The sequence below is a fragment of the Pinus tabuliformis genome, chromosome 5_1 (genome assembly GCF_031772625.1).
Source record: "Pinus tabuliformis cultivar Carrire ecotype Pingquan chromosome 5_1, CPIR1, whole genome shotgun sequence".
NCBI lineage: Eukaryota > Viridiplantae > Streptophyta > Pinopsida > Pinales > Pinaceae > Pinus > Pinus tabuliformis.
The window spans coordinates 344,389,877-344,461,965 of NC_142305.1; the positions used below are offsets into that span (position 1 = coordinate 344,389,877).

At 35.9% G+C, this 72,089-nt stretch overlaps 2 protein-coding genes across 2 annotated transcripts; both read right to left on the bottom strand.

Annotated features, from left to right (window-relative positions):
• Positions 1 to 24,617: 24,617 nt before the first annotated feature.
• LOC149164860 (expansin-A2-like) lies at positions 24,618 to 25,648 on the bottom strand. The gene is made up of 3 exons (XM_089431015.1): positions 25,519 to 25,648; positions 25,051 to 25,369; positions 24,618 to 24,921 (listed from the first exon to the last, which is right to left on the bottom strand). Exons 1-3 carry the CDS (start codon positions 25,646 to 25,648, stop codon positions 24,618 to 24,620), a joined length of 753 nt encoding a protein of 250 aa, XP_089287141.1.
• A 13,977-nt stretch (positions 25,649 to 39,625) lies between these two features.
• LOC149164861 (expansin-A2-like) lies at positions 39,626 to 40,693 on the bottom strand. Its single transcript, XM_089431016.1, has 3 exons — positions 40,528 to 40,693; positions 40,059 to 40,377; positions 39,626 to 39,929 (listed from the first exon to the last, which is right to left on the bottom strand). Exons 1-3 carry the CDS (start codon positions 40,655 to 40,657, stop codon positions 39,626 to 39,628), a joined length of 753 nt encoding a protein of 250 aa, XP_089287142.1. The 5' UTR covers positions 40,658 to 40,693.
• Between the last annotated feature and the right edge of the window lie 31,396 nt (positions 40,694 to 72,089).

A 72,089-nucleotide genomic window follows, 5' to 3' on the forward strand; every position in this document is an offset into this window, starting at 1 on the left:
GTAAACAAATTAGGAATTCAAATGTGAATTAGTGGAAGACATAAACTGAGAAGAAAAAATTACAAACTAAGCACAATATCATAAAACCGCAAGGGATAGTCAGCCTATCGATAAAACATCCAGAAATTGATATAGGCTATAAAACTTACATTGGATAGAACCTAGTTGAGAACTTAATCAGTTTCTGACCTCCACGGGTGCAGCCTCTAAACAAAATATTGACAAAAACCTGAACTCCTACTACAGAAAATAGAGGAATAACCCAAACTATAATATAATAGAGAGATGGAAAATTTAAAATTATTACCAGTGTGACAAGGCACACAGGTAAGGTGCCACGGTAAGGTGGAAAGATCGAAGCCTGCAACTTTCCATAAGCATCTAGAAGCCTAATGCATTCGGATGCCTTCAGCGGAAAATTTATGAGCCACTCGACATGAATGGTAGTGAGAAAGTAGTCGATAAATATACCATAAGTGGATTTGTGAAAAGGTAGGGTTTGGAAGGTAAATATTGACTGTCAATTCCCATAGCTCATTTCCAGCATTGATGGAATAGATAGTGCACACATGTGTTCACATGGACCCAAGTTGGATGTGTCTTTGTGAAGGTTAGTTTATCTGGCGTTGTTGTCCGTCTGCTTTTAGTGTAATATTAGTCCCTCATTTTTTTTGTTTCTTTTTGGTTGGCCATAAATGAAATATTCTCTTTCAAAATTTCAAAATTGTAAATAGGACAATGACAGAATGCTAAATCAATTAATATGTTGTTGAATTCTAAATGTATTTAGAATAGAAGTGGTATTTAAATTGTTAAACTTTTTGTGAAATTTGATGAGTTAAATTTCTCACTGTAATAAATTGTATATGTAAAAGTTTTTTATATCAATTCATGTAAAAGTTTGTTATATCATTTTTGATGAATTGGATAAATGTCCTTGTAACAGCTCTGTTATATTGTTTAGTTTTGGATTTTTGTTGTAAAATTTCATTTGTTGGATTAGTTCATAGGAAATTAGATGAAACTTCTACAAATAAATTTTTAAAGTCATATGATGGGTAGAGTCACTCGTCAAATTTAACCCCTAGCAGGAGTCATGCCGTGACCATTGCCGTAGAAACCATGGTGATGCATGAATATGTATGTTAATCCTCTCATGCACTAAGCCCATCATTGGCTTGGTGACTTGTTTTTAAGAGTTGCCTTGAAACAACGGGTTGCCGCATTTGTGTTCTGCGATGGGCCATGTGCACAGGGGGTTCTAGAATCAGCGACGAAGAGAGAGCCGCTTCTTGCCCATAGCATGACGCACAGTTTTTTTAGTTGAGAAGGTGAGAGAACCGCTTCTTGCCCATAGCATGACGCACAGTTTCTTAGTTGAGAAGGTGCAACATGGTTGCCTACGGTTACTTTTTGCGAGAGATTTTATCATTTTGTTACAACTGAATTGGTAACGGACGCATGTGCTTATTCGTGGCAGATTGACAAAGTAAACAGTTTCTGCTCTGTTAATCCAAGTAAGCCTTTTTTTGCATTGAAAGTATGGTTACAGGAGGATCTCTTAGGCTGAAAAAAGTTAAGTAATATGGGCCCAATAGTAACGGAGGATATCTTTTGCAGAGGAACAAAAAGAATGAGCAGACATAAAGGATAATGCAGGTTTTTATCCGCATGAAGGCACATCGTCTAGTTATCGAGAATGTCATCGAGAATGTCAACTAATGTATCGACTACTAGGTGCAAGGATATGAGTAGGAACGAATAACTTTTCCATCAATATCGACGGATTCTAAAAATCCTATTAGTTAATGGAACCTTCATTTTACATGTCAACTACCAGAATATAAAGAATGTATACATCACGCGTCCAGAATATAAAGAATTTATACGTCACGTGTCGAGAATAATACTTTGGTGTAATCCACCTGATATTGCGAGATTCTATAAAAAAATGTTAAATGCTAGCAAGCCCTATAATGACATTGTTTCAAATTTTTTTGGATACTTGTTAGCGAGATTATTAGGTATTAAGGTTATTTTGGATAAAAAAATAGATTTAATCCCCTTATACTATAAAAGCCTAAATTGACTATTTTAAAAACATTCATACATAAAACTTGAAAATCATATAGACTCAAACATATGGTATATAAGGGAAGTAAAATAATTGTTGTGTATATCTTATAATTCAACCATAACATTTCCTATTCTCGAAAAAAATGAAATAATAATAAAAGGAGTAGCCAATATAACTTAAAAATATACAATATTATGATAAAAATTTAATAGGGAGTTTATTAATTATTAGCCCATATAAATAGATGGGGATTTGTATGACAAAAAAAAATATTTAGATGTTAATAAACATTTATTAAGTGTGTCTATTACTTATTAGCTAATACATACAGATAGGGATTTCCATGACAACAAACTTATATTAATGTGTTAATAAACATTTATTAAGTTTGTTTTACATATTAGTAGGTTGGATAGAACCTTTTATTATAATATATATATAGATATATATACACACTCTCTAATAAAAAGAAGTATCAAATATAACTTAAGAAATTAAACAATACTATGATAAAAATTTAGGGTGTCTATTACTTATTAGTCAATACACACAGATGAGGATTTGCATGACAACAAACTTACATTAAGGTGTTAATAAGCATTTATTAAGTTTGTTTTACGTATTAGTAGGTTGGATAGAACCTTTCATTGTAATGTGTATATACACACCCTCTCACACACACCAAAGAAATCTAGTGTTAGTGGCATCATAGCTTGTCTTATGTATTAAATTCATCATAAAAGTGGTTTTCCACAAAAAGATAATTTTACCGATTCATTTTTTATCACCTTTATGGAACATGGTTCACAACAATGTGCATCTCAAGAGTTAATCCCCTTCTTGTTTTCACCTAATGTAAATCAAACTATATATGTAAATCAATTTCCATATCCAAATACTATAATTAAAATAGTAAAATTTATAGATTATAAATTAAGAGAGCTAAAAATTGATTTATCTAAATGCGTGAGGAATCTTCCTCATTAGAGAATTACTTTCCACAATCACAATATAAAAATTAAATGCACATTCCTTGAGTTCCATGAATTATGAAGAAATAAATGGAATTCAACATTTGGTCAATAATAGTTTCACCCAGTATTATTCGTGCCACAAATAATGTTTGTGAGGAAAGAGATTGCCATTTATGACTATAGGTAGTTCTAGTGGATGACTATAATGGTTAGAGTGAGTGTAAGGGAAACAACACCATCTTGTGCAAGTGTACTAGATGGTCCAATTGCCCTTGCTAATGGTCATAATGAATCTGTGTTGATGTGTAAGGGAAGCACCAATTCATTAGATGGTCTAAGTATCCCTGCCAATGGCAGTAATAACTAAGTGTTAATAGATTTAATCACTATAATAACTAATTGTTAGTAGATTTGGATGCATGAAGAAATAAATGGAATGCAACATTTGGTCACTAATATTTTCACCCACTATTATTCATGCCACAAAATAATGTTTGTAAGAAAAAAGATTGGCATTTATGACTAAAAGTAGTTCTAGTGATCTGGATTTAAACAAGAATACAACAAATTACAAATATATCGATAACTACAAAATTGTAGTAGAAATAACACTTCGTTTCATTAATATCAAATACTAAAATATGCTTACAAACAAAATGGAAATAAGACTAGCTCAAGCGATGTAGCCTATCTCTAAGAATAGATGTGGCTGATACATGCCACTAAACTGCATTACAATGAGGCTCAATGGCCTTTTTATTATTGAAAAATAAGAGAAGACCCCAAACAACCAAAACCCTAACTTAAGGAGATGTAACACCAAGCGTTTATGGGCCTCGTTGGGGCTAGTTGGATAGCCAACTTGTTGGGGTTGCGACTTGGTCATATTATCTCCATTTGACATGCATGATACCCCATTGGAAAGATCTCTATGAGGACTAGGACGAAAAAGATGATTTTATTTAAATATTGTTAGGACAAGATTGCCAAAAAAACGTGATTTAGGGCCTCAAAACAACTCCGGAGGTTTAGGACCCAAAAAGCTGCTAAAAGTAGTAAACTATGCTACAATTAAGGAAACTGAAAAATTGAAAGAAACAATGGTGGGGGTCCAAATGGAATTGGCGGGTGGCCACCAATATACACCTGGATCATTCCTCCTCCCTTAGGAAGAAATGGTCCCCATTGTGTTGAGTTCCTCCATGAGATGGGGAAACTTCTACTGAACTTGGTCCCTGGTGAGCCACTTGCACTGGTGAAGGAGTTGGCCTGCTTTGAAAACTCGATACAGTTGGATCTTCTACTAGCGAGTGTGCTTAATATGCGTGTCCATGATCTAATCAGTTGTTTCCTTTTCCATGCAATATGGATTTACCTCTGTAGGTGTGAGTTGTTCTGCAATGTTTGATGTTCTTAGCAATGGTGGGAAGTATGATCGAAGGTGATCCACACTGAACATTGGGTGCAAGCCAAGGAATGGGGGAATGGTGAGCTCAAATGCATTATCTCTCATAGCCTTGGTAATGGTGTAAGGACCATATTGGAGTGGTATGAGTTTCTGATAGGCTCCAGTAAGGTGTTCCCTTTGTAAATGCAACGAGACTTTGGCGCCCACATCAAACTTGTGTGGCACCCGACGTTAATCATGTCGCTGCTTGTACTTGGCATTTGATTTCTCCAGAATTTCATGGACCTATTGGCAGATATGTGGGATGTGCTCAATGAAGTTGTTTGACTTATCGGTTTCAGACTAGACATGAGCAAACTCTGCCTGAGTAGTTGAAAATGGCATGGCCACATTAATGGGACATAATGGCTGGAATCCAAAGCCCACCTGAAAAGGGTTGTGGCCAATCGAGTTGTGGAGAGCCCGGTTATAGCTGTGCTGGACATAGGGGAGGCTCTCTTCCCATGTGCGTGGATGCTTTGAGTTGTAGATACACAGAATATGTACAATCATCCTTTTGACAACCTCTGTCTAGCCATCGGTTTTAGAATGGAAAGTTGTGGACTTAGTGAGCTTGGTGTCCAGCATCGACCAGAGACTGGACCAAAATGTATTGAGGAACTTGTTGTCCCGATCTAAGATGATGGACTGCGAGATCCCAAAGTTTACCCACACACGTTCAAAGAAGAGTTTAGTAGTGGCTTCCACTGTGATATTATTCTTGCGGGAAGCCATAATGGCCATCTTCGAGAATCTGTCGACAACGACAAAAACATAGTCGTTGACATGCTTACTAGAAGGAAGGTCCGACATGTAATCCATGGAGATGGATTCCCAAGTTCGACTAGGGGTAGGTACCGAAGTATAGAGGCTTCGCTTCTTGATGGTCGATTTGGAAATGGTGTAGGCAGTGCAAGATCTAATGTACTTCCCGACTTCTTGTCGAAGATTAAGCCAATAGAAATACTTCTGTTGTATTTCCACCATTTTCTTGACCCCGAAATTCTCAATGGCCCGACTGTAGTGTGCTTCCAAAATCATCTTGGCAAGCTTTCTTGAATGAGCACAAAGGTGTCCCAGGTGGCATATTAGTGCATCTTGGAGGTGAAAATCTTGAACTTTCTAACTCTCCAAGAGCATCAGATATGTGTGGCCAAATTTTGGGTCACTTTTGTAGAGAAGTGGCCAATTAGAAGTCTCGTACCCACAATAGTTGAGCAGGGTGGTTAACGCCATGATCGGTGGTCATCTAAGGCAATATGAAACATTATTAGTGTTTCCCTTCTTATACTTGATATTCAAATGGAACTGTTGTGGGTATGTGGACCACTTATGATGGTGATCATTCTGCAAATTCCCTTGCGTCTGTATGAACTGCAGGTGTTGGTATTATGGTACAGGTATTTTCCATGATGGCAACTCACACACATGACAGTTCACAGTGCAACAGGTTAACAACAAAGGATTACAGACCAGACTCTAGAGATTGAACAAAGAGAGTGGTTTAAGAAGTATACGCTGGTTCACTTTGTCCAAGCAGTGTATACATGTGGTTTAATAGAACAAAAGGAGTGTATGCATACACACACACTTTCATAGAAGTAAAAGCATGTATGGGATGGAAAATCAAGGTTTTGGTCCAAGGTATTGGTCCGAGGTATTTGGTCCAAGGTATTTTGGTCCAAGGTATTGGTACAAGGTATTTGGTCCAAGGTATTTGGTTCGAGGTATTGGTCCGAGGTATTTGGTCGAAGGTATTGGTCCTAAGTGGTTTTGGTCAGATGTATTGAGAAAGGCCTAAAACTATTTAAGGAGGAGAAGATCATTAGGCCAAGGTGTGCAAGTATTGAATATCTTATGAAGTGGTAGATCAAATATGCAGGTTATCGGTTTCTGATGTTTTCCTTGATATGAACTAAGGATGCACCTATGTGGTTGATGATGGAGGATGGATCGGGATCATAAGGCCTGAAATGAATTATCATTATGTGGTCTGATCATGGATAGTCTAGATATAAATACTAACACATGATTTACACTATAAATGTTCAAATCTGGGCATGAATAAAGTCTGGAATAGTTTTGATGCTTTAAGTTTGTATTTGCAGATCTATACATTGGTTCGCTTTGGTAAAAGCACATATACACGTTGTTTCGGCACATCGAACTAGCATATACATTATGAAATATGATGTTTGAAGTTGTAGTTGGTTCTGGTTGTTGATGAAGAGTTCTAGGTTTTGCTTTTAGTTCTGGTGAATGTATTCTTGTGGCAGTGTTCTGAATGTTCAGATTGATTGATTGTGATTTTCTTTAGTGATGATGGGTTTTTAGTGATTATTTCAATCATGTTTGATTCAAAGATTGATGATTGAGTTTCAATGATTGGTTGATGTAGATGTATTTGATGGTTGTATTGTAGTGGAGATTGATTCTGATATTCAATGTTACAGATGGGTCCAGTATGAAAATTTGATGAAACGAGGCCTTCAGATTGTGGTGTTGTATTCCAAGAGTATCCAGTCTGAAAATTTATGAAACATGGTCCCTGGAGGAAGAGAGAAGGTCGTAGCCTTCTGTAGGTCGACGCCTACGTACTGCTAAACATATCAGTCAATACAAAAGTGAGGGGGTTGGAGCTCCCTTCCAGTAGTGGTTGAAAGGCAAGTGAATGTTTGAGCCTTCAGTAGGCTAGTGCCTACGTACTAGTAAATGGATCGGCTAGTACAAGAGCCAGGGGGTTGAAGCTCCCTTCCAGTAAAAGTTGGAAAATGAGTGAAGGTTCAAGCTTTCTGTAGGTCGGTGCATATGTACTAGTAAATGGATCGGCCAGTACAAAAGCTAGGGGGTTGTAGCTCCCTTCTAGTAGAAGCTGGAGAAAGAGAGAAGGTTGTAGGCTTCTGCAGGTGGGTGCCTGCATACTAGTATGAATCTGAATCAATACAAGATTGTAAATAGGTTTTTCTTATATTACAAGAAGACAGCAACAGGTGTTTTTTGTCCCGCATTGGGTTTCCACCTTTAAATCTTGGTGTTCATGTGTGTTGCTTATGTGTGATGGTTTACTCTGTTATTACTGGACATGGTTACTCTTTATATGAATATTGAAGTTCTGATGCATTGATTAAAGATCAACATATGATGAATTAACCGAATCATAAGTTTTCTAGATATACACTAGTTTCTTTAAAGACAGTTGTGTATACATGCGAGTTACCTTCATTGAAGTAGTGTATATAAATCTGAGTATGAAATGAAAATAGTTATTGATTTGATAATACTGATTCACCCCTCCCTCTCAGTATTATTTCCAACATCAGGGGTCGGTGGTCTATGTGGATGACTATTTCCTTCCCAAAATGTAATGCTTCTATTATCAGCAGGCCTACACAATGGAATACATATCTTTGTCATAAGTGGGATACTTCTGGATTGTGTTTGAATGTGTCTCACTATGATATGCCACTGGATGCCCCTGTTGAGTAAAAGCCACCCCAATAGAATAGCCAGAGTCATCTGTCTCGATCTCAAATGGTTGTTGCAAGTCTGGTAATGTGAGAACTAGTGCAAAGCAGAGGTGATTTTTCAACTCTGTGAATGCCTTTTGTTGAGATTTAGACCAAAATAATTTTTCTTACGCTCATCCCTTATTGACTTGACTCAAGGGCCAAGTGATATGGGAGAGTCCCAACACGAACATGTGGTAGAAATTGGCAAGACCTAGAAAGCTACAGAGCTCTGTCATAGTGCTTAGAGCTGGCCAATCCTGAATGACTTAGATCTTGGCTGGATCCACATGCACCCCCCATTCATCAATAATGTATCCCAAATACTGAACCTGGGTCATGCCAAAAGTGCATTTCTCCAAATTATCACATAGATTGTGTTGCCACAGTGTTTAGAGAACCTATCGGATGTAGTGGAGGTGCTCTTCCCAACTCTGATTTATGATTAGGATTTCATCCAAGTATAACACTAAAAATGAGTTGGCGAATGGCCACAAGATGTCATCCATAAGCCTCATGAAGGTTGCAGGAGCATTTTTCAACCTGAAAGGCATAACCAACGATTCGAAAAGTCCCTTCTTAGCTTTGAAGGCAATCTTCCACACATCAGAGGGTTCGATTGGTTCTTGGTGATAACCTAATTTCAAGTTGATCTTACTAAAATATTTCCCCCCCTTCAGTTTCTCTAGAAGGTCATCAATCCATGGGATTGGGTACCTATTCCGGACAGTGATCATGTTCAATGTTCGATAGTCAATACAGAGTCTCCAAGTCCCATCCTTCTTATGTACCAACATGATCAAGCTCCCACAGGGTGATGAACTCGGAAAAATGTGACCTTTCAACAGCAGCTCTGGAATCTGCCTCTTGATTTCCTAGTTCTCCATAATGGACTACTGATAGATTGGTCATTAGGAAGTGGTGCACCTGGGGTCATATCGATGAAGTGCTTGACCTGACAGTGGAGAGGCACCCCTGTGGGGAGGCGAACATGTCCTCGTAGTCCTCCATGACCTTGTCCATCTATTTTTGTCATGCAAAGGGGTCCTATGTGGAGGTCGTGGCCACCATCTTCTTCTTTCTGTAAGGGTGTATCATCAAGAAAACAAATTTCTTGGTTTTGGAAGTGAGCTTACTACATTGTTTTGCAGTAACCAAAGAGATGGCGGTAGGTGGTGCTACCTCTGGTATCTTGTACAACTTATTTTCCATAGTAACAATAGCAGCATGAGGCCTTGACTCATACACATCATTTTTCTTCCATAAGTATGGTTGGCCTAATAATAAATCACCAACATTAAGGGAAGAAACGTCACATAATACCTCATTCGTGAAGGGATTGATGTTGTATGGAAGGCAGCACTGCTGGCTCATGTCAGGATCCTATACTTGGTGAAGCCACCTGATGGTGTACAGTTGTAGATGTGTTGTGGTCGGTAAGCCCAACCGCTTCACAAGCTCTACCAAAATGAGGCTATTTTGGCTCCTGTTGTCGATAATGAACTATAGCGGGGAACCCTTTACCCACATTTGGGAGTGGAAGAGGCACTCCTCCTCCTTTCGATCTTCAAGTTCCTCCTTCTGGATCTTAATGGTGGCAATGATGACGTCAGGCTCCGCATTGATAATCTTCTTCCCTTTGTCATTCCCCTTGTCAGGATCTGACTTAGAGTTAGAACATGCATCTAATTCTGAAGCCTTTAGCTTGGCCACCAGTCACTGCTTGGCCCGACACTCACTTGTATTGTGAGTGGAGCTCTTATGGAACTCACACCACTTTCCTGTGTCCTTGTTTGGTTTTGCGGCGTTGTTCTTTGCTTGCGGCTTTGGCGGGTTGTCTTGGGCTACCCCACCATGGCTTTGTCCTTTAATCGATGGTTTCAGGGAACCTTTCCCTTGCTTCAGATTCATAGATCCAAAGCTCACTTCTTCTGTTTAAACTTTTGCTCTATCTTGACGGCATATCAGTATACTGTGCCGAGCGAGGAGATGTCTAGGAATTCCATCTCATCCTGGATGTACCTGTGTAGGCAGCCGTATTACTTGAGAACCAAATGCTTCTCAGAATCCTTGATACCCAACTTCGTGCGAAGGGTATGAAAAACATTGCTAAACTACAACACATCTTGGTCCTTTCCCTATCGTAGTGTTGTCCACTTTATGTATTTATCCTCATAGCTCCCAACAGGGTAGTACTGCTCCTTGATGGTATCCTGGAACAAGTTCCAAGTGGGTGCAGCTAAAAAAATTGAGTTCGTACTTTCATCCTTCTACTCACAGTAGGTTTCCCACCAGTCCTTGACATGAGGGGTTTCTTTGAGAAGTGCAAAAATGATCTTTTCCCGACTGGAAAAATCATGGATGGAAAAATATCCTTCTAGTAGATTTAACCATTTATCTACAACATCTGCATCTATTTGACTGTCAAATTTGGGAATGTCAAATTTAACCTGTACATTAAAGGGTGTGGTGTTTCTAGAGTAGCTGCCAAAAGTAGATGTGTCGCCCTCAGGTAGCCGCTGAAGGATCTTGGCAAAGTTTTCCATCATCGCGTTCCTTTATCACTGGAGGGCTTCTTCGACCAAGATTTTGAAAGGATCTCCTTCCCCCTCATCTCTCTTTTCATCTACCATGGGAGGTCGTCAAGATTTGTGAGGCTGTTCTTGCAAAGGTTCAACCAGTTCAAGCCCTAACTCCTTATATCCCGACCTCATTGGGGACATGCAAAGAAAAACAGAGAAAGGGAAGACCGATCTGATACCACTGATTTGGATTTAAACACGAAAACAACAAATTATAGATATAACCATAACTACAAAGGTGCAATAGAAATAACACTTCATTTCATTAATATCAAATATTGAAATATACTTACAAACAGAATGGAAATAAGACTAGCTCGCGCGATGGTAGCTTATCTCTCAGAAGAGATGTGGCCACTACATGCCTTTGAATTGCATTAAAATGAGGCTAAAAGGCTTTTTTATTATTGAATAATAAGAACAAACCCTAAACAACCAAAACCTAACCCAAGGAGATGTAACACCAAGAGCTTATGGGCCCCGTTGGGGTTAATTGGACAACCAACTTCCAGGCCGTGACTTGGTCATATTATCTCTATTTGGTGTGCATTATACCCTGTTGGAAACTAATTTCTGAGGACAAGATTTCCAAAAAAACGTCATTTACGGACTCAAACTGGCTTCAGAAGTTGAGGACCCGAAAAACTACTAAAAATAGTAAACTATGCTAGAATTAATGAAACTGGAAAACTGAAAGAAACAATGGTGGTGGTCCAAGTTGAATTGGCGGGTGGCCACCAATATCCACCTGTATCATTCCTCCCCCCTTAGGAGGCAATGGTCCCCATTGCATTGAGTTCCTCCATGAGATGGGGAAACTTCTTCTAAACTTGGTGCTTGGTGAGCCACTTGCACTCGTGAAGGAGTTGGCCTACTTTGACAACTCGATACAGTTGGATCTTTTGCTGGTGAATTTGATTGATCTGTTTGTCCATGATCCAATCAGTTGTGGATTTTTCCATGCAATCTAGATTTAACTCTATAGATGTGAGTTGTTCCACAATGTTTGATGTGTCTAGAAATGGTGGGAAGTATGGTTGAAGGCAGTCCACACTAAACATTGGGTGCAGGCCAAGGAATGGGGGATTGTTGAGCTCAAATGTATTGTCTCCCACAACCTTGGTAATGGTGGAAGGACCATATCAGAATGGCTTGAGATTCTGATAGGCTTTGGAAAGGTGTTCCTTTCGCAAATACAACCAGACTTTGTCATCCACCTGAAACTTGTGTGGCACCCAATGTTGATGATGTTGTTGCTTGTACTTGGCATTTGATTTCTATAGAATGTCGTGGACATGCCAGTGGAGATGTTGGATGTGCTCAATGAAGTGTTTTGCCTTATTGGTTTCGGACTGGACATGAGCCGAATCTGCCCGAGTAGCTGCAAATGGCATGGCCACATCAATGGGACATAGTGGTTAGAATCCCAAGCCCCCTAGAAAGGGTTGTGGCCAGTCGAGTTGTGGAGAGCCCGGTTATAGATGTGTTGGACATAGGGGAGGATCTCATCCCATATGTGTGGATTCTTTGAGTTGTACATGCGTAGAATGTGTACGATCATCCTATTGATGACCTATGTATGGCCATCAGTTTAGGGATGGAAAGTTGTGGACATAGTGAGCTTGGTGTCCAGCATCGACCAGAGACTAGACCAAAATTTACTGAGGAACCTAACGTCCCAATCTGAGATGATAGTCTATGGGATCCCAAAGTGTACCCACACTCATTCAAAGAAGAGTTGAGCAGTGGCTTCCACTCTGATATTCTTCTTGCAGGAAGCCATAATGGCAATCTTCGAGAATTTGTCAACGACCACAAAAACACAATCGTTTCCATGCTTAGTAGAAGGAAGGCCCAACATGTAATTCATAGAGATGGATTACCAAGGTCAACTAGGGGTAGGTAGCAGAGTATAGAGACCTTATTTCTTAATGGTTGATTTGGAAATGGCATAGGTAGTGCAGGATCTGATGTACTTCCTAACATCTTGTAGAATATTTAGCCAATAGAAATACTTCTGCAGTACTGCCACCTTTTTCTCGACCCTAAAATTCCCAACAGCCTGACTATAGTGTTCTTCCCAAATCATCTTGGCACGCTTGGTTGAAGGAACACAAAGGTGTCCCAGGTAGCATAATAGGGAATCTTGTAGGTGAAAATCTAGAACTTGTTGACCCTCCAAGAGTGTCTAGTATGTGTGGCCGAATTCTTAGTCACTTTTGTAGAGAAGTGACCAATCAGAAGTCTTATGCCCATAAGAGTTATGCACGATGATTAACGCCATGATCAGTGGTCGGCTAAGGCAATCCACAACATTATTAATGTTTCCCTTCTTATAATTGACATTCAAATGGAACTATTGCAGGTATGTGGACCACTTTTGATGCAAATCATTCTTCAAATTCGCTTGCATCTGTATGAACTATAGGGGTCGGTGGTCTGTGTGCATGACAATTTCCTTCCCCAAAATGTAATGCTTCCACTGTCAGCAGGCCTGCACAATGGAATACATCTCTTTGTCATAATTGGGATACTTCCGGACTGTGTCTGAAAGTGTCTCACTATGATATGCCACTAGATGCTCTTGTTGAGTAAGGAATACCCCAATAGAATAGTCAAAGGCATATGTCTAAATCTCAAATGGTTCTTGCAAGTCTGGTAATGTGAGCATTGGTGCAAAGAAGAGGTGATTTTTCATCTCTGTGAAATCCTTCTGTTGAGATTCAGCCCAAAAGAATTTTTCTTTCACTCATCCCTTAGTGACTTGAGTCAAGGGTCAAGTGCTATGAGAGAATGCCAACACGAACCTGCGGTAGAAATTGGCAAGACCCAGAAACCTACAGAGCTCTGTCAGAGAAGTTGGAGCTAGCCAATCCCGAATGACTTGGTTCTTGGTTGGATCCACATGCACCCCCCTCGTCGTTCATCAATAATGTATCCCAGATACGGAACCTGGGTCATGCCAAAAGTGCATTTCTCTAAATTGGCACATAGCTTGTGTTGCCACAGTGTTTGGAGAACTTGTCAGATGTGGTGGAGGTGCTCTTCCCAGCTTCGACTGATGATCAAGATGTCATCCAAGTATACCACTACAAATGAGTTGGTGAAAGGTAGAAATATTTCATCCATTAGGCTCATGAAGGTTGCAGGAGCATTCGCCAACTCACAAGGCATAGAAAACCATTCGAAAAGGCCCTCCTTGGCTTTGAAGGCAGTCTTCCACACGTCGGAGAGTTCGAAAGGTACCTGGTGATATCCTAATTTCAAGTTGATCTTGCTGAAATATTTTGGCCCCTTCAGCTGGTTCTGACGGTCATCATTCCATAGGATCAGGTACCTATTCCAGACAGTGATCTTGTTCAGCGCTTGATAGTCAATACAGAGTCTCCAAGTCCCATCCTTCTTCTAGACCAACACGATCGGGATCCCAGAGGGTGATGAACTCGGATGGATGTGATATTTCTCCAACATCTCCTGAATCTGCCTCTTGATTTCGTCGTTCTCCAAAACAAAGCGCCGATAGATTGGTCCATTGGTTAGTGCAGACCTGGGGTCGGATCAATGGAGTGCTTGACCAAACAGTGGACAGGCACCCCTATGGGGGAGGTGGAGATGTCTCATACTTCTCAACGACCTTTTCCATATGTTGTTGTCGTGTGGAGCGGCCCTGTTTGGCGATCGTGGCCACCGTCTTCTTCTTTCCCTGAGGGCGTATCATCAGGGAAATTAATTTCACGGTTTTGGAAATGAGCTTACTGCATTGTTTTGCAGTAACCAAAGAAAATGGCGGTAGGTCATGCTACCTATGGTATCCTGTACAGCTTATTTCCCACAGTAACAATAACAACACAAGGCCTTGACTCATATACATTGTGTTGTTTCCATAAGTATGGTTGGCCTAATAATACATAACAAACATCAAGGGGAGCAACGTCAGATAATACCTCATCCGTGAAGGGCTTGATGTCGTATGGAAGGTGGCACTACTAGCTCACGCAAAGATCCCATCCTTGGTGAATCCACCCAATGGTGAATGGTTGTGGATGCGTTGTGGTTAATAAGCCCAGTCACTTCACAACCTCTGTCGAAATGAAGCTCTTTTGGTTCCTACTATCAATAATGAATTGTAGTGGGGAACCCTTTACCCACATTTGGGAGTGGAAGAGGTGCTCCTCCTCCTCTGGATCTTCGGGTTCCTCCTTTTGGATCTTTGTGGTGGCAACGGTAGCGTTAGGCTCCGCATCAATAATCTGCTTCCCTTGTCATTCCCCTTGACTGCCTAGCCTGACACTCACTTGTGTTGTGAGTGAAGCTCTTATGGAACTCATACCACTTTCCCGTGTCCTTCTTCGACTTAGCGGCATTGTTCTTAACTTGATCCTTTGGCAGGTTGTCCTAGGTTGCCCCGCCTTAGCTTTGTTCTTTGTTCGGCGGTTTGGGGGCACCATTCCCTTGCTTTAGATTCATAGATCCAAAGTCTCACTTCTTCTGTTTAAACTTTTGCTTGATCTTGTCGGCATATCTGTATGCTGCACCAAGTGAGGAAATGTCCAGGAATTCCATCTCATCATGGATGTAACTATAAAGGCAGCCGTGGTAATTGAGAACCAAGTGCTTCTTAGACTCCTTGATACCCAACTTCGTGCGAAGGGTATGAAAAACATTGGTAAACTCTGACACATCTTGGTCTCTTCACTGTTGCAGCATTGTCCACTTTATGTATTTATCTTGATAGCTCCTGACAGGGTAGTACTGCTACTTGATGGCATCCCGGAATGAGTTCCAAGTGGGTGTGGCTAAAAATAGTGAGTTGGTAGTGTCATCCTTCTACTCACAGTAGGTTTCCACTAGTCCTTGACGTGGGGGGCTACTCTGAGAAGTGCAAAAGTGATCTTTTCCTGGCTAGAAAACTCATGAACAGAAAAATATCCTTCTAGAAGATTTAACCATTTATCTATAGTGTTCACATCTATCTGACCCTCAAATATGGGAATGTCAAAGGTAACTTGTACCTTAAAGGGTGTGGCGGTTCCTAAGTAGTTGTCGGAAATAGATGTGTTGCCCTTGTGTAGCCATTGAGGGATCTGGGCAAAGTTGTCCATCATCCCATTCCTTGTCGCTCAAGGGTTTCTTCGAGAAATATTTTGATAAGATCTCCTACCCCCTCATCTTTCTTTTCATTCGCCACGGGAGGCCATCAGGATTTGCGAGGCTGGACTTGGAAAGGTTTGACCTTTTCAAGCCCTAACTCCATATCTTGACCTCGTTCGGGACATGCAAAAAAACAGAGAAGGAGAAGACCGCTATGATACCACTGATTTAGATTTAAACAAGAACACAAAAAATTACAGATATAACGATAACTACAAATATGTAGTAGAAATAACACTTCATTTCATTAATATCAAATATTGAAATATGCTTACAAATAAAATAGAAATAAGACTAGCTCTTGGGATGGTAGCTTATCTCTAAGAAGAGATGGGGCTGCTACATGCCTCTGAGCTATGTTACAATGAGGCTCAAGGGCCTTTTTATTACTGACCAATAAGAGCAAACCCTAAACAACCAAAACCCTAACCTCAGGAGATCTAACAACAAGAGTTTATGGGCCCTGTCGGGGTTAGTTGGACAACCAACTTCCCAGGGTTGTGACTTGGTCATATTATCTCTATTTGATGCACATGCTACCCTATTGGAAAGATATCTCTGAGGACTACAACAGGAAATATAATTTTGCTTAGTAAATCACTAGTACAAGATTGCCAAAAAATGTCATTTAGGGCCTCAAAATGGCTCCGAAAGTTTAGGACCTGAAAAATTACTAAAAATAGTAAACTATGCTACAATTAAGGAAAATGAAAAACTGAAAGAAACAATGGTGGGGGTCCAAGTGGAATTGGCAAGTGGCCACCAACATCCACCTGGATCATCTAGTGGATGACTATAATGGTTAGAGTGAGTGTAAGGGAAACAACACCATCTTGTGCTACCAGATGGTCCAATTTCCCTTTGTAGATATAACCATAACTACAAAGGTGCAATAGAAATAACACTTCATTTCATTAATATCAAATATTGAAATATACTTACAACCAGAATGGAAATAAGACTAGCTCGCGCGATGGTAGCTTATCTCTCAGAAGAGATGTGGCCACTACATGCCTTTGAATTGCATTAAAATGAGGCTAAAAGGCTTTTTTATTATTGAATAATAAGAACAAACCCTAAACAACCAAAACCTAACCCAAGGAGATGTAACACCAAGAGCTTATGGGCCCCGTTGGGGTTAATTGGACAACCAACTTCCAGGCTGTGACTTGGTCATATTATCTCTATTTGGTGTGCATTATACCCTGTTGGAAACTAATTTTTGAGGACAAGATTTCCAAAAAAACGTCAATAATGAATTGTAGTGGGGAATCCTTTACCCACATTTGGGAGTGGAAGAGGTGCTCCTCCTCCTCTGGATCTTCGGGTTCCTCCTTTTGGATCTTTGTGGTGGCAACGGTGGCGTTAGGCTCCGCATCAATAATCTGCTTCCCTTGTCATTCCCCTTGACTGCCTAGCCTGACACTCACTTGTGTTGTGAGTGAAGCTCTTATGGAACTCATACCACTTTCCCGTGTCCTTCTTCGGCTTAGCGGCGTTGTTCTTAACTTGAGCCTTTGGCAGGTTGTCCTGGGCTGCCCCTCCTTAGCTTTGTCCTTTGTTCGGCGGTTTGGGGGCACCATTCCCCTGCTTTAGATTCACAGATCCAAAGTCTTACTTCTTCTGTTTAAACTTTTGCTTGATCTTGTCGGCATATCTGTATGCTGCACCAAATGAGGAAATGTCCAAGAATTCCATCTCATCATGGATGTACCTGTAAAGGCAGTCGTGGTAATTGAGAACCAAGTGCTTCTTAGACTCCTTGATACCCAACTTCGTGCGAAGGGTATGAAAAACATTGGTAAACTCTAACACATCTTGGTCTCTTCACTGTTGCAGCATTGTCCACTTTATGTATAACAATGTAAACTTTGAAACGGGAACTGATACTGTTACCCGTTTCGTAGAGGTGGCAAAAAAATGACCCGATTTTCAAAAGTGGTGATGCAGAATACACATGTTTTTTTAGAACATGGTTTTTGAAACTTTAATTTTTTTAAATTCTTGTTATGTACATTGCGTTTTAGAATGGTAGTGATTTTCATGCCGATTTAAAAAAGTGGTTATTCTGCATCAGACCCTTTTTTTAAAAAGCCTGTTTTCTTGACTTCAACTTTTCTAATGTATGAAATGTAAACAATTATTTTGTAAATTTAATAATTTTGGAAGTGGTCTTCCTCTTCATAGGATTTTTTTTTTTTTTTTTGTAGTGAGGTTTTTATTGATTTGCATATTTAAAGAAGAAGGTCGATATTTTTCATTTTCGATATTTTACATATTTATACATCGTTAATTAAATTTTCAACCCAAATGAAATAATTCTCTCTAAAAAACAAATAAAAAATTATATATAAAAAAAGACAAAAATAAAAAATAAAAAATGTTAAAAAAAATATCTTATAAACCATAAAACAATTTGGAAATAAAAAACAAAATTAATATAGATATATATAAGTCAGTAAAAATTGAGAGAAAAAGAAACATGAACAAAAACTAGGGAAAAAAAATTAAAAAACAAACTAATTAAAAAAACAAAAATTAATGAAAAAAATTTAAAAAATAGTAAAATTAATATTTTAAAAAAAAAATGTTAAAAAAATTATCTCACAAACCATAAAAGGATTTGGAAAACAAAAAAAAAATACAAAATTAAAATATATATATATATATATATATATATATATATATATTAAGTAAGTAAAAATAGAGAAATAAAAAAAAAAAAAAAAACATTAGAAAAAACCGGGAAAAAAAAAAATTAAAAACAAACTAGTTTAAAAAAAAAATAGAAATTAATGAAAAAAATTTAAAAATTAAAAAAATTAATATTAAAAAAGAACAAAAAAAATTTCAAATTATAAAAAAAAAAAACCAAAAAAAGTGTATTTTTTATATATAAAAAAAAATGTAATTAATTTTTATCAAAAATAGATATTTTGTTTTAAAAAAAAATCAAAATCTAATTAAAAAAAAAAAAAAGAGCGTTTTTTTATTATTAAAAACAAATTTTACTTTTATTTCTACTTTTTATTTAAAAATAAAACTATTCAACACATCTTTTATATTTAAAAAAAAAAAATAAACCTATATTTTATATTTAAAAAAAAAATTACTTTAAATATTTTTTTTTAAACAATGTTTTTAAAATGGATTTTTTTTTTTTTTAACAACAATTTTTTTTTAAAACATTTTTTTTTTTTTGTTATAATTAAGAATAGTTTTTTTTGTAAAGCATTTTATTTTTATTTTTATTTTTTAAATTTTAAAAAGTATTAAAAAAAATTAAAAATTTAAAAATGAAATCGTTTTTTTTTTTTTTTTTTAAATTAAACATTTTAAAAAATCAAAATTTTTAAATTTTTAAATTTTAAAAATTAAATAAAATTAAAAAAAAAAAAAATCGGTTTTTTTTTTTTTTTTTTATATATGATAAATTTTAAAATTTTTTAAATTAATTTTTTTTTTTATTAATTAAAAAAAAAAAAATTTGGGTCCCCGCCCCGGGCCGCGCCGCCGCGTGCTACCCGGCGGCCGTGCGTCGATTCCGGAAATCGACGACCGGCCGACGGGCGGCCCGGTGCGGAGGGCCTGAGGCGTCGATTCCGGGAATCGACGCCCGGCCGCCGGGCGGCCCGCAGTGGCACGGCCCGGGGCGGAGGGCCTGCACAAAATTTTAAAATTTATAATATAAAAAAAAAATACGATATTTATTTTTTAAATTAATTTTTTTTTTTTTTTTAAATATAAAATATAGCTTTTTTTTTTTTAAATATAAAATATATGTTGAATAGTTTTATTTTTAAATAAAAAGTAGAAATAAAACTAAAATTTGTTTTTAATAATAAAAAACGTTTTTTTTTTTTTTTTTTAATTAGATTTTGATTTTTTTTTTAAACAAAATATCTACTTTTAATAAAAATTAATTACATTTTTTTGGTCTTTTTTTTTATAATTTGAAATTTTTTTTTTGTTCCTTTTTAATATTAATTTTATTAGTTTTTAAATTTTTTTCATTAACTTCTATATATTTTTTTTTAACTAGTTTGTTTTTAATTTTTAATTTATTTTTTTTCCAGGTTTCTTCTAATGTTTTTTTTTATTTCTCTATTTTTACTTAATATATATATTTTAATTTTTTGTTTTTTTTGTTTTCCAAATCCTTTTATGGTTTGTGAGATAATTTTTTTAACATTTTTTGCTTTTTTATTTTTGTCTTTTATATATATTTTTATATTTGTTTTTTAAGTAATTAACATTTTAATCTTAATTTTAGTAGCTTATAATTTTTTTTTTTTTAATTTTTTTTTTTTTCTTGAAATTTAGTTTGTTTTTAATTTTAATTTTTAATTTTTTTGTTTTTTTGTTTTTTTTTTTTTATTTTTTTTTTATTTTCTATTTTCACCCACTAAATTTTTTGTTTCTTTTAAATGTTTTTTTTTTTTTTTTTTCCATATATATTTTATTTTGCCAATTTTTTTTGGTTTACAAGATTACTCATTTTTTCCCCATTTTTTTTAAATATTTTTTTTACTATTTAATTGTTTATATATATATATATATATATATATTTTTTTTTTTAATTTTTTAGTTCTTATCATTAATTTCGTTCTTTTTACATTTTATGATTGATTTTTTTTTTCATTTTTTTTTTTTTGTTTTATATTTTTCTTTTAATAGATATTTTAATCTATGTTTTGTTTTTTTGGTTTTGTTTTTTTTTTTTTTTTTCTGTTTTTTCATTGTTTTAATTTTTTTTATTTTTTTTATTTTATGTTTTCATTATTTTTTTAAATTTAATGTTTTTTCGGGGTCATGATAATTCTTTTTTTTTTTTTATTCATGCCATTATTTCGAGATGTTGAAATTTAGCTTTTGAAAAAAAAAGTCTTCTTCCAGAATCAACCCTTTTCATTTTGAGGGTGTTTTTTGGATAATTTTTGCGCAAAAAATTGGTTTTCACCGGCATTTTTAAAACAGCCGCAAAATTGACACCTAAAAACAAAAAACATCGTTCTAGTATATACACTTTTCGTTTTGAGCACTGTTTTTGTGGTTTTTTTGGGGTTTTTGGGCCAGAGTTCCTGTTTTGAGTTTATAGTTCCCGTTTCAAAGTTTACATTGTTGTATTTATCTTGATAGCTCCTGACAGGGTAGTACTGCTACTTGATGGCATCCCGGAACGAGTTCCAAGTGGGTGTGGCTAAAAATAGTGAGTTGGTAGTTTCATCCTTCTACTCACAGTAGGTTTCCACTAGTCCTTGACGTGGGGGGCTACTCTGAGAAGTGCAAAAGTGATCTTTTCCCTGCTAGAAAACTTATGAACAAAAAAATATCCTTCTAGCAGATTTAACCATTTATCTATAGTGTTTACATCTATCTGACCCTCAAATATGGGAATGTCAAAGGTAACTTGTACCTTAAAGGGTGTGGCGCTTCCTAAGTAGTTGTCGGAAATAGATGTGTTTCCCTTGTGTAGCCATTGAGGGATCTGGGCAAAGTTGTCGATCATCCCATTCCTTGTCGCTCAAGGGTTTCTTCGAGAAATATTTTGATAAGATCTCCTACCCCCTCATCTTTCTTTTCATTCGCCACGGGAGGCCATCGGGATTTGCGTGGCTGGACTTGGAAAGGTTTGACCTTTTGAAGCCCTAACTCCATATCTTGACCTCGTTCGGGACATGCAAATAAACAGAGAAGGAGAAGACCGCTATGATACCGCTGATTTAGATTTAAACAAGAACACAACAAATTACAGATATAACCATAACTACAAAGATGTAGTAGAAATAACACTTCATTTCATTAATATCAAATATTGAAATATGCTTACAAATAAAATAGAAATAAAACTAGCTCTTGGGATGGTAGCTTATCTCTAAGAAGAGATGGGGCTGCTACATGCCTCTGAGCTATGTTACAATGAGGCTCAAGGGCCTTTTTATTACTGACCAATAAGAGCAAACCCTAAACAACCAAAACCCTAACCTGAGGAGATCTAACAACAAGAGTTTATGGGCCATGTCGGGGTTAGTTAGACAACCAACTTCCCAGGGTTGTGACTTGGTCATATTATCTCTATTTGATGCACATGCTACCCTATTGGAAAGATCTCTCTGAGGACTACAACAGGAAATATAATTTTGCTTAGTAAATCACTAGTACAAGATTGCCAAAAAATGTCATTTAGGGCCTCAAAATGGCTCCGAAAGTTTAGGACCTGAAAAATTACTAAAAATAGTAAACTATGCTACAATTAAGGAAAATGAAAAACTGAAAGAAACAATGGTGGGGGTCCAAGTGGAATTGACAAGTGGCCACCAATATCCACCTGGATCATCTAGTGGATGACTATAATGGTTAGAGTGAGTGTAAGGGAAACAACACCATCTTGTGCTACTAGATGGTCCAATTTCCTTTGCTAATAGTCGTAATGGATCATGTAGTGGATGACTATAATAGTTAGACTGACAATAAGGGAAACAACACCATCTTGTGCAAGCGTACTAGATGGTCCAATTGTCCTTGCTAATGGTCATAATAAATCAGTGTTGATGTGTAAGGGAATCACCACTTCATTAGATGGGCTAACTACCCTTCCAATGGTTGTAATAACTAAGTGTTAACAGAGTTAATGACTATAATAACTAATTTTTAGTATAGTTAGATGCATGATTTAATTATCTAACATGAATAACGTGCAACCTTAAATTTAATACTCATAACCTAATATGAGGTTAAAGTAGTATGAGCGAACAATGAAACAAATATTTTTTATATTCATATTCACAATGATTAAAATGTCTATATGACTTAATATTATATAGTGACTAATTTCCATTAGTAACTATATCAATAATAACATCTCCTATTTAGGAATGTTTGTCTTTCAAATTGCTTAAGTTAGCCACATCCAATTTTATTTTATAATATAGAAAATGAAACACGTCTTTAAAGAAAGAAAAATATATACACATTTGTCTAAAGCAAAAATGCATACATACTTTTCTAATGTGATTTATATGATAAATGTGTAAAATAATATACACATGTGGCTAAAACAAAAATGCATACATACTTTCTAATGTGATTTATATGATAAATGTGTAAATAATTATATACACATTTGGCTAAAGCAAACATTCATACATACTTTTCTAATGTGATTTATATGATAAATGTGTTACTAATCTTAAATATTTTTGTTCTTATGTAATTTATGTTCAGTAGTGAGAAGCAAGAGATAATTGTGAAATATGAGGTAAGAAAGACATAATTGTGAAATATGAGGTGTTTCTTATTTAATTTGACATATATAGCTCAGACTATAATTTACAGAAAGATAATTGTAATTTATGCTTAGAATTGAGAAGAAAGGCTTAGTTGTGAAAGTTAGGAGCAATGGCAAAAAAATAGTTTTTTACTCTATAATATAGAAAGTGAAACACGTCTTAAAAAAAATATACACATTTGGCTAAAGCAAAAATGCATACATACTTTTCTGATGTGATTTATATGATAAATGTGTTACTAATCTTAAATATTTTCGTTCTTTATGTAATTTCTGTTCAGCAGTGAGAAGCAAGACATAACTGTGAAATATGAGGTGCTAACGGTGAAAGATTTTAGTTTCCATATTTTATAATATCATAATTGTTACTCATCTTAAATATTTTCGTTCTTACATTGCAATTTATATGGAAAGATTTTAGTTTCCATATTTTATAATATCATAAATGTTACTCATCTTAGATATTTTCGTTCTTAAATTGTAATTTATATTTAGTAGCGAGAAGCACAATATAATTGTGAAATATTAGTTGCTAGAGGTGAAAGATTTTAGTTTTTATATTTTATAATGTAAAGAAGAAAAAGAAAAAAAATACACATATACTTTTCCAATGTAATTTATATGAGAAATGTGTTATCCATTTTAAAATGATGGTCTTAATTTTAAATCTTTTCATTTTTTCTAGGAGTCATCTAACGAGGCGGAGGAATTGCTCGGACGGCTAAAAATAGTTGAAATCCGGGAAAAAAAAATTCAAAAAATCTTATTTTTGATGGTGGAAACGGATTCAACACCATCAAAAACATCTCAGACACCTAAAATTTTGAAGTTTAACAACTATAACTTGGATTTACAAAAATCCTTGCCGGATTTTCTCTAAATATTACCGGAATTTTCATAACTATCCAGGCAACTCCTCTACCACGTTAGACTACTCGTTTTTTAAAAGCAATTCATATGATAAATCCTAAACCCGCTCATTCTCTATAAAATATATTTACTTTCTAAATTTAATATTAATATCAATATGCTTTTTTTAATTATATTTAGAAAAATCTATTAACTTTTTAAACTTACCTTTAAATTATAAATAATAAATGTTGACATTATTAAGAAATAAGAAAACTAAAAAACACCAAACCCTAAGGCCCAATATTGGCGTTGGATGATCGGTAATATTGTGCTGTGAAACCAACCAAGCTGGCTGCAATTTAAGCAAAAGGAGAATTATGCCACAAATACAATATGTCGCTCAGTAATTTGAGGATCTTCGAGATCTCATTGAAACGATACGAATGGTATAAAACACAATTTATAAATAAGCGACTGGTAGATGCCACAAATACAATATGTCGCTCAGTAATTTGAGGATCTTCGAGATCTCATTGAAACGATACGAATGGTATAAAACACAATTTATAAATAAGCGACTGGTAGAAGCGGGTGGCAATCTGCCGACGCCTAGGAATACACCCTAAATAGACTGCGCGAGTAAAATTCACTTAGAACGCTATGGATATTCTTATGCCACCTCCGCTACGTGGTTTCCAGGTTACTCGCGTACAAACCAGCATTATGCAAATGAAACTAGATTAGAATTGTCGTCCTTCAAATGTCTGACCGAATTGCCAATCTGCCGGAGCGACGTTATACGAAGTGACAGTTTTGCCATCGCTGGTGGTGACCTGGAATGAAAGACTCTGCCCATCCAAATAGGAACCGCTCTGCCAATTCTGTCCCCAGTTCTGGGACATTGACTGCCAACCAGTTCTGGAACCTTTGATGGAAACTGATTTGACATCCCCTGCACCTCCTACGTTTGTAATGAGCACCAAATTGAAGTAAGAGTGCCCATTGATCGTGAATCGAACTCCTCCTTTCCTCACGCATGGTACTCTGCACACATAAATATTAACCTTGCAGCTTAGCATTTCCTCCCATTTACTCTCAACATGTGAATAGATTGTTAGGATTCAAGAATGTGAATATAGCATGAACAGAGTAATTAGAGTAAGAATTAAATACCTTCTGAACATGATGGGAACAATGCCACCCTTGTAAATGGCAATTTGTTGAAAAGCAGTTTGAGCCATGTCGAAGTGTTGGAGAGGTGGATTGCACCATCCTCCATTGTCATTGGGAAGAGCATTATTTGGGGGACAGAAGTTAGTAGCAGTAATGGTCACACTGCCCGGTAAACACCACTGAGGATCGTTCTGTTCGTCGCATTTCATTTCGTAGCAGGCTCCACATGTAAGTCCATTGTTGAAAAGCGCTGTACTCAAAGCTGCGGTGTTCGTTCCATACCCTTGGCTATACAAATTACCGTATCCACATGCAGCACCTGTTAAAGAAATTTCAACATGGAATTGCTCAGTCAATACAGGAAATTAAAATGAGACTGCGAAACCAGTAAACCCAAATGAAATTTTTTGAGGCTGTGACTATGCACTAATTCCATACGAGTGGAGTTCTATCGAACTATAAACTTACCCATTGTCCCCGAGGCATCGCTGCCACCGTAAAAAGTTGCATGTGCGGATTGCCAGTCACTATCTAGGGCATAAGCTGCAGGAGCTATCCATAAGAAACTGAACATCGCTACCAGTTGTACGAGCGCCATTTCAACAAGGGATTGAATGGCCGCTCAAATTAATTAGACTTCACCTTAATGGATTTCACCTTGATTGGCATTTGATTGGTGAAGTGGAAGAGCTCTACAAATACATAGAACCGGGAGGTGGATGTGCTGCTTTCTCGGTACCGCGTAATCTGATATATCTCCTCAGCAGGCTGGGATTCCCACTCGATTGTGCAGATCCGCGTAGAATTATACAAACCGGATCGTGCGGATCTGTGCAGAATTATTTGCTATAGAAAGTAGTCACAGCTCCACATGTACAGTGCTTTCAAACAACCGGTTCCGCATTAGTATTCTGCGATGGGCCATGTGCACAGGGGGTTCTAGAATCAGCGACGAAGAAGGAGCCGCTTCTTGACCATATCACGACGCACTGTTTTTTTTAGGTTGAGAAGGTACAACATGGCTCCTTACGGTTGCTTTTTGCTACAGATTGTATCTCTTTGTTACAACTGAATTGATAACAGACGCATGTGCTTATTCGTGGCAAATTGACAAAGTAAACAGTTCCTGCTCTGTTAATTCAAGTAAGTCTGTTTTTTCATTGAAAGTATGGTTACGGGAGGATATCTTAGGCTTAAAAAAAGTTAGATAATATGGGCCCAATAGAAACGGAAGATATCTGTTGCAGAGGAACAAAAAGAATGAGCGGAGGAACCAAGCGGAGGAACAAAAAGAATGAGCAGACATAAAGGAAAATGGAGGTTTTTATCCGCATGAAGGCACATCATCTAGTTATCGAGAATGTCAACTAATGTATGGACTACTAGGTGTAAGGATATGAGTAGGAATGAATAACTTTTCCACCCATATCGACAGATTCAAAAAATCCTATTAGTTAATGGAACCATCCTTTTGCATGTCAACTACCAGGATATAAAGAATATATACATCACGCGTCGAGAATGTAAAGAATTTATACATCACATGTCGAGAATAATACTTTGGTGTAATCCACCTGATATTGCGAGATTCTATAAAAACAAAAAAAAAAAATTCAATGCCAGCAAGCCCTATAAGGACATTATTTCAAATTTTTTTGGGATACTTATTATCGAGATTATTAGGTATGAAAGTTATTTTGGATAAAAAATAGACGTAATCCCCTTATGCTATAAGAGCCTAAATTGACTATTTTAAAAACTTTCATACATAAAACTAGAAAATCATAAAGAGAAACAATTTGTATGTAAGGGAAGTAAAATAATTGTTGAGTGTATATCTTTCAATTCAACCATGACATTTCCTATTCTCGAAAAAAATGAAATAATAATAAAAGGAAGTATCAAATTATATAATATTATGATAAAAAATTAATAGGGTGTTTATTAATTATTAACCAATACATCTAGATGGGGATTTGTATGACAAAAAATTATATTATAGTGTTAATAAACAATTATTAAGTGTGTCTATTACTTATTAGCTAATATATAAATATGGGGATTTCCGTGACAACAAACTTATATTAAGGTGTTAATAAACATTTATTAAGTTTGTTTTACATATTAGTAGGTTGGATAGAACCTTTCATTGTAATATATATATACACACCCTCTAATAAAAAGAAGTCTCAAATATAACTTAAGAAATGATATAATACTATGATAAAAATTTAATAGGGTATCGATTACTTATTAGTCAATACATACACTTATTAGTGAATACACACAAATGGGGATTTCCATAACAACAAACTTATATTACGGTGTTAATAAACATCTATTAAGTTTGTTTTACATATCAGTAGGTTGGATAGAACCTTTCATTGTAATATGTATATACACACCCTCTCTCACACAACAAAGAAATCTCATGTTAGTGTCATCATAGCTTGTCTTATGTATTAAATTCATCATAAAGGTGGTTTTCCACTCAAAAATTGATCAGGATTTTAAACAATAACGCAATAAATTACAGAAATAATCATAAATATAGAGATGCAACAAAAATAATACTTCATTTCATTAATGTAAAATACTGAAATATACTTAGAAACAGAAGTGGAAATAAACTAGCTTGGGTGATCGTAGCTTATCTCTTAAAAGAGATGTGGCAGCTACATGCCTCTGAATTGCATTACAATGACGCTCAAGGGCCTTATTATTGAACAATAAGAGAAAACCCTAAAAATCCAAAACCCTAACCCGAGGAGATGTAACACCAAGAGTTTATGTGTCTCGTTAGGGTTAGTTAGACAACCAACTTCTCGCGGTCGTGACTTGGTCATATTATCCCCATTTGACACGCATGATACACCACTGGAAATATCTCTCCGAGGACTACAATGTAAAAGTCATATTTAGATCACAAAATGTTGATACAAGATTAACAAAAAATCATCATTTAGGGCCCCAAAACAGCTCCGAAAGTTTAGGACCTAAAAAATGCTAAAAATAGTAACTTATGCTACAATTAAGGAAACTGAAAAACTGAAAGAAACAATGGTGGGGGTCCAAGTGGAACTGGTGGGTGGCCACCAATATCCACTTGGATCATTCCTCCTCCCTTAGGAAGCAATGGTCACCATTGCATTGAGTACCTCCATGAGATGAGGAAACTTCTATTGAACTTGGTCCCTAGTGAGCCACTTGCCCTAGTGAAGGAGTTGGCATGCTTTAACAACTCGATATAGTTGGATCTTTTTCTAGCGAATGTGCTTGATCTGTGTGTCCATGATGCGATCAGTTGTAGCATGTTCCATGCAATTTGGATTTAACTCTGTTGGTGTGAGTTGTTCTGCAATGTTGGATGTGTCTACTAATGGTGGAAAGTATGGCCGAAGGCAGTGCACATTGAACACTAGGTGTAGGCCAAGGAATGGGGGAATGTTGAGCTCAAATGCATTGTCTCCCACAGCCTTGGTAATGGTGTAAGGATCATATCGGAGTGCTCTGAGTTCTCGATAGGCTCTAGTAAGGCATTCCTTTTACAAATGCAACCAGACTTTGTCACCCACTTGAAACTTGTGTGGCACCTAATGTTGATCATGTCACTACTGGTATTTGGCATTTGATTTCTCCAGAATGTCATGGACCAGCTGACGGATATGTTGGATGTGCTCAATGAAGTTGTTTGCCTAATTAATTTCAGACTAGACATGAGCCAAATCTGCTTGAGTAGCTGCAAATGGCATGGCCACATCGATGGGACATAGTGGCTGGAATCCCAAGCCCACCTGAAAAGGGTTATGGCCAATCGAGGTGTGGAGAGCCCAGTTATAGTTGTGTTGGACATAGGGGAGGCTCTCATCCCATGTGCATGGATGCTTTGAGTTGTACATGCGGAGAATGTGTATGATCATCTTGTTGATAACCTATGTTTGGCCATAAGTTTGGGCATGGAAAGTTGTGGACTTAGTGAGTTTGGTGTCCAGCATCAACCAGAGACTCGACCAAAATGTACTGAGGAGCATGCTGTCCCAATCTGAGATGATAGACTGTCGGATCCAAAAGTGTACCCACACTCGTTCAAAGAAGATTTTAGCAGTGGCTTCCACTGGCATATTCTTCTTGCAGGATGCCATAATGACCATCTTTGAGAATCTATCGATGACCAAAAAAACATAGTCATTGCCATGCTTAGTAGAAGGGAGGCCCGATATGTAATCCATGGAGATGGATTCCCAAGTTCGACTAGGGGTAGGTAACGAAGTATAGAGGCCTTACTTCTTGATGGTCATTTTGGCAATGGTGTAGGCTGTGTAGGATTTGATGTACTTCTTGACATATTGTCCAAGATTCAACCAATAGAAATACTTCTGCAGTACTACCATCGTTTTCTCGACCCCAAAATGCCCAACAGCTCGACTGTAGTGTGCTTCCAAAATCATCTTGGCACGCTCACTTGAAGGAACACAAAGGTGTCCTAGGTGGCATAATAGGGCATCCTAGAGGTGAAAATATAGAACTTGCTAACCCTCCAAGAGTGTCTGGTATGTGTGGCTGAATTCTGGGTTGCTTTAGTAGAGAGGTGGCCAATTAGAAGTCTCGTGCCTGCAGGAGTTGAGCACGGTGGTTAACGCCATGATCGGTGGTCGGCTAAGGCAATTTGTAACATTATTATTGTTTCCCTTCTTATACTTGATATTCAAATGGAACTGTTGCAGGTATGTGGACCACTTCTGATGGTGATCATTCTACAACTTCCCTCACGTCTATATGAACTGCAGGAATCGGTGGTCTGTGTGGATGACCATTTCCTTCCCCAAAATGTAATGCTTCCATTGTCGGTAGGCCTCCACAATGGAATACATCTCTTTGTCATAAGTGGGATATTTTTGGATTGTGCCTCAAAGTGTCTCATTCTGATATGCCGCTGGATGCCCCTGTTGAGTAGGGATAGCAGCAGTGGCATTGGGCTCCGCATCAATAATTTTCTTCCCTTTGTCATTCCCCTTGTCAGGTTCTGACTCAAAGTCGGAACATGCATCTGATTCCGAAGCCTTTAGCTCAGCCACTAGTGATTTCTTGGCTCGACACTCACTTGTGTTATTAGTGGAGCTCTTATGGAACTCACACCACTTTCTCGTGTCCTTCTTCGGCTTTGTAGCTTTGTTCTTTTCTTGCAACTTTGGTGGCTTTTCTTGTGTTGCCCCGCCTTGGCTTTGTCCTTTGTTCTACAGTTTGGGGGCACCTTTCCCTTGCTTAAAAGTCGGAGATCCAAAGTCTCGCTTCTTCTATTTAAAATTTTGTTGGATCTTGACAACATATCGGTATGTCATGCTGAGTGAGGAGATGTCCAAGAATTCCATCTCGTCCTAGATGTACCTATGCAGGTAGCCACATTACTTGAGAACGAAATGCTTTTTAGAATCCTTGATACCCAACTTCGTGCGAAGGGTATGAAAAACATTGGTAAAATCCACCACATCTTGGTCCCTTCACTGTTGTAGCATTGTCTACATTATGTATTTATCCTCATAGCTCCCAACAGGGTAGTACTACTCCTTGATGGCATCCCAGAATGAGTCCAAGTGGGTGTGGCTGAAAACAATGAAATTGTACTTTCATCATTCTGCTCAAAGTCGGTTTCCCACCAGTCCTTGACATGGGGGGCTACTTTGAGAAGTGCAAAAGTGATCTTTTCCTGGCTGGAAAAATAATGAACGAAAAAATATCCTTCTAGTAGATTTAACCATTTATCTACAACGCCTGCATCTATCTAACCCTCAAATATGGGAATATCATATTTAACTTGTACCTTTAAGGGTGTGGCGCTTCTAGAGTAGTTGCCGAAAGTAGATGCGTTGCCCTTGAGTAGCCGCTGAAGGATCTGGGACAAGTTGTCCATCAACACATTCCTTTATTGCTCGAGGGCTTCTTCGAGCAAGATTTTGAAAGGATCTCCTACCCCCTCATCTTTATTTTCATCTGCCATGGGAGACCGTCGGGATTTGTGAGGATGGTCTTGCAAAGGTTCGACCAGTTCAAGCCCTAACTCCTTATATCCCGACCTCGTTGAGAAATAGCAGACTGCTCTGATACCTCTGATCTGGATTTAAACAAGAACACAACAAATTACATATATAACCATAACTGCAAAGATGCAATAGAAATAACACTTCATTTCATTAATATCAAATACTGAAATATGCTTACAAACAGAATGGAAATAAGACTAGCTAGGGAAATGGTGGATAATCTCTAACAAGAGAAGTGTATGCTACATGCCTCTGAACAACGTTACAATGAGTCTCAATGGGCTTTTTTATTATTGAGCAATAAGAGAAAACCTTAAACAACCAAAAGCCTAACCCGAGGAGATGTAACACCAAGAGTTTATGGGCCCCATTGGGGTTAGTTGGACAAACAACTTCACAGGGTCACGACTTGGTCATATTATCTCTCTTTGACACGCACGATACCCTGTTGGAGAGATCTCTTTGAGGACTACGACGGAAAAGTAAATTTTTGATAGAAAATCATTAGTATAATATTTCCAACCTCAAAATGACTCCAGAAGATTAGGACCTGAAAAATTGCTAAAAATAGTAAACTATGCTAAAATTGAAAGAAACAATTGTGGGGGTCCAAGTCGAATTGGTGGGTGGCCAAAAATATCCACCTGGATCATTCCTCCCCCCTTAGGAAGCAATGGCCACCATTGCGTTGAGTTCCTCCATGAGATGGGGAAACTTCTGCTGAACTTGGTCTGTGGTGAGCCACTTGCCTTGGTGAAGGAGTTAGCCTACTTTGACAACTCGATATAGTTGGATTTTCCACTGGCAAGTGTGCTTGACCTATGTGTCCATGATCTGATGAGTTGTGGATTTTTCCATGCAATCTAGATTTAACTTTGTAGGTCTGAGTTCTTCTGCAATGTCTAATGTGTCTAGCAATTGTGGGAAGTATGGTCGAAGGCGGTCCACACTGAACACTGGGTTGAGGACAAGGAATGGGGGAATGTTGAGCTCAAATACATTGTCTCCCACAGCCATGGTAATGGTGTATAGAGCATATCATAGTGGTATGAGTTTCCGATAGGCTCCGGTAAGGTGTTCCATTTACAAATGCAACTAGACTTTGTCACCCACCTGAAACTTATGTGGCACCCGATGTTAATCATGTTGCTGCTTGTACTTGGCATTTGATTTCTCCAGAATGTTGTGGACCTCCTGGCGGATATGCTGGATGTGCTCAATGAAGTTGTTTACCTTATCGATTTTGGACTGGACATGAGCTGAATCTACCTGAGTAGCTACAAATGGCATGGCCACATCAATGGGAGACAGTGGCTGGAATCCCAAGCCCACCTAGAAAGGGATGTGGCCAGTTGAGCTATGGAAAGCCTGGTTATAGTTCTCTTGGAAATAGGGGAGGCTCTCATCCCATGTGTGTGGATGCTTTGATTTGTACATGCGTAGAATGTGTACGATCATCCTATTGATGACCTATGTCTAGCCGTCAGTTTGGGGATGGACATTTGTGGACTTAGTGAGCTTGGTGTCCAACATCGACCAAAGATTGGACCAAAATGTACTAAGGAGCCTACTATCCCAATCTGAGATGATAGACTATGGGATTCCAAAGTGTACCCACACTTGTTCAAAGAAGAGTTTAGTAGTGGCTTCCGCTATCATATTCTTCTTGCAGGCAACCATAATGGCCATCTTCGAGAATCTGTCGATGACCACAAAAACACAATCATTTCCATGCTTAGTAGAAGGAAGGCTCAACATGTAATCCATGGAGATGGATTCCCAAGGTTGACTAGGGGTCGGTAGCAGAGTATAGAGGGCTTACTTCCTGATGGTTGGTTTGGTAATGACATAGGTAATGCAAGATATGATGTAATTTCTAACATCCTGTCGAAGATTTAGCCAATAGAAATAATTTTGCAATAGTGCCACCATTTTTTCAACCCCAAAATGCCCACTGGCACAATTGTAGTGTGTTTCCCAAATCATCTTGGCACGCTCACTTGAAGGAACACAAAGGTGTCCCAAGTGGCATAATAGGGCATCCTGGAGGTGAAAATCAGGAACTTGCTGACCCTCCAAGAGCATCTGGTATGCGTGGCCGAATTATGGGTCGCTTTTGTAGAGAATTTGCCAATCCAAATTCTCGTGCCCACAAGAGATGAAAATAGTGGTTAACACCATGATCAATGGTCGGCTAAGGCAATCTGCAACATTATTAGTGCTGCCCTTATTATACTTGATATTCAAATAGAACTGTTGCAGGTATGTGGACTCCTTCTAATGGTGATCATTATGAAACTTCCCTTGCCTCTCCATGAACTACAGGGGTCGGTGGTATGTCTGGATGACCTTTTCCTTCCCCAAAATGTAATGCTTCCATTGTTGGCAAGCCTGCACAATGGAATACATCTCTTTGTCATAAGTGGGATACTTCCAGACTATGTCTGAAAGTGTCTCACTGTGACATGCCACTAGATGTCGTTGTTGAGTAAGGACTGCCCCAATAGAATAGTTAGAGGCATTTGTCTCAATCTCAAATGGATGTTTCATGTTTGGTAATGTGAGCACTAGTGCAGAGTAGAGGAGATGTTTCAACTCTATGAATCCCTTTTGTTGAGATTCAAACTAACATAATTTTTCTTTCGCTCCTCCCTTGGTGACTTGACTCAAGGGCCAAGTGATATGAGAGAATCCCAACACGAACTTGCGGTAGAAATTGGCAAGACCTAGAAAGCTGCAGAGCTTTGTTAGAGTGGTTGGAGCTGGCCAATCCTGAATGACTTGGTTCTTGGCTGGATCCACATGCACCCCTCTTTCATCAATAATTTTCCAAGATACTAAAGCTGGGTCATGCCAAAAGTTAATTTCTCCAAATTGACACATAGCTTGTGTTGCCACAGTGTTTGGACAACCTATCGAATGTGGTGGAGGTTCTCTTCCCAACTCTGGCTGACGATCAATATGTCATCCAAGTATACCACTACAAATGAGTTGGTGAATGGTCGCAAGATGTCATCCATTAGCCTCATGAAGGTTGCTGAAGCATTCGTCATCCTGAAAGGCATAACCAACCATTCAGAGAGGCCCTCCTTGGCTTTGAAGGCAGTCTTCTACACATCAAAGGGTTCGATTGGTACCTGGTGATGTCGTGATTTCAATTCGATCTTGTTGAAATATTTTTCCTCCTTCAGTTGGTTCAGAAGGTCATTAATCAGTGGGATCGAGTACCTATTATGAACAGTGATCTTTTTCAGTGCTCACTAGTCAATACAGAGTCTCCAAGTCCCATCCTTCTTTTGTACCAACACGATTAGGCTCCCACAATGCAATGAACTCGAACGGATGTGAGCTTTCTGCAGTAGCTCCTAAATCTGCCTCTTGATTTCGTCGTTCTCCAGAACGAAGCACCGATAAATTGGTCCATTGGGCAATGGTGCACCTAGGTTCAGATCGATGGAGTGCTTGACCTAACAGTGTAGAGGCACCCCTACGGGGGAGTTGAAGATGTTCTCGTACTCCTCCACGACCTTGTCAATATGTTGTTGTTGTGTGGAGGGGCCTTGTCTAGAGGTCGTGGTCACCGTCTTATTCTTTTGCTCAGGGCGTACCATTAGGAAAACAAATTTCCTAGTTTTGGAAATGAGCTTACTGCATTGTTTTGCAGTAACCAAAGAGATGGTGGTAGGCAGTGCTATCTTTGGTATCTTGTACAACTTATTTCCCACAGTAACAATAACAGCACGAGGCCTTCACTAATACACAACATGTCACTTCCATAAGTATGGTTGGCCTCATAATACATCAAAAACATCAAGGGGAGCAATGTCACACAATACCTCATCTGTGAAGGGCTTGAAGTTGTATGGAAGGCGACTTTGCTAGCTCACACAAAGATCTCATCCTTGGTGAAGCCACCCGATGGTGTACAGTTGTGAATGTGTTGTGGTTGGTAAGCCTAACCGCTTCACGATCTCTACCGATATGAGCTTATTTTGGCTCCCACTGTCGACAATGAACTATAGCAGGGAATCCTTTACCCACATCTGGGAGTGGAAGAGGCACTTCTCCTCCTCTAGATCTTTGGGTTCCTCCTTCTGGATCTTCATGGTGGCAATGGTGGTGTTGGGCTCTGCATCGATAATCTTCTTCCCTTTGTCATTCCCCATATCGGGTTCTGACTCATAGTTGGAACATGCATCTGATTCTGAAGCCTTTAGCTCGGCCACTAGTGACTGCTTGGCCTAACACTCACTTGTGTTGTAAGTGGAGCTTATGGAACTCACACCACTTCCCCATGTCCTTCTTGAGCTTTGAGGAACTGTTCTTTGCTTGCGGCTTTGGCGGGTTGTCTTGTGCCACCCCACATTGGCTTTGTCCTTTGTTCTGTGGTTTGGGGACACCTTTCCCTTGATTCGAATTCATAGATCCAGTCTCGCTTCTTCTGTTTAAACTTTTTTTCGATCTTGACGGCATATCAATATGTCATTCCGAGAGAGGAGATGTCCAGGAATTCCATCTCGTCATGGATGTACCTGTGTAGGTAGCTGCAATACTTGAGAGCCAAATACTTCGCAAAATCCTTGATACCCAACTTCGTGCGAAGGGTATGAAAAACATTGGTAAACTATGACACATCTTGGTTCCTTCCCTATCGCAGCGTTGTCCACTTTATGTATTTATCCTCAGAGCTCCCGACAGGGTAGTACTACTCCTTGATGGCATCCCGGAACGAGTTCCAAGTGGATGCAACTCAAAACAGTGAGTTCATACTTTCATCCTTCTCCTCACAGTAGGTTTCCCACCAATCCTTGATGTGGGGGGCTGCTTTTAGAAGTGCAAAAGTGATCTTTTCCTGGCTGGAAAAATATCCTTCTAGTAGACTTAACCATTTATCTAAAACCTCTGCATCTATCTGACCCTCAAATATGGGAATGTCAAAGTTAACTTGTACCTTAAAGGGTGTGGTGCTTCCAAAGTAGCTACCAAAAGTAGATGCGTTGCCTTTGGTTAGCCGCTGAAGGATCTGGGCAAAGTTGTCCATCATCGCGTTCCTTTGTCGCTCAAGGGATTCTTCGAGCAAGATTTTTATAAGATCTCCTGCCCCCTCGTCTTCCTTTTCATTTGCCATGGGAGGTCGTCCAGATTTGTGAGGCTAGTCTTGCAAAGGTTCGACCAGTTCAAGCCCCAACACCTTATATCCCAACCTCGTTGGGTACATGCAAAGAAAAATAGAGAAATACCAGACCACTCTAATACCACTGATCCAGATTTAAACAAGAATGCAACAAATTATAGATATAACCATAACTACAAAGCTGCAGCAGAAATAACACTTCATTTCATTAATATCAAATACTGAAATATGCTTACAAACAGAATGGAAGTTAGACTAGCTCAGGCGACGGTAGCTTATCTTTGAGAAGAGATGTGGTTTCTACATGCCTCTGAACTGCATTACAATGGGGTTCAAGGGCCTTTTTATTTTTGAACAGTAAGAGAAAACCATAAACAAGCATAACCCTAACTTGAGGAGATGTAACACCAAGAGTTTAAGGGCCCCGTTGGGGTTAGTTGGACAACCAACTTCTCGAGGTTGAGACTTGGTCATATTATCTCCGTTTGACGTGCATGATACCCCATTGGAAACATCTCTCCGAGGACTAGGCTAGAAAACATGATTTTAGATAGAGAATTACTAGTACGAGATTGCCAAAAAGACATCGTTTATTGCCAAAAAAATGTCGTTTAGGGCCTCAAAACGGCTTCAGATTTTAGGACCCGAAAAATTGCTAAAAATAGTAAACTGTACTAAAATTAAGGAAAATGAAAAACTAAAAGAAACAATGGTGGGGGTCAAGTGGGATTGGCGGGTGGCCTCCAATATCCACCTGGATCATCTAGTGGATGACTATAATGGTTAGAGTGAGTGTAGGGGAAACAACACCATCTTGGCAGGTGGCCACCAATATCCACCTGGATCATCTAGTGGATGACTATAATTGTTGGAGTGAGTGTAAGGGAAACAACACCATCTTGTGCAAGCGTACTAGATGGTCCAATTGCCCGATGTGTAAGGGAATCACCACTTCATTAGATGGTCTAACTACCCCTTCCAATGGTTGTAATAACTAAGTTTTAATAGAGTTAATGACTATAATAACTAATTCTTAGTAGAGTCAGATGCATGATTTACTTATCTAACATGAATAACGTGCAACCTTAAATTTAATACTCATAACCTAAAATGAGGTTAAAGTAGTATGAGGGAACAATGAAACGAATATTTTTTATATTCATATTCAGAATGATTAAGATATCTATATGACTTAATATTATATAGTGACCAATTTCCATGGGTAACTATGTGTAAGGGAAACAACACCATGATGTCTATATGACTTCATACTATATAATGACCAATTTCCACCTAAAATGAGGTTTAAGTAGTATGAGGGAACAATGAAACAAATATTTTTTATATTCATATTCACAATCATTAAGATGTCTATGTGACTTAATATTATATAGTGACCAATGTCTATATGACTTAATATTATATAGTGACCAATTTCCATGGGTAACTATCTTGTGAAAGAGAACTAGATGGTCCAATTTCCCTTGCTAATGGTTGTAATAAATCAGTGTTTATGTGTAAGGGAATCACCACTTCATTAGATGGTCTATCTACCCCTTCCAATGGTCGTAATAACTAAGTGTTAATAGAGTTAATGGCTATAACAACTAATTTTTAGTAGAGTTAGATGCATGATTTAATTATCTAACATGAATAACCTGCAACCTTAAATTTAATAATCATAAACTAAAATGAGGTTAAAGTAGTATGAGGGAACAATGAAACAAATATTTTTTATATTCATATTCACAATGATTAAGATGTCTATATGACTTAATATTACATAGTGACCAATTTCCATGACTAACTAAATCAATAATAACATCTCCTATTTAAAAATATTTTTCAAATTGCTTAAGTTATCCACATCCAATTAGTTATTGCCACATAATTGCATTAAATATTTACATTAAAAATTTTTAATTTTCAATAATAATCTCTAAAAATATAATAATATATTTAATAATAAATAAATATAAAAAATGAGCAATAAACATTCACTTTTCAAATAAAAAATGAGATTTATACAATTAAACCATTTCCTCCTAAAGTGAATGGATCCCTTATTTCATGACTGAAAATGTAATTTTTTTGATTTAATTAGACATATATAGCTCACAGTGTAATTTCCAAAAATATAATTGTACTTTATACTTAAGAATTGAGAAGAAAGGCTTAGTTGCGAAAGTTAGGAGCAATGGGAAAAAAAAGGTTTTTATTTTATAATATAGAAACTGAAAGACGTCTTTAAAAAAAATTATGTACACATTTGGCTAAAGCAAAAATACATACATATTTTTCTAATGTGATTTATATGATAAATGTATTACTAGTCTTAAATATTTTCGTTTTCAAAATTTAATTTATGTTCAGTAGTGAGAAGCAAGACATAATTGTGAAATATGAAGTGCTAAGGGTGAAAGATTTTAGTTTCTATATTTTATAATATCATAAATGTGTTACTAATTTTAACTCTCGTGGCGGTCGGTTTACACGCTTTTCCGATCGGTATCGAATCTTGTAGCTTCCGTAATATATTTGGGCCACGGCTATATGTACTATGTACAGTTGTATTATGATATATATAGCTTTTTCAACTGGCCCCGCCCCCTGAAAAAATGTGTTACTAATTTTAAATATTTTCGTTATTAAATTGTAATTTATATTTAATAGTGAGAAGCCCGATATAATTGTGGAATATGAGGTGCTAAGGGTGAAAGATTTTAGTTACTCTATTTTATAACCTAAAAAATTAAACACAGTTCGAAAAAGAAAGAAGAAAAATTATGCATACATTTTGGTAAAGCCAAAATACATATATACTTTTCCAATGTAATTCATACGAGAAATGTGGTACCCATTTTAAACCTTTTCATTTTTTTTATAAATAATTTATATGATAAATCTTAAACCCGCTCATTCTCTATCAATCTTAATATCAATATGCTTTTTTTTATATTATATTTAGAAAAATCTATTAACTTTTTAAACTTACCTTTAAATTATAAATAATAAATGCTGCCATTATTAGGAAATAAGAAAACTAAAAAACATCAAACCCTAAGGCCCAATATTGGCGTTGGATGATCAGTAATATTGTGCTGTGAAACCAACTAAGCTGGCTGCAATTTAAGCAAAAGTAGAAGTATGCCACAAATACAATATGCTCAGTAATTTGAGGATCTTCGAGATCTCAGTGAAACGATACGAATTGTATAAAAAACAATTTATAAATAAGCGACTGGTAGAAGCGGGTGGCAATCTGCCCACGCCTAGGAATACACCCTAAATACACTGAACGAGTAAAATTCACTTAAAAAGCGATGGGTATTCTTGTGCCACCTCGGCTTCGTGGTTTTCACGTTACTTGCTTACAAACCAGCATTATGCAAATGAAACTAGATTAGAATTGTTGTCCTTCAAATGTCTGACCGAATTGCCAATCTGCCGGAGCGACGTTATACGAAGTGACAGTTTTGCCATCGCTGGTGGTGACCCGGAAGGAAAGACTCTGCCCATCCAAATAGGAACCGCTCTGCCAATTCTGTCCCCAGTTCTGGGACATTGACTGCCAACCAGTGCTGGAACCTTTGATGGAGACCGATTCGACATCCCCTGCACCTCCTACGTTTGTAATGAGCACCAAATTGAAGTAAGAGTGCCCATTGATCGTGAATCGAACTCCTCCTTTCCTCACGCATGGTACTCTGCACACATATATATTAACCTTGCAGCTTAGCATTTCCTCCCATTTACTCTCAACATGTGAATAGATTGTTAGGATTCAAGAATGTGAATATAGCGTGAACAGAGTAATTAGAGTAAGAATTAAATACCTTTTGAACATGATGGGAACAATGCCACCCTTGTAAATGGCAATTTGTTGAAAAGCAGGTTGAGCCATGTCGAAGTGTTGGAGAGGTGGATTGCACCATCCTCCATTGTCATTGGGAAGAGCATTATTTGGGGGGCAGAAGTTAGTAGCAGTAATGGTCACACTGCCCGGTAAACACCACTGAGGATCGTTCTGTTCGTCGCATTTCATTTCGTAGCAGGCTCCACATGTAAGTCCATTGTTGAAAAGCGCTGTACTCAAAGCTGCGGTGTTCGTTCCATACCCTTGGCTATACAAATTACCGTATCCACATGCACCACCTGTTAAAGTAATTTCAACATGGAACTGCTCAGTCAATGCAGCAAATTAAAATGAAACTGCAAAACCAGTAAACTCAAATGAAATTTTTTGAGGATGTGACTATGCACTAATTCCATAAGAGTGGAGTTCTATCGAACTATAAGCTTTACCCATTGTCCCTGAGGCATCACTGCCACCGTAGAAAGTTGCATGTGCGGATTGCCAGTCACTATCTAGGGCATAAGCTGCAGGAGCTATCCATAAGAAACTGAACAACGCGACCAGCTGTACGAGCGCCATTTCAACAAGGGATTGAATGGCCGCTCAAAAATAATTAGACTTCACCTTAATGGACTTCACCTTGATTGGTATTTGATTGGTGAAGTGAGAGAGATCTACAAATATATAGAACCGGGAGGTGGATGCGCTGCTTTCTCGGTAACGCTTAATCTGTTATATTTCCTCAGGAGCCTGCGATTCCCACTCGATTGTGCAGATCCGCGTAGGATTATACAAACCGGATCGTGCGGATCTGTGCAGAATTATTTGCTATAGGAAGTAGTCACAGTTGGACATGTACCGTGCTTTCAAACAACGGGTTGCCGCATTAGTATTCTGCGATGGGCCATGTGCACAGGGAGTTCTAGAATCAGCGACGAAGGGGGAGCCGCTTCTTGCCCATAGCATGACGCACAGTTCTTTTAGGTTGAGGTGCAACATGGTTGCTTACGGTTACATTTTGCGAGAGATTGTATCATTTTGTTACAACTGCATTGGTAACGGACGCATGTGCTTATTCGTGGCAAATTGACAAAGTAAACAGTTCCTGCTCTGTTAATTCAAGTAGTCACTTTTTTGCATTGAAAGTATGGTTATGGGAAGATATCTTAGGCTAAAAAAAACGTTCGGCAATATCTATCTCATCAGATTTTTTTAATTTTTTTTTAAGCTTTATTAAGAGATCTTTTGTTTTTCGTAATATAAAAAAAACAGCTTTACATCCGAAGAGATTCTTTAAATTATTTGAAAATTTTATTTTCAATTTAAGAGGTATTCTTACTATGTCTAATTTTAATCCGATAATTTAGGAGTTAAGGAGAAAATAATCCTGTACAATTTTAATAATATTAAAACTACCATAATTTTATTAATAATTGTGGTTAATATACTTAGAAAGCTTATATATATGATTATTATAATTAAAAATATTATTATTAATTAATATTATTTTTATTATCAATTAATATTATGAGTGAATTAAATATTAATAATGAGTGAATTAAATATTATTTTATTAATAATAAATATAATTAATTAAATAGTAATTATTATAAATATTGTTAAAAACAATATTATATACTTTGGATTTATAATATTATTTTTTTAGGTTTAATATTATTTTTTTGGGTTTACCATATTTTATGTTTTTAATATAAATCTCTTGGGTTTAATAAAAGATTATTAAGAAAAGATTATTATTATTATTAATTAACAACATTTACTAATAAACAGAGATTAATAAATATTGGTTTTATAAATAATTTATATTAATATTTCTAATTAATAAAATTAGATATTAATGTAAGGACTAATATTAAAAACCCTATGAATAACATTATTCCATACAAATATGAGCCCTTAGATCTATAAACCCAAGAGTTTGTTATTATAAACCCAACAAAATAATAAACCCAAGGAATTTATACTAAAAACCCAAGGTATTATAAATCCAAAGGAGCGATATTTTTTTGTTGTAAGCTTGATAGGACTACATCTTCATCATATCCACTATATCACCCTAATCGGGGGGGGAATTGAACCAATGATTTCACATCAAGGAGTGCCTTAACAGAGCAACCAATCATTGTCTATCCAAGATCCTATAGGCAAAAGGAGCGATATTAAACCCAATGAGATTAATATTATAAGCCCAACGTATATAAACCCTAAGATAAATATTATAAACCCATGGGACTAATACTAAAAACCCAAGGGATTATAAACCCAGGAGAATAATATTAAACCCAGGGTGTTAATACTAAAAACTCTAGGGATTATAAACCCTAAAATTAATATTATGAACCCTAAGATAAATATTATAAACCCGGGCATAAAAGGATAAAAATACTAAAAACACTATTGTAATAAGAAAAGTCATAAGAACAAAATGATAAGAATTTTTTGGTTTAGTTGCACCCATTAATAGAACAATATGTTTACCTAGGTCAGAAAAACATGTGACAGAGAATATGTTAACCCGATTGACTAAGCCTCGAGCCTGTAATTGTAAATTTACATGTGGATTCAAAAATAATAACATTACATGTTTTTTACATGTATATATATTATTACATGTTATGTTAAATGTATATAGTAGGAAGGTTCATTTGTATCATTGATAAATATATAACAATAGAAATAATAATACCAAAACAAACTATTGCAGCAAAAATATTATTATTATCATTATAATTAATAATAAAAATTAATAAAAATAATGTTACAATAAAATTATTATTATTTATTATTATTATTATTATTATATTCAATAATTAAATAAGATTAAATAATATAGTTAAATAATAATGTGAACCCTTGGATTAATTTCTATCTACCATTGATAAATATATAACAATAGAAATAATAATATGAAAGAAACTATTGCAGCAATCATATTAATATTAGCATTATAATTAATAATAAAAATAATATTACAATAAAATTATTATTGTTGTTGTTGTTGTTGTTCAATAATTAAATAATTTAGTTAAATAATAATGTTAATCCTTGGATTAATAAACCCAAAGGATTCATATTATAAACCCTAGGTATATAAATCTTAAGATAAATATTATAAATAAAACAATATTTGTCACATTGTGACATTCAACCATGATTGATTTTCGTATTGAGACAATCTTTGTTACAATGCGACATTTGACCATGGTTGACTATGATTGACCATGATTGATCATGGATGGCTATGATTGATGATGGTTGACCATGATTGATATTATAAACCTAAGAGAATAATAAACCCAAAGGATTGATATTATAAACCCAAGGAATTAATACTAAAACCCCAAGAGATGATGAACCTAAGGAAAAATATTAGACCCAAGGGACTAATATTATAAACCCAAGGTATATAAACCCTAAGATAAATATTGTAAACACTAGAATAAACATCGTTGACCATGGTTGATTTTCATATAGAGACAATCCTTATGAGAATGCAACATTAGACCACAGTTGACCATGATTGATATTATAAACCTAAGGGAATAATAAACCCAAGTGATTGATATTTTAAACCCAAGAAAATAATAAAAACAAGGGATTAATATGAAAACCTCAAGGGATTATGAACCCATGTGAATAATATTAAACCTAGGGGACTAATATTATAAACCTAGGGTATATAAACCCTAAGATAAATATTATAAACACTAAAATAAACATGGTCATGGTATACCATGGTTGATTCCCATATTGAGACAATCCTTAACACAATTTGACATTGATCTATGGTTGACAATGGATGTTTTCATATCAAGAGAATATTTTTCATAATGCGACGTTGGACCATGGTTGGCCATGGATGTTTTTTATATCAAGACAATCTTTGGCACAATGAAACATGCAACTATAATTGACCATGATTGAATGTGTTTTATTCTATAAGACATGGTTGACCATGATCAACAATGCCTAACCATGGTTGACCATGATTATCCATGATTGTCCACGATTTTCACTTGGAGACAAGTTTTGTCACAATGTGACATTTGACCATGGTTAACAATAGTTGTCTATGATTGACCATGATTGATATTATAAACCTAAGGGAATAATGAACCCAAGGGATTGATATTATAAACCAAAGGAAATAGTAAACCCAAGGGATTAATACTAAAACCCCAAGGAATTATGAAACCAAGGGAATAATATTAAACCCAAGGGACTAATATTATTGAACAAATTCCTTGTAGATTCAAACTACATATTGTTATATGATAAAATAATTTACTTGAATCTAATCTACTCATCAATGGAAAGAATAAACCATCGATGAAATCATGAAGCATAAAAGAGAAAGAATTCAATCACACATAACACAGTAATTTTCACTAGGGAGCCATAGCTAAAAACCCCTGCTATCTATATATTTCATTAATATAAAAATGTAATAATATTACAATGCTTTGATCAAGCATGAGCAACCTTTGCACTATCTCAATCTACCTCACTACTTCACAAACAAGATTCAGCCAACACATAGCTAAATATGCTTCCTGCCAAGCTCTATTTCCTTGCATAGTTTCCTAGGGAATTAACCCATATTTAATTGGGAAATTCCTCAATAATAAATTTTTTCAATCCTCATAGGCCTACCTTTGAGTGCATGTAACACCTATACAATTCAGATGATTATACAACTAATAGTACATTTTCCCTGAACTCCAATCTCAATTGGATCTTTCTCTGATCTGACATGCATGAGTTAATTGTGATTGAATCTTCAGATTATTGGTTGATTAGTGCTAGTAACAACCCACTATTGTAGGTTACACCCCACAATTGGATCTCCCACTAATTCCTCCATCGGTTGGAATTAGTTTATCTCACTTTAACTTAGTTAGACCGAATTAAATAATTACAACTCAAAATAAACTCGACTCGGGCCCATAAAATTTAGGTTCCACTCTACATGGCTATAGATAGATTGCCAACTTGAATTAACTGAGCCAACTATGTCAAACTAACTCAGTTAACTATTACAGGTTGTTATGAGAATTAGAATTACAATTTAATTCCTAATTTAATTCAATGACAAAATTAAATTACGATTTTCTTGATGCATTTTTTCAACACTCTGTCTCAACAAGAAAGGGATTATCTGCTACCCTGATCTTACCTCTGTAAAACTCAAATTTTCATCGTGATAATGCCTTTGTCAAAATATTTGCATCCTGCTCCTCTATAGGAATATACTCCAACAACATGATTCTCCTAAGCACATAATCTCCTTGATGGTGATACTGGACATCTATATGGTTGAACCGATCATGAAAAATTGGATTCCTAGATAGTTTGATACAACTCTGATTGTCACAGTAAATCATTGTAAGATCCATCTACTGAGAAAATAACCCAACAAGGACCTTCCTCATCTAGATAAGCTTGCAGGCTGCTCGACTAGCAACCATGTACTCTGCTTTTATTGAACTAAGTGTAACTCAACTTCGCTTCTTGTTGTACTAAGAAACTGTTGCAGCCCCAATACTAAATATTCCTCCTGATGTGCTCATCCTGTCAGATGGACTCCGTGCCTAATCTGCATTTGTGAAGCATTGAAGCTTCACTCCCTTTGTCCGTCTATACCAAAGACAAAACTGAGTGGTGCCTCTGAGGTATCTCAACACATGTTTTTTTTCATTCCAATAGAGTTTGGTTGTCTTAAAATCATGGCTTGACTAATCTGGCTAACTACAAAACACATGTTTGGTCATGTGTTCACTAAACACATAAGTGAACCCACAAGTTGTCTATAAGTAGTAGCCTCCACTACTTCACCTGAGGTAGCATCCTCCTTCCTCCAATTACATATTAGAGGAGTCTCCATGGGTTTGATACTCTCCATGTGGAACTTCTTCAGTATCTTATTAGAGGAGTCTCCTTACCATGCTTCCATACCAAGAAAGTAATACATGAGACCCAGGTCCTTCATTTGGAATTCTTTGGCAAGATCCTCTTTTCTAGATTTTATTAGCTTCTCATCACCTGTTAAAATCAAATCATCGACATATAATACTATAATCAACCATTTACCTTCAACCAAAATATAGTAAAGCTTTGCATCCGCTTCACTTTTGGTGAAGTGCAACCCGTTGAAAGAGATGTCAATCCTGGTGTACCAAGCATAGGGTGCTTGTTTTAGTCCATACAATTCTCACTTGAGTCTATGCACATGTGAATCTCTGTTGATGGTATCAAATCCTTCTAACTTCTCAATATACAACTCTTCCTCAATCATACTGTTGAGGAATATTGTCTTCAGATCTATCTAATTTATCTTCCATCCCATCCCCATTTATAGTGCTATAATAGTTTTGATTGAAGAATACATTGATACTGGACCAAAGGTCTCCTCGTAATCAATTCCCTCCACCAGAGAAAACCCTCTGGGCACAAATCTGGTCTTGTGTTTCTCCACACTCCCATTTGCTACTTTCTTTACCTTGTAAAGCCATTTAGAACTCACCATTGACTTGCCTCCTAGTATTGGGACCACTTCCCATACAATGTTTCTGATAATGAAGTCATTTACCTCAACCATGGAAACAAACCATACTCGTTGGTGCACTGCTTCGTCGAATAAGGATGGATCAACCTCTACACTCTCGCTCATCATAGCTATGTAGCCAGTGTACCCATCTGGTGACCTCCTCTTCTTGCGTTGTAATGTGGGTGCTCCCACATTCTCTCTATCATCATGCTTCAATTTGTTAGCCTCTCTAGTGTGCTTCCTTCCATCTCTAGAAGTCTCTACATGAGTGGGTGCTTCCACTCTCTATTCCTATGCATGTGGCTAATCCACATCATCCTAAGTTTCCTCCTTACGTGCTAAATGATCCTCATCTACATGTAACTAAATCTCCCTCTAAAGGGAACATATCATGGCCTGCTCTTCATCAAACTTCACATCTCTACGAACAATTGTCATCCTGTTGGATGAAAAGTACACCCGATAATTGTGAGGTGCATCTGTGTACCCCACAAATATGCCCAACTTAGCTATTGGATCTAGATATTTCCATGTATCCTTGGTAACATGATAATAGACTCATGAACGAAATATCCTGAAGTGTGCCACATCTGCCTTCTTACCTAAAAAACGTTTTCTGGTGTACTCATCCCGAGAGTTCAATGAGGGCTTATGTTTTGCAAATAAACAGTTGTGTTCCATGCTTCAGCCCACAAGTGAAACAATAAGCCATGATCATGTAACATCTCCCATGTCGCTCCCATAATATTTTTTTTCTTCCTTTCAGCCACCCCATTTTACTGTGGGTTACGAGGTGCTACGAATTCCCATCAAATTCCTTCTCATGCACATAAGTTCTTGAAATTATTCAACACATATTCTCCATTGTTATCACTTCTCAAAGCTTTAAAGTCACAAAATTTAGCGAACATATGATATTTCTTGTACATCAATAAAATCGAACACTTACAAGAAAAATCATCAACAAATATTACATAATACTTGTGCTTGGTTGTGGATGCTATCAAACGGTCCACACACATTTGAGTGAACTATATCAAGGATCTCATGCACTCGAATGCCTTTATCATGAAATGACTCCTTGGTGTACTTCCCCAATGTATAACCTTTTCATGTGTCTCTCTACTCTAGTGTACCCTTGGGAAGTCCTGTAGAAATTGCTACATGGTCTTCAAATATCCATGGTGCAAATGACCCAATATTATATGCCACAACTCATCGATGTCTCTACTATGTACCTTCTCTGCTTTTTTTCTCAAAGAAGCGTAGTCTTCTACATCTAATTTGTAGAGGTTCTTCAACTAAACCCCATTCCACTTAACTTGTCCTAAGGCTATGTGATGAAGGAAATCCTTTCCCTTGCTAAATATCACATTGTAGCCATAGTCCTCCAACATGGAAACTGAAACCAAATTATTCCTCAAACTTGGAACATACCTGACATCTTTTAATGTCAAAGGAGAACAAGACTACCTCTGAAAGGTAATAGTAATGATGCCAATTGCACTATATGTGAATCTGGAGGTCCTTCTCCTCCAAATCATAGAAGAACTTGTTGTTTTCGGTCATATGGAATAAGGCTCCACTATCTAGGTACCACACACTACCCATAACCGATGTCACCATTCAAGCGATGAGGGTGAAATCGAGTTCAAATTGTGAAGCAAGTGCTTCACCTGCTGCTCCTTTTGAGGGCTTCTTACTAGCCTTCTTGTGCACACACTTTCTGGCATAGTGTGTCAGCGCATGAAAATAAAAACATTTAATCTTCGACATATCCTTCTTCTTGATTCCCTGACTAGAATTTGATTTGGAATGGGATGGCTTTCCCTTTTCTTTCTTCGCCTTCCCAACTAAGGCACGATTCTCCTCATCATTATGCTTGGATGAGGATCCATCTTTGGTGTTCCGTTGAATCTCTTTTTGTTCCAGGTCAAGCCACATTCACTCCCACTCTAGTATCTTCTCCCTCCCATTAATTAACTCTTGGTATCTATGCCAACTATTTGGAATTCATAGAAGTGCTAGGCTCACCAGATAGTCTTCAGCAAAAATAACACCAACACTTCCAAGCTCATCTCGACATTGGGTTCACTTGATCAAGTACTTCATTATTATGTCACCCTTCTCCATCTTGATATTTCTGAGCTTGTCCTTCAGTGCCATCTACTTATGGTCATTATTATTTTGAAATAGGTTCGTCAAGTCCTTATACATTAAAAATGGTTTTTCCTTACCATGGTGGTTCGAGACAATATGATCTCAATCTCCTTCTAGGATAATCCTTCTCACTTTTCCATACACTTTGTCAACTCTACCAAATCCTGCATATCAACTAGCTTAGGAATATATTTGTCCATGAATTCCTTAAGCTTGATGTCTTCCAAAAATACCTTCATCTTGTCCTTCGAAGCAATATAGTTCGAACTACCCTTAAGGGCATATTTGAGTCTTAACCCGTAGAGTCACATCCTGTTGGCTCTAAAGTATGATACTACAAATTCATTTCTCTTGGAAAAGACAAAATCGTATTCTCCTCTTCTATAGTGATTTCATCTCCAAGCCCATGTAGAAATTCCTTGTAGATTCAAACTACAGATTGTAATATGCTAAAACAATTGGCTGGAATCTACTCTACTCATCATCAAAAATGATAAATGATCAATGAAATCACATAGCATAAAAGAGAAATAATTCAATCACACATAACACAATAATTTTATGGGGAAAGACACAACTAAAAACCCCTGCTATCTGTATATTGCAATAATAACAAAATATGAGAAAATTATAATAATTTTCTAACACCCAAGCAACCTTTGTACTTCCTCAATCTATCTCATTGCTTAACAAACAAGCTCCAAGCAATACTTAGCCAAATATGCTGCCTGCCAAGCTCCTATTTCCTTGCACAATCTCCTAAGGAATTAGCCCATATTTAATTGGGAAATTCCTCACTAATGAAAGGCGCAATCCTCATAGGCCTTCCTCTGATTGCATGCAGCACCTGTACAATTCAGATGATTATATAATTGAAAGTACACCGTCCCTGAACTCCAATCTCAACTGGGTCTTTCTCTGATCCTCATAGGCCTTCCTCTGATTACATGCACCACCTGTACAATTTAGATGATTATACAATTGATAGTACATTGTCCTTGAACTGCAATCTCCATTGGGTCTTTCTCTGATCTGACATGCATGAGTTAGTTATGAGTGAATATTTCATTTACTGGTTAAGGAGTACTAGTAACACCCTACTATTATAGGTTACACCTCACTACTAGATCTCCCACTGATTCCTCGATTTGTTGGAACTAGTTTTACTAACTTTAACTCAGTTCGACTGAATTAATAATTACAAGTCAAAATAAACTCAACGTGGGCCCCTAAAATTTAGGAACCACTCTACATGGCTCTAGAAAGACTCCCAACTCGAATTAACTAAGCCAAATAAGTCAAATTAACTTAGTTGACTATTACAAGTTGCTATGAAAATAAGAATTAAAACTTAGTTCCTAATTTCATTCAAAAACAAAATTAAATTAGGATTTTCTTGTTGCATTTTTTGAACAGTTATAAACCCAGGGTATATAAATTGTAAGATAAATATTATAAACACTAAAATAAACATGGTTGACCATTGTTTATTTTAATATTGAGACAATCCATGTCACAATGTGACATTCGACCATGGTTGGCTATGATTGATGATAGTTGATCATGATTCATATTATAAACCTAAGAGAATAATAAACGCAAGTGATTGATATTATAAACAAAAGAGAATAATAAAGTTAAGGGATTAATACCAAAACCCCAAGGGATGACAAACCCAAGGGAGTAATAATAAATCCAAGGGACTAATATTACAAACTCAAGGTATGTAAATCGTAAGATAAATATTATAAACACTAAAATAAACATGGTTGAACATGGTTGATTTTCATATTCATACATTCCTTGTCACAATTTGACATTCGACCATGGTTGACCATGGTTTTCTGTGATTGTATATGTTTGATGATGGTTGACCTTGATTGATATTATAAACCTAAGGGAATAATAAACCCAAGAGATTGATATTATGAACCCAAGGGAAGAATAATAAATCCAGGGGACTAATATTATCAACCAAATGTATATAAACCCTCATAAATCTTATAAACACTAAAGCAAACATGGTTGACCATGGTTAATCTTCATATTGAGACAATCATTATCACAATGCGATGCTGGACCATGGTTGGCCATCATTGACCATGGATGTTTTTCATATTGAGACAATCTTTATCACAATGTGACGTTGGACCATGGTTGACCATGGATATTTTTCATATCAAGACAATCTTTGTCACAATGCAACATTCGAGCATGTTTGGTTCTATAAAACATGGTTGACCATGATCAACCATGGTTGTCCATGATTGTCCATGATTGTCACATGGAGACAATTTTTGTCACAATGTGACATTCGACCATGGATAACCATGGTTGACTATTACTAACCATGATTGACCACGATTTATATTATAAACCCAAGAGATTGATATTATAAGTCGAAGGGAATAATAAACTTAAGGGATTAATACTAAAACCCCAAGAGGCGATGAACACAAGTGAATAATATTAAACCTAAGGGACTAATATTATAAACCCAAAGTATATAAACCACAAGATAAATATTATAAACATGGTCGACCATGGCTTATTTTCATATTGAGACAATCCTTGTCACGATGTGGCATTCGACCATGGTTGACCATAGTTGTTTATGATTGACGATAGTTGACCATGATTGATATTATAAACCTAAGGGAATAATAAACCCAAGTGATTGATATTATAAACCCAAGGTAATAATAAACCCAAGTGATTGATGATGGTATAGTACAATATCGTTATCTATTTATAATATTACTAATTATTATTATTTATTTTTAATAATATTTATATTTAATAGTATTATTGTTTATTAATATATAATAATAATATTGTTAAATAATATTTATTAATTTAAATTAAGGGATTGATATTATTATTGTTGTTTATAAATGAAAAATAATGTCAGCTTGCCTCTTAACTATAAAAAATATATCAAATTAATAAAACTATATGTGTTATCATCTTTGAAGATTACTAAATTAAAGATAAATCAATATATAAATCACTAAATTAAATTATCCTAATCCATATCATAAAAAAATATTTAAAAGAACATGAATATAAATCAAAGACAACATCATATTACAAGCACATCTATATTTTGCAAAACATATTGGCCATATATTTCTTCAAGTTGGAAAATTTGATGTCTCACATCTCTTTTCTTGACAACAAACCATTATAGTGGAATTAGATTTGTATCTGTAATTTATTTTTCTTGACAGCAAACCATTATAGTGGAATTAGATTTGTATCTGTATTTTATTATGTGTTTATTTAATCATGTTTATTTTAGTGTTTATAATATTTATCTTACGGTTTATATACCTTGGGTTTAAAACATTAGCCGTTTCGATTTAAGATTATTCCCTTGGTTCATAATCCCTTGGAGTTTTGGTATTAATCTTTTAGGATTATTATTATCATTCATTTATAATATCAATCAATTGGGTTTATTATTCTCTTAGGTTTATAATATCAATCATGGTCAACTATCATCAATCATATCCAACCATGGTCAACCATGGTCGAATGTCTCCCCCCCTTAGAACACAACACAATCGCCCGATGAGGTTTGATCGTGAGTCGCCTTATTGACAAGACCCATATTTAAATGACCATCGTAGTGAGGCTTGACTAAGTGATAGTAATATTTTAAAATAAAATTATAATTTAGTTAATTTTTATGATTTTTTATTTTTTAAAATTTTTACCCAATAAAATATATTTTTAAAATAATTATTTTAATAATTATAAATATATTTTTGAGTTAATTATTCTAATTCTTATTGTGAATAGTTTCTTATCCACATTTACACAGCGTAAGCTAGTTATGTTTTAAGTTAGGTTTTATATTGATTCATAACACCATAATTATGACTGAAGAAAACTTGAAAAGTTTAAATTACATTGAAATCAAATATATATTTTTATGTGAATAATAGAGCATCTTGTTGCTACGTGCAATGATTGTAAGACACTCACAATACTCAGGGCTTTGGTCACTTTATCACAATGACAAGCAGATGGTATTTGATTATTATGCGATTTACATATATCGTTTTCATTAATCAACCTCTCTTGAGGTACTGTCCATTATGGTTTATTTGTAAAATATAATCTACATCAACCTGTCTGCCGATTTATATTAGATCTGCACCCAAAAGAGACGAACTGTTTGCAACGGTATGTGTATGTGGAATGTGCACATGATGTAAAACAGAAAACATAATTATGTGTCATGCGAATCCATATATGGCAACATTAAATGTTGGTCCAATTTATGTTTAAGGTTTAATTAATCATTTCCACAATTAAAAATATGTTAACTAAAATAATAAGTCAACTCAAATCCTTCGGGATTATCATGCACATCCGCAGCCAAAAAATTCGACATGTGGTCCTATTGTTGGCCAAACTTGCCACCCATCTACTTCATAATGTGTTCCTATTGTTGGGCAAACTTGCTACCCATCTAGTTAATTATAGGAGAGAAAAACATTACGTCGTCTTCATTTCCTTTTGTTCGAACAACCTTTTATGACGAGAAATATTAAACACATGCAGTAACTTTCAATCTCGTCAGTGATATTAAATAGACAGCATGAAATGGTAGTACAGTAATTATTGACTTAGGGCATAATGATTAATATTTCAGTTATCAGGGTTTCTCCATCTTATATTTTTCAAAATCACTGGAAATCCTCTATGATGGGTCGAATTTCTAAATCCATACCTTCAAAACCAGAATTTGAAATATGATTTTTGTTTTCGGGTTGAGAAATAAGTCCAAATTTAACAAACAGCGTTAAAACAAAAGCCCTCATAATCTTACGTGTCGATAAATTAAACAGATTCGTTGTAATGAATAACAAAACAAAATAAGTGATATTCCTGGCAGAGGTCCACAACTAACGTAAGCCAACCTCATCTTGTTATACACCACTTTGGGCGTCGGGTACAGAGCCACATTAGGCGGTCTCTTGCTGCGCTGTTAATCACCTAGGCACATTTTCCCAACTTATTATTTAATGTTGCCGACAAATTTAATAACTAGAGTTGAACTACAACAACCTCTTAGAACTAGAGTTGAACTACAACAATAACAAATTATTTTGTTTTAGACGTGGCAATTCCACGTAGGAAGTCAGGTGGACAACAGATGAGGATGATGTGGTAGAGCATGACAAGTGTGACACATGACATAATGGCATCATTAATTAATCATGCTAACATCATCCTAAACTTAACCAAATGGTTAAGAGCATGGTCATGAGGTTAGGTAACATGGAAAACATGTTAATCCATTAAGGGCTAAAACCCTAGAATTGGAGCTATAGTTAGAACATGATTTTGAAGATTGTCTTATGAGATAAAATAATAAGCCCTAGAGTGAATCAACATAATCAACATTGATCTTGGGAAAACAGAGTCTTGTACAGGTAAGCAAATGGTTTTGAGGGTGGTCCTATGGGCCAAGACAATAGCCCTCAAGGGAACCCATATTAGCATTGGTCAGAGCATAATTTAATCATGGTTGTATCTAATTGTTTCAGGTTTTCCCTGATCCAAATTAAATCACGTAAAAATATATGCATATGAGCTCCAGTTTGATCAAAGTGGAGCGTGTTCTTGCTGAGTAGTATGTTGAAACTTACCAAGTGACAAAGAGCCTAAAGCGAGCATAATGGGAAGAAGATAAGAGTTTAATTTATAAATGTGCTTGTGTGAGTAGGCTTTGAGTTATCACTATGGAGGACGAGATATCTTGTTTGGAAGCTCGATCCATAATTGCAATCTATATATGTTGGAGGATTATGCTATAGCTACAAAAGTTATCATTGTGGACGCTTGAGTTATCGTTCTAGGAAACAAGCTACATTTTTTGCACACCTAAGCTATCTCTTTGGAGTCCCAAGCCATCGCTATGAGAGGATGAGCTATTTATGTTGAAGGCCCAAGCTATATTTGCTAGAGGCCCGAACTATCACGATGGGTGGACGAGCTATCTTTGTGGAGGCATGAGCTATCACTACGTAAACTATCTCTTTTGGAGGCGTGAGGAATCTCTATTAGAGGCTCGAGATGCCAATTTGGCTGCATGAACTATATTTTTGGAGGCCTGAGCTATTGCTATCTCTATTTGAGGCTCGAGCTATCACTATGGGTGGAAAAGATACTTGGTGTAGGTTTTAGCTATAATTGCACAAGATGTCTTTATGGAGGTTAAGCATAAAAGGCCAAAGGCCAAACCATTGAAAAAATTCATTATTTATGTAGAGAAAAAATTCCCTAGCTTTTATTGCAGAGGATGAGCCATATCTATTGTAGAGTCACCACAAAGGCTGAGTCCAAATCATTGCAAAACTTACATAGTTTTATATGGAGCCAAAATGAATAAGAAATCACAATAGATAACGAGATATCTTTGTTGAATATTGAGCATGGAAAGGCTAAGGGACATGTCGTTGAGTTTGCATTGAATTACATGGGCATGCTCTAAGATTAAACCCATCTTACATTGCAATAGGATAAGCACATGAGGCCAAACCTTTATTTGCAACAAGAAGTTATTTTGATCAAATCAAGACAAGGATACAAGTTTATATGTGGGGTTGAGTTTAAGAAATTCAAGGGGCCAAGCGTATATTCATTACATTTATTATGCTTAATTCAGTGACCAGGTATGATATTACTTGCTACATAGTCTGGGTATGTTCATGATTAAATTTTTTTGAGTATGAAGAAGAATTCAGTGCTACTATTGGAAAGCTAAAAGTAGAATACATGTTGCAAGGATGTGTTAAATTGTAAATATAAATTTAGAGAGGTGAATATTTTATTTTGAAATTTAATTTAAAGACTTGCCGATCCAAGTGTGAAAATGTTATAAAAACGGAGGTCCACTATGATTTTTGAGTTGGTATCTTAAAGGTTGTAGCCTAAAGAAATTTTGTTCTTTCACATCTCTGAGGTTCGTGCATCGATCAGTGAGTAGCCTAAAGCAATTTGGTGCTTACATGAATTTCACGTTGATGCCTTAATCAAGTTGAAACCTAAAGTAAGTTTGTGCTTGCATATCAGTTAGGTTTGTTCCTCAATCAAGTTGTAGACTAAATCAATTTGGTTCTTTCATATTTTAAGGGATTGGTGTCTCCTTTTTTCGAGTGTAAGGAAATTATTCTAATCAAATATTGGAGAAAAAGATAACAAGATATTTGGTTTTCTTTTGCAACGGTTTATATGTACATTTAATGTTCACATGTGATGATTGTTTTATTTATATATTGGCACATTCTTCAGATATGATGTATTTTGATATTGCTTAAATTTCCCATTATACTAATTCATCCTCCCTCTCAATATAATCATAATTTCAACAACTGGTATCAGAGTATGTTCCTTCAAGAGTAGTTAATCACTGGAAGGTTGATCACAATGAACATGGCCAATATTAGGGAATCTTCAAGCAAACCTCCTTAGTTTGATGCAACAAAATATGCATTTTGGAAGATAAGAATGAACACCTAGGTTATGTCATTACGTATTGATGTATGAATGACTGTTGAAATGGTTATCATGTGCCTACAAATCCTTTTACTAATGTAACTAGTAAAATATTGTATACATTCTAAGGGGTCTATCGAATACTAATTTTTCAAAGTGATGCATTTCAAGTCATCCAAAGATCTTTGGGACAAGATTAAAATTTGTTATAAAGGGGATAATGAAATAAAATAGGCCAAGCTACGAACTTATAGAGGTAAGTTTGAGAGTTTTAAATTGCAATAATATGAAAATATTGATGCATACTTTATTTTCGTAAATGGAATAGAAAAAATAATCATAGGTGTTGATGAGAAAATTAAGGAAGCTAATGTTGTTCATAAAATATTAATATCCCTTCCCTCAAGGTTTAATCTTAAAGCTTTATCCATTGAGGAACAATCTAACATTCAAAATTTGAACACGAAAAATATTCATGGAAGTCCTATTGCATATGAACAAGGGATAGAAAAGGAGAAGAAAGGATTGAGTGAAGTTTAATTCAAAGCATCCAAGGGAAACATAAAGCTTGAGGTTCAAAAAGACTCCAATCATCAATCAAACGAACATGAAACCAAATTTGTGAGAAAGATGAAAAATGGAACTAGAAATTTCAAAGGTAAGAATCCATTTAAATGTTTCGAATGTGGTAGAATAGAACACTATGCATCTAAATGTCATTATGTGAAAGTAAATGACAGTGGTGATAAAGTAAAATTAAAATCTAGTGTTCATAAAAGAAGATGAAAATTCAAAAGGAGAAGCTTGTACTTCAATGAAGGTAGCTATTGTGAAACCATGTCTGATAATGAAAATGGAGAGATATTGTTCATAGTTATGTATGATTGAAATGTTCTAGATGATATTGAGGCAAAAGTAGAATTTTAAGGAAAAATTATAAGTTCCTTGCAAGAGCTAATACCTTTAAGGAAAAAAGATAGATCATCTAGAACAACAATCTCCAAGAACATAAAATTAAGGACTATGATGTATATTCTCTCATCCTTATAAAAACTAGAATAGAAGAAACCAAAAGGATAAAGGAAAATTTTTCAAAGCAATGAAAAGGAAAGGAAGAGCATCATGAAAGGATGGGAGAAGAACTGATTCTTTTGAGAAAACAATTAGAGAAGCATCCATATCATCTCAATCAAAATTTGAATATTATAAAAGGTTATGGGACATTGGATCACATCCTTAGCCTTAAGAGGTATGTATTATTCAAAGCATGTCTTGGGTATGATTATATTACAAAAAAATGACAAGGGAAATTCAATCTCATCAACAACGAAAAAGGAATTAGGAAACCTCATCAACAATGGAAAAGGAAGTAGGAAATCCATAAGCTATGTCGATTCACTTAAGGCTCATCAGAAAAAAGCTAAAGTATATGAAAGGAAACCAACAAAAGGAGAAAATGGTAGCCATGCAAGCACATCAGAAGACATAAATTCCTATACGAATTAATGAAGTGATGGCAAGAAATATATGAAAAACATATTCAATAAGAAAATTACTCATGTGACAGTTTTTGTCATAAAGTAGTTGATTGTAGAACCTATACGAGAAAAAATCATGGAAGACAGAGAATATTTGCAGAACAAATATAGAGATAAATATGAAAATAGAATAGGTTTCCATTTTTATCCCTTTAAAAATTATGTCAAATGTTACAAATGCAACAATTACAGGAACAAGGCATGCGACTGTGGAAGCATTCTAAAGAGGTATCAAAATTGAGGAAAGGAAGAATGTCTTAAAATTCAAATAGTATGGAAGGGACAATAGAATCAAGAAGAGTGTGGTCTCATGTTATATGCACAAAAGTAAGAAAATAAATTGTATTTTGATAGGGGCCGCTCAAGAAATATCACAGGTGATCTAAGCAAGTTCATCAAACTTTGGAAAAAAAGGTGGAGAACAGGTAACACTTTGTAACAATACATCAACAAAAATTACTCAAAAAAGCAATAGTCGACAATTATAATGGAAGAACTAAGGCTCAAAATGTTTTGTATCTGGAAGGAGTGAAACAAAATCTCCAGAGTGTTAGTTAAACATGTCATCAAGGATATGATCTCATATTCAATTATAAAAGATGTGAAATCATAAATGCAGATATAGAGAAATGGGGCACCAAGGCTAACATAACTTAAAGTAATGTATATATTATTGATGGAACAACAATTGAAAAATTTTGCATGGGGAAATGCACTTCATCATAGGGGGGATTGGCTCACTAATATTGGCTAAAGAATATATTATTAACATGGGGAGTTGAAATTGATCAATAACATTGAAAGAAACAAATATTGGTAAAGGAGGAGCAATTCATACTAGAAACTATTCACAAAGAGAGTATAATTAAAACATACATAAAAGGGAAGCATTAAATAAGGGAAGAACACATTCCCATGGGAAGAAGTCATGGGATCAAGAATCCGTAGTTATTGTTTAAGTAGCCATCTGCAATTGGATAATTCCTAGTAACCCTCTTTTCCATTGATGTTAAAGGGGGAGAGAATGAGGACATTGAGTAGCAATGGAAGAAAGTGAGTAGTCTTTGGACTAAAAATTTGATAGGGGGATCCCAACCCATTTCCATCGTTGAGCATCAATTTCTAGTGGTGTTGCCATCAATGCCAAACGGGGATAATGTTGACGAATGTGTTGCCATTGATGGAAAGAAATGCCATTAATGTCAAAGGATGTTTGGAGGCATGCAAATGTTTTGAGCTTATTGAGGATTTTCCAAAGTTATGTCCATAAAAAAAGTAAGATTTTATGTTGATAAAATAAGCATGCATGGGTTTAAGATAAATAACCCTCTGCAATTAAGATCTTTCCAATAGTATATGACACATAGCCCACCAATGTCATAATAGATGTTTAGAGATATGAAGATGTTTTAAGTTTATTGAATATATGTTGAAGTTATATTAATCAAATAAACATGGATACTTTTTGGTTTGATATTGCTCTTTGAGTTTTTTTCAATGGTATATGGCACCTCGCCAAAATCTTAAGGAATAATGACAATTTGAATTAAAGTCTACTAGTGTACAAAAGGGGTTAAGCATCAATTTTGTTAAAAAATGTGCAACTTTGTCTACAAATTTGGAGAATAGTGTTGGAGCATGTGCAATTGATAACAACAAAGATTTGAACTAGCATGAAGTTTAACTATATAGGACACACATGTCGTTTGTTGTTCATCTAGATGTGATTGGATCCAATGACCCATGTAGCTAGTGAGGCCCTTCTATGAGACCAAAGGTTAACACGAGTGTACACCAAAGCCAATTCCATGACCATTGAATGTAGGGATGGTCGACATCCACAACTGGTGTGGATACCCTCCACCCAAGTCTAATACTACCAAAGGTCTCCTTGCGTGGCTAGCACATAATTGTGCTGTCTCGACATGTAGTACATGTGATCTAGAACTGTTGGTGGTATCCTGATGTGGCAAATACGAATAACATGCTCTAGACCATTATAAGAGAACCAATAAATTCTCAATCAAACCAATAAATTTAAATCTAGCTTTTGAACGTAAATTTGAATGAATTTATTGCATAAAATAAATTTAATGTTTTAGATTGAAAATAAGAACCACGCTAACAATAAAAAGTGTTTTTCAAGATGTCGTGTTTTTCAAGATGTCATGATTTTACAGTTTAGAATATAGAAATAATGCTTGATTCAACCTTCCAAAAGAAACATAATCCAAAATCATCTTTTCAATAAATTGTTAACATAATCCAAAACCATCATTTCAATAAAGTGTTAATTAACAATTTCATTCACCATCAACTATCAAGATGTCAGATAGAAAATATCATGCTTTTGGTGGGTTCTTAACGCAAAACAGAAAAAAATTGAAAAACAATCAATTATTTTCCAAGTCTTTGTTCGTCAATTAATCTTCTTATCGGCTCTCAGATTTTAAGAGTTCCATGCATCTGGAAAAAGGACTTGTGTGTTTCCACCGGATCTTAACAAACTCCGAAAGGTGGTTACTTATCGACAATGTCAACTAATGTTTCGAATACTAGGTGTAAGGATATTAGTGGGAATGGATAACTTTTCCACCAATATGGACAGATTCTAAAAATCCTATTAGTGAATGAAACCATCATTTTACATGTAGACTACCAGGATATAAAGAATTTATACATCACGTGTCGAGAATAATATTTCGGTGTAATCCACCTGATATTGCCAGATTCTATCAAAAGGTTAAATGCTAGCAAACCATATAATTACATAATTTCAAAACATTTCGTGATACTTATTATCGAGATTATTAGGTATCAAGGGTATTTCGGATAAAAAATAGATGTAATCCCCTTATACTATAAAAAGCCTAAATTGACTATTTAAAAAACTTTCATATATAAAACTAGAAAACATATAGATTCAAACAATTTGCATATAAAGGAAGTAAAATAATGGCCTAAATTGAGTATTTTAAAATCTTTCATATAGAGTCAAAAATAAAATTATTTTTAAAGTGTATATCTTTCAATTTAATTATGACATTTTTTATTTTAGGAAAAAAATAGCAATAGAAAAAGCATCAAATAAAACTTAAGAAATTTAGACAATACCATGATAAAAATTTAATAGAGTGATTATTACTTATTTTAGCCAATACAGATAGATGGGGATTTGCATGATAACAAATTTATATTAAGGCTTTAATAAACATTCATTAAGTTTGCTTTACATATTAGTAGGTTGGATAGAACATTTCTTTGTAATATATATATATACACACACACTCACACACACACCAAAGAAATCTAGTCTTAGTGTCATCCTAGCTTGTCTTCTGTATTAAATTCATCATAAAAGTGTTTTCCCTCCTCAAATACGATTTTATTCATTTATTTTTTATCACTTTTCTGGCACATAGTTCATAACAATGTGCATCTCAAGTGTTAATCCTCTTTTGGTTTTCTCCTCATGTAAATCAAACTATACCATGCTTAGAATCAATGTCCATATCCAAATACTATAATTAAAATAATAGAATTTATAGATTATAAATTAACAAACCTAAAAATGGATTTACTAATGAGTGAATCCAAGAAAAGTGTCCAAACGCATGAGGAATCCTCCTCATTAGATCATTTCTTTCCAAAATGATAATCTAAAAAAGTTATGGAAATTCCTTGAGTTCCATGGATTATGAAGAAATAAATGGAATGCAACATTTGGTCATTAATAGTTTCACCCACTATTATTCGTGCTACAAAAAATGTTTGTGAGGAATAGATTGGCAATTGTGACTAGAAGTAGTTCTAGTGGATGACTATAATGGTTAGAGTGACATGTGTAAGAGAAGCAACAACATCTTGTGCAAGTGAACTACCATCTTGTGCAAGTGTACGAGATAGTCCAATTTCCCTTGCTAAGTACTATATGGTGCTACAAAAAAGGTTTGTGAGGAAATAGATTGGCATTTATGACTAGAAGTAGTTCTAGTGGATGACTACGACAATAATGGTTAGAGTGATAAGTGTAAGAGAACCAACGCCATCTTGTGCAAGTGTACTTGTAATAATTTTTTCTTTGGCTATGGTCAAAATCAATGAAACCTAGCCACAGTATTTGCTGTGGTATTTTCCCATGGTAACTGCCCCCAGTATTTTTCCCTTTTTTGGATATGGTCAAGATGGATGAAACCTACCCATGGTATTTACTGTAGTATTTTCCCATGGTAACTGCCCCTAGTATTTTCCTTGGTTTTTTGAGGGAAATAATAAAATAAGGCTTCTACATAATACCTTAAGCCTATAAAAGGGGATAGGAGCTACGCATTGGATCATTCGGGTTTTATCTATCTTGTTGTATTCTTCTTGAGAACTTGGCGTGACCAATTCTAGTTTGATCGCAGTGACGAAAACCCGTGGATGTTATTTTTTCTGATGAATTCTGTTAGAAATCTGCAGTTTCTAAATCTTAATGTGACCCGATTAATTAAGTCATGAATAAATCATTCTATAATTGAAGCATTAAAGCGTTAAAAGCATTAAAGCATTAAAGCGTTGAATTGGTATATGATGGACGTACCAGATTAAGAGTTAAATGATATGTATAAAGGATTGGGTCCTCTCTCTCCCCACAAGAGTTGTATTCTTCTCCATCAAGAAACACATAAGGAAGTGAGGGCAAGAGGAGAGAAACCGAATTCTGAAGACAGAAGACAGAAGATGGCAGCCATTACTTCTTCCGCTCTTAATCAAGGTATGTCATCTTAAACAAAGATCATATTAAGTTTGTTAGTGAAATATTTGGTATTGATAATCTTGGGCTGTTAAAGGAAATTTTTACATGTGGTATCAGAGCCAATCAATAACTGAATATTTCCTATGAATGTTAATCAAATCCGTAAGCGCCCTTACTCGCATGCCCTCAAGTTTAAAGTTAGATATAGAGGCGGATTTTGATTTATTGATGAGCCAGACGTCTTTAAACTATCCGTCTTGGAATACGGTAACGCAGCTGATTCTCTCTAATGCGGACCCCTTCCTAATGTTTTGTAACTTTGTATTCCTCACAGTGAAGCCAGACGCGCTGTTTTTTTTGTTTTCCTCCCTCTGAACTCTTTCCGCAGATAAATGCATGAAGGTGTTTTGACACCGAATCAAGCCTATTACCGCAAAAGGCAAGCTTTCATTATGAAATTTTGAAGCTATCATTTTTAAATTAAAGCAGGGCCGAAGAATTGTTTTTTTTTTTTAAATCGTCATTGGGTTCGATGCCAAGAATTTGGATCCAAACCCATGGGCAAATCATAGACCCGTGCGCTCAGGGAAATCAATAGTTCCCCTGTGATAATATGATGATTCAAGAATTCTTCTTGGTTGCATAATTGGTCTAGCAAACCAGAATTAACGAATTGAGTTGGCCGACGCATGTCTCTCGGCTTGAAGCTCAGATTGAAAACTTTAAAAGCTCGCATTGTCCAGTGGAATCATGGATCGATCTTTACGGCAGGGACATTAAAGTGGGCCAACACTATTGTGCCCACTCACTAACAGATCCCATTTAGTATTTTAGCCGAGATTTGAGTATGTATGTATGTGAATTGGAGATTTGGGGACTGAATATTTATACAGCAGAAAATGGGCTGGCTGACTGCTTGGATTGTTTTAGTGTTTAAAGAATTAGGGAGAAAGTCTGGGGCTAGTAAGTGCAAACTAACCAATCATTCTGCATAATTTCTCTAGGTTGAAAATATCAAAATCCGAGCCATGTAATTGCGCTGCCTCCAGAGCTTTATAGTGTAATACAAGGCTTGATTCGAGGCTATTAGGTTGCAGTAGGGAGTATTGATCCAAAGCCTGATTACATGGTCAAGGTTGTTATTTTCTTGCTCTCTGTTATGGTCTTTTGTTACAAGGTTATGTACCACCGAAATAATGTCACCCTATATTGCACACGAAGCTTCAATGGACTTCTGAGAAACCGTGGGAAGGTAATCGTGCAATGACAAGTCCATATTTGATATTGTTAAACCTATTTTATTTTCGATTGGTTTACGTATGGGCAATCAATGTGGTTTATGTTACGTTATATATAAGAGTTCAACTATTATAATAATCACAGTGCTAGAATATATAATAGTTTAATTAATTGGATATATGCGGGGGATCCAATATGCTTATAAGAATTGAAGTGTGAAGAAGTCCTTCGGTGGCTCGATGTATGTGGATTTCTTACCTCTATGTTGTAGTTTCTCTGATTTATGAGAAAATTTGTTTGAATTTCCATGCTATAAGGAGCAGCTACATAGTAGGTAGTTGCTATGGTTTGGGGCTAAATGAATGTATTAAAATGCGATGTGCTATTACATAAATTATGTTCATTTCGATTTCGAAATTAGGTTCATTCATCATGTTCATTTCGAAAGAAAATTGAAATTTCGTATGGCTTTTTATTGTTGGGCCTTAAAGTAATTCAAGATTAGCATATGGCCTTGTTTACTCTATTGAGTGTAGAGTTCATGTTTTATATGATATAATGATACATTGATGATCCGGATTCTGAAAATTTTGAGGTTGCATGTCAGTCGGATATAAAGTTTTCAACCTTTCTTTACAATTTCAGAGTTTTTAGGGTCTTTTCGTGCATCATTTACTGTTTTGGCTTTGCACGATTAAAGTTTACTGGTACAAAATAATTGTTTGAAATTGGGCATAAAAGTAATTGCTCTATGAATGATTGTTTATGCACATGAGATTTATGATTTTGTTAATCACCAAAGTGGTCAAAATCAGAATGTTGTTTTGCATAAGGTATGCGTTATAAGTTATTTGTGCACATGAGATTTATGATTTTGTTAATCACCAAAGTGGTCAAAATCAGAATAATCATTTAGTGCATAAGTGACATAATGATTATTGATGGAAATTGCCAGTTATAATAATACCAATTAAGAACTGGCGTCACTAATGATAGAACCTGAGAACTTACCCAAAGGAAAGTCTTGTTCTATAACTAGTTGACATGATGAGGTTTAATAGATATTTTGATTAAATAAATATTGATCATCCAAAGATGTCAGTTCTATTTAATTGAATATATTTATTACCTACTTATGTTTGGTATTTAATTATGTTAAGTATAAGATAGTATCTACCCAAAGGAGTGCTATATTATACTATTATGCCTACATCTGAATCGCGTTAGTTATGAGCTAATAGTTATTTCATTTTGCAGGAGTTTCCATGAATGCACATGCTTCATCTGTGACATTGTTCACTGGTGTTAATTTTTCTGAATGGAAAGAACAAGTCAATTTCCATTTAGGTATTCAGGATCTTGACTTGGCACTCCTTGTGGATAAGCCTGCTGCTCTTACCAGGGATAGTACTGAGGCAGAAAAATCACACCATAAAGCATGGGAACGCAGTAACAGATTGAGCCTTATGTTTATTAAGATGACTGTTGCTAACAACATCAAGTCAACAATTCCACAAACAGAAAGTGCTAAGGAATATATGCAGTCTGTGGAAGAGCGTTTTCGTTCAGCTGATAAGTCACTCGCTGGCACTCTTATGGCAGAACTCACGACCATGAAGTTTGATGGGTCGCGAACTATGCGAGAGCACATTATAGAGATGACTAATATTGCAGCAAGGTTAAACTCCCTGGGACTTACAGTAGAGGATTCTTTTCTTGTCCAGTTCATCCTGAACTCGCTACCTTCTGAATATGGACCTTTTCAGATTAACTATAACACTATAAAGGATAAGTGGAATGTTAATGAATTGGCCAGTAGACTTGTTCAGGAAGAAGGACGTTTGAAAAATCAAGTGAATCACTCAGTAAGTTTTGTGAGTAATAAAGCTGGTAAAGAAAAGAAAGGAAAATCAAGTCATTTCAAGAAGGAAGAAGCACCTGCTAAGAACGGGCAGGATGACGAAAAGAAGGAAATAAAGAGGGTTCAATGTCGTATCTGTAAAAAGAGACTTATCATCTAATTCTAGAAAGTGGATATGAATTAAACTTATACAGTACCCTTTATGTACCTTCATTATCTAGAAACCTTATTTCCGCAAGTAAATTGGATATTTATGGTTTTAGATGTATGTTTGGATCTGGTTGTTTTGATTTATATAAGAATACTGATAATGTTGATTCTGGTATTCTAATTGATGGTTTATATAAATTGAAACTGAATGACACTTATGCGAATTCCTTGTTGAATGTAGCAAATAATGTTAGTGATCTAGAATTATGTGTGGATTGTATGCCAGCTTCTTGAAATAATAGAAACTGGTAATGCAAGATTCATTAAGAATGGTGAAGTCAGTGGGAGTACTAGAAGAGAAATAGTAGAAATAAAGGAAACAAGGGTAAATGTTACATTGCCTAGAATAGTTCCTCCATCTACTATTACTCCAAATGTTGTTCCAGCTGTTGTAGAACAGCATGATGATAATGAACAACATATAAATGAAGAAGTACTTCCTGAAGGAAATGACTTACGTAATACTGATATGCATGAACCACAACAAGTAGCATTAAGAAGACCTCAAAGAAATCGTAGGTCAGCTATTTCTGATGATTATGTGGTTTATATGCAAGAATCAGATTATGATATTGGAATCAATAAGGATCCACAATTCATGCATTATCGTTGCAGAACTTTATTTCAGGACTTGCGGTTGTCAACACCATTAGCAAGCCGCTGAAAATTTATTGTGATAACTCTGCAGCAGTATTTTTCTCAAAGAACGACAAGTACTCTAAAGGTGCCAAACACATAGATCTGAAGTATCTTGTTGTGAAAGAGGAGGTTCAGAAACAAAGAGTGTCAATCATGCACATCAGGACAGAACTTATGATTGCAGACCCTTTGACGAAAGGGTTACAACCAAGACAATTTAAGGAACATGTTCAAAGAATGGGTCTTGGTTGTATTTGTAATAATTGATGTGTGACATTCTGAGCTCCTTTATGTGTTTCTAATATACAATTATGTGTCTCTTGTTTTAATGAAGTAGTACGTACTTTATGTAATTTTAAACAAGAAAGAGTCTTATAAAGATATTATGTTTAATCATTATGATATAAGACATTATGTGGACCATTATGCTGTTTTATATAAATTATGAATATGAATTGATGGATTGCTGGTATTGTAGTATATGGAAGGGAATGCATTGAATTAATAGTGCACAACCGCCATAACTCTCAGCAATTTATCATAGTATGATGTTCAACGCTTAATATTATGAATAGTCGGGTCAAGTGGGAGAATGTTAGAAATCTGCAGTTTCTAAATCTTAATGTGACCCGATTAATTAAGTCATGAATAAATCATTCTATAATTGAAGCATTAAAGCGTTAAAAGCATTAAAGCATTAAAGCATTAAAGCATTAAAGCGTTGAATTGGTATATGATGGACGTACCAGATTAAGAGTTAAATGATATGTATAAAGGATTGGGTCCTCTCTCTCCCCACAAGAGTTGTATTCTTCTCCATCAAGAAACACATAAGGAAGTGAGGGCAAGAGGAGAGAAACCGAATTCTGAAGACAGAAGACAGAAGATGGCAGCCATTACTTCTTCCGCTGTTAATCAAGGTATGTCATCTTAAACAAAGATCATATTAAGTTTGTCAGTGAAATATTTGGTATTGATAATCTTGGGCTGTTAAAGGAAATTTTTACAAATTCATCCAAGTCCATGATTGTGCTTCAGGTGGATTCATCTAGGGTCCACGATTGTGCTTCAGTACATTTGTGTTCTGTTTTTGATAAGTAGTTGTGCATGCCATTGTAGGGATGAAGGTTTATTGTATGGGCATGTACCACTTATAGTTAATAATATAAATAAAGGCTTCATTCTAGATCCTATTGTGTTTATTGTTTTGATTGCAATTACTTTTAACTAGAAGACCTAGATGTGTCAGATTCGTTGATTATTTCGTTGTTTGGGATATTACAGTGGTATCAGAGTTGTACATGCTGCCAACCTGAGGGGAACTTCATTGGGATTTATTCTCACCCTAGCGGGCATTTTCATCTTCAGTGGTAGTTAAGATCACCCTAGTTAATTTATTTTGAAAATTATGCTACTGCAAGATCAAGACACAGATCTAACACAGATCTAACACAGATCTAGATCTATTTTAGGGCAAGGGATTTCAAAAAAAACATAATAAAAAAAGAAAAAAGAAAGAATGAATTTTGGTAATGTCAATTCCGGTGGTTATCCATCACTACCTTAGCCAACCATTATGAAAAATTACTCCATCCATCATTGAGTTTATTTGCAAGATAAATTATGAAGATCAAATCCCATTGAATTTTACAGGAGCATTATATTGGGGAAGAGCCTAGTTGGTGCGATCAAGGCAATCTAAGTATCTTGTCGTGTTGTTGTGAAGTTGAGAATCCAATTTTAGGGCAAAGAGTTGTTGAGAGCGCAAGGTTTCAAAGGTACCAGTCCCTATAATTCAATCAAGCCAAGCTCCATTCAAGAAAATTGAGACACCGCAGCTTATTGAAGGGGATCATTGAACCATAGATTGACCCAAGTCAAGTGGACCCACGCGCATCGAAGGGAGCACATCTCGCAAAACGGCAGAGCCACGACGGAGAGGTTGCCAGAGGGTAAGTTCGAGAGTTAGAACACCAGCGTGAAGGCGTTGCATAAGCCTGTTGAGTACACGGTCACAGATCCAACAACATTGTGTGAAGGAGGGTGTCAGACCAATGTAAATGTGAGAACCGATCTACCGTCGGGAGATTTAGCCCATCAGACAACGGACTTAGGTGATTAAGTGGGAGCAAGTTTCAAGGTCGCAGATGGGAAGTATTGAAGCAGTGAAGGATGTGGTCGTTGTTGCAGCAAGTCGGCCCCAAAGAAATATTTAGTTGACTGGGGTCGTGGCATTCCATACGTGGTGCTAGAACTCTGAGGCTCTGGGAGCCGCTAGGTCAAACATATCGCAGGGCTATCCTCGATGTTGGAAGTCGACGGTCACAACAGAATTATTGCACCGTCTGTCTACTGATTTTATTCACAGTCGTGGAGCTATTAACAACGTTAACGGGTTGCAAAGAGACCGTGAGCTGCATCAGTCGACCGAGATGAGACCGGGAGCCATTGATCGGGCTGCACAGGGGCGGTGGACTTTGTTGAGAAACCCACGCATCAAGCGTCGATCCATTGCCGCAGGTGTAATTGACTACAGTGAAAGATTGAGGAAAGCATCAAATTGCAGAAGCCACGCGCCATGAGATTGGACGACTCCATTTGGACTGCATGACCAAATCGACATTCTGTACAGATCGAGTTGACTTATCGTTTCCCTCTTGGAGTGAAGAGTCAAACAGGATGCTCTAATTACTTATTTCTCGCGGTTTGGAGGATCGTTGCATTCCTTGCTGAATTGGCTAAACCCTGGGCTATTCACGCAGCGTGCAGGTAGAAATCACAACCGAGGAAACCAAGTTGTGGCGGGCATACGACCGTCTGTAAATATTGCTAGGTCATGATGCCACATCGAATAACGCTAGATCAAATAGTGGACTGACTAATAGGTGAGCAGGACTGAGAGTCGCGGAATAAAGTTCTTGGGTGCGGATACCATATAGGGTGGATCTATACAAAACGCCATAGAACGTTGCAGAGGGTTGTCGAGAAATCTTTGGCCATTCGGTTGTTCTACCAATGAATATTTAAGGTATCATATCTCTAGAGGGCCAGCATCGCTTACCCTTTAGCGACAGAACGAGAGATTATTACAATGATATTATGGTGGGTCTATTTCAGGTGAAAGCATATTGGTGGGATTCCACGGTGGGCCCTAAGCTCATTCTTTTACTTTATAAGTTATATGATCCATCCAGATATCATTAAATTTAAGATAGTGCAGCTCCATATTCGCAAGGCTTAAAAAAAAAATGAGTAAGCCAAAACAGGATTCCATCCTAACATCGAAATCTACCTCCACCTAACTATAATAACCATAATCATAATATAAATACAAAGTAAAAATAATCACAATAAAATATAAATAATTAATTAAATATAAATATATTTAAACTACAAATACCAAGTAAAAACAATCACAATAAAACATAAATAATTAAAATAAATATAATTAAAATAATTATAAAATTAATTAAATAAATATAATTAAATTACGAAATAATTAATACAAATATTATTAAATAACCATAACCCTAATATAAATACAAAGTAAAAACACTCGCAATAAAACATAAATAATTAATTAGATATAAATATAAGAAAAATATAAATACAGAATAAAAACAATCACAATAAAACATAACAATTAATTAAATATAAATATAATTAAAATAATTAATTAATTAAAATTAAAAATAATTAATTAATTAAAATGAATATAATTAAAATAATTATAAAATTAATTAAAATATGAAATATTTAATCACAACATATAAGTAAAATGAACATGATTAAAATCAATATAAATACAAAGTAAAAACAATAATTAATTAAATATAAATAAATAAAATAATTAATTAATTAAAATTTAAAAAATCAAAAAATTAAAAAAAATAAATAATTAAAATAAATATAATTAAAATAATTATAAAATTATTTAAATAAATATAATTAAAATATGATATAATTAATACAAATATTATTATTATAACCATAACTCTAATAAAAATAATAATTCGATAATAACTTAAAAATCTCTAAATATTAAAAAATACAATTAAATTTACAAAACTTAATAGAATAATTAAATTAATTATATTACAATTTTAAACCCTAAAAATCACAAAAATATAATTAAATTAACAAAATACAATAAAACAATTAAAATTATAATTAAAACAAATAAAATAATAATTTAATAAATCTTAATACTTGTCGGCTAAGCATCTCATCCATCTCTATATATTTGGAAAAATGAGAACAATCTTTCAATAATCTATCACATCCTGAAGATGAACCACCATTGCTGGTTCGAAACGTCGATAAAAAGAAACCTAATGCAATGTATCCGGAAGAAAATCTACATAATCATGAAACTCAGAGAAACCTCAAAGAGAAAATACTCACCCAATACAGAAGGAAGATAATGAAAAAAGTTCGCAAATTTGAACGACACAGATTGCTCTTAACGAAAAAGAAGACTAACCTTACATTTTTGAAGAGATGCAGAGATTCATCAATTATTCCTACCTTTGCCAAAATCAATCATTCTCTGAGAAGCCAACACAATAATCAAATATTCATCAAAGCCAGCATTGCTCTTATTCGAAGCGAAATCAGAAAAACTAGGTATGAACTCAGCACTTTATCCCAAAAAACTTATAATCTTCATACAAATTTAGCTAATTCAATCAAACCAGAGTTATGGGTATTAATTGACTCGGCTTCGGCATTAAAAGCTGTTAGACTGGAACAACTTACAATCACTAAACAAACTCAAAAATTCTCCAAACTCTTGGAAAAAAAAGCAGCTCTCCACAATGTATCTGACTTCAACTCTCACTCTAAAATCAATGCTTCACAAATTTCCTCATTAAAATCCCTCATCAGTCATAATCTTTCTGTCAACAACAATAATCGATCTTTGGAAAACACTATATACCTACCCTCAACAGACCTAACAACAAACCCAACACATCCTAGCACGCCCTCCTCCTCCATTCAAAACACACCCCTCAACAAATACAACCCATCCCCCTCGCAGTCCACTCAACACACACCCCATACCACACAGTCCAAACAAAACTTAAGCGACCCTATGCTATCCTCCTGCAATGTTTCCACTTAGCACACACCGCATACCACGCAGTCCAAACATAGCTGCAATGACACCCAACCTATGCTGTCCCCCTGCAAGATGTCCACACTCCATCCCACACTAGCTCCCGCAATACGAAACCCATCCCCCTCTCCCATGTTGTCTACTCCCACATTACATAATCCAGTCTCCTCACAACCTACGCTATCATTAACACCACTCACACAACCGTCATCTACTCCAGCAACTCGAAACCCAGCCCCCTCTCCCACGCTATTTGCTCACTCAATGCGAAACCCAGCCCCCTCTCCCATACTATCTACTCCCTCATTCTAAAATCCAATGCCGTCACAACCTACGCTTTCATTAACACCTCTCATACAGGCGCCATCACCCACGTAGCCGCAATTCTAACACATCAACCCCCATAATACCACAAAACCACAAATAA

What these genes read in the sequence shown, in the direction of transcription:
- LOC149164860 (XM_089431015.1), bottom strand. Translation starts at nt 25,648, where the DNA reads ATGGCGCTCGTACAACTGGTAGCGATGTTCAGTTTCTTATGGATAGCT. An exon ending in CGATGCCTCGGGGACAATGG is followed by an intron (nt 25,370 to 25,518) that starts GTAAGTTTATAG and finishes TTTCTTTAACAG; the next exon opens with GTGCTGCATGTGGATACGGT. An exon ending in GTTCCCATCATGTTCAGAAG is followed by an intron (nt 24,922 to 25,050) that starts GTATTTAATTCT and finishes TTATGTGTGCAG; the next exon opens with AGTACCATGCGTGAGGAAAG.
- LOC149164861 (XM_089431016.1), bottom strand. Translation starts at nt 40,657, where the DNA reads ATGGCGCTCGTACAGCTGGTCGCGTTGTTCAGTTTCTTATGGATAGCT. An exon ending in TGATGCCTCAGGGACAATGG is followed by an intron (nt 40,378 to 40,527) that starts GTAAAGCTTATA and finishes TTACTTTAACAG; the next exon opens with GTGGTGCATGTGGATACGGT. An exon ending in GTTCCCATCATGTTCAAAAG is followed by an intron (nt 39,930 to 40,058) that starts GTATTTAATTCT and finishes ATATGTGTGCAG; the next exon opens with AGTACCATGCGTGAGGAAAG.